At 43.7% G+C, this 72,089-nt stretch overlaps 1 protein-coding gene and 1 long non-coding RNA gene across 2 annotated transcripts; both read left to right on the top strand.

The window, feature by feature from the left end:
* The first annotated feature begins 36,598 nt into the window (after positions 1-36,598).
* Sox14 (SRY-box transcription factor 14) lies at positions 36,599-38,708 on the top strand. Its single transcript, XM_036192458.1, is given in 2 exon segments — positions 36,599-37,180; positions 37,182-38,708. Coding segments are annotated over 2 exon segments (723 nt in total). The 5' UTR covers positions 36,599-37,150; the 3' UTR covers positions 37,875-38,708.
* Positions 38,709-53,162: 14,454 nt separating this feature from the next.
* LOC118586975 lies at positions 53,163-63,496 on the top strand. Its single transcript, XR_004945417.1, has 5 exons — positions 53,163-53,672; positions 57,381-57,536; positions 58,618-60,143; positions 61,429-61,602; positions 62,647-63,496. It is a non-coding gene; the product is annotated as an uncharacterized LOC118586975 (long non-coding RNA).
* Positions 63,497-72,089: the final 8,593 nt, after the last annotated feature.

Raw genomic sequence — 72,089 nt, 5'->3', positions numbered from 1 at the left:
TATTATTGGAGAGGGTAGAGTTGTGAGACTAGAGATGGTACAGCAGATGGAAGTGGGAAATGTGGAATTTTAAAGGGCTTGAGTTTTTATGAAAACCTAGGTGGAACAAAGAGATGATTTATGACTTTGCTCATGATGATAGTTTTGGGTCAGCCACTCCGTTATCCTAGAGCTTAGTTCATGGAGGAAGAACTCCATGGGTAGTTACTGGATGAAGGAATATATTAGGTTGGCTATTCATGTCATTCTCAGGAAGAAAGGAAATTATAAACTGTAGCCATGATCTAGTCAAAGGAGTGTGAACATGGACCACTTTCATTTTTTGCTTGTTTTTGGTTTTGTTTGCCTGCAGTACTGGGATCAAATCTAGGGCCTCATACATTCTGGGAAATCACTTAACTGCTAAGCAATATTCCTATCCCCAATATGGATAACTTTTCATAGCATTTTTTCTTAAAAACTAAGAGTGTATCATAAAATTGAAAATAATAGAAGTTATAGCTTGAATGAAAACCAGAGGTAAACATAATTTGAAGTAGGTAGAAGTGGTGAAATGCTACCTTCCAGACATGGTGAGGCTATTGCTCTCATGAACATACAGCAGCTGTAGTTAATTGCACAAGATCAAGCCAGTCAAAATTCCAGCATGAAGAGGGGAGAGTTTTGCAAGGCCTTGCTCCCAAGTAAGAAGCTTTTGATGGTTGATGGCTTCTGGGGGAGATAGAGACATTTTTTGTTGGGGGTTTGGCCATTGGTAGGTTTTTCCATGTTCCTGTGGATGGTCACATACTCATGTAGTAGTAGGAGTTTGGGAGGGGCAGGTGAAATTACAGAGTGTAGTGTGATCAAAATCCATTGTATACATGTATGAAATTCTCGACGAATAAATAAATTATTATAAAAGCTAATAATTTGGAGAAGATAGGAGAAACATCAAAGAGCAGAAAAATGGCAAAATATGACACAGTAGAGAAAAGCAGGCTGGTGGGAATTCAGAGCCAAGGAGCTTGCAACAGACTAAGGCGTCTTCTGAAAAGAATGAAAGAGCAAAGTCTCCTCAAAGCACATTCCCACAGTCAGGACCGCCTGCTGGGCCCTACTGGGTAATTTCCATGGTCAAAGTCAGCTGGCAATGAGATACATTTTTTCAGTCTCTACTCCTTATTCTTTGAACTATGCCACCTCATCCATTTTATCTCCAAAGTAACCAGGGAGTAAATAACCCTTCTAAAGGAGAATAGGGGAAAGGAGGCACTACAATGTAATTTTGCCAATATAAGTTAGGAAACAACAAAGCCCTGAGACATTTAGTATATGTGAGTTTAGATCTCCAAATCCTGAATTCCAGGCTGACACACAGAATCTCAGGGTCATTTTCAGTACTGGAAACGGGGGCCAGAAATGGCTGTAGTTTATTAAAAGGCTAAATGACTAATAAGCTTGTCACTGTGCCAAACTCTGGGCACACATCTCGAGGTCCTAAGTGCTTGGGTTTTGACTGTGACTCTGCAGTAGCAACACTGTTGCTGGGGGCATCCAGACATGTTTGTAGGACACGCAGACAGACAGAGGAAGCTTCCATCAGGTGCCATGCACAGACAAAGAGTGTGACGAAGAACTGAGCATTAGCAGCCCTTCTGGGTTGGAAGCCAGCGTTTCAGACTACAGGTTTTCCTAATGAGGGGAATCTAAAAGCCCCAACACACCTAATGTGAGCCATTTGAGTAAATAAAGAACTCGAGACAGAACAAGAGAACTTGTGGGGAACAGAACATGTTGCATTATTGTCATTCTAGGAATAAATTAAGATCATGGGACATGCTGAGCTCCACTTCAGTGCTGCCAGTTCACATCTGACAGAGGGGTGCTTGGTACCGCTTCGGATAAAACTATGGCCATGAATTCAACAATCCTGTCAAGTGAACACAAATCATTCATTTTCTACAATAGAAGTCTGGCACTATCAGGCCTGGAAGTCAACCACAAATTGAAAACAAATAGGCTGGAATGAAGCATCATTCCATAAATTCCATAAAAAGTAGAATATATACTTTAACATTTTTATTTGATGCTTGTGCATATGAAGGCACAGTCATTTGGCAATCTTGTCATTGAATCTATGTTTTGTTTGATTTTTGCCCAAAGCACATAGTTAATAAAGTCTTGAATACCCAAGTTTTTTAAAGCAAATAAGAGTATAAACTCTTTCTAGTCTTTCATAAAAAAATAATTTTCACCAGTTTTCTATAGCTGTTTACCAACATCTAAATAAAAGGAATTTTAATTTTAACTGCTCAATCTTTTCCATTTTTAAATGACTTTGCTCAGTTTTTGTAAAAACTTCTTTTAACACAAACATTTCATTTGTCTATGTAATATTTGATAATTTGCCTAATTACAGTAGCAAGTACAACTGGCACAGACTGGTGTGGAGCAAACACTCTTGAGTCCTAGAAAGTATTGGCTCTAACTCTGGAAGGTGCCAGGAGCCCCCAGCATGTCAGGGTAGCTGCCAGCTATAACTGCAAAGTAGGGCTGCTCCCCAGTAGGTTCTGAGATATTGAGGACACCGATTATCAGACAGTTCATTAGAAGCTGGTTACAAGCTGGGGAAATGGCTAAATACATAAAGTGTATGCCATACAAGCATAGGGATCTGAACTCAGGTCCCCAGCACCCACAGTCAAGCTGTAAAAGCACAGAGGTACACAATTATGACTCCAGTGCTGGGGGCTGGAGACAGGAAAATCCTAGGAGCAGGCTGACCACCCAGTCCAGCAAGATTGGTAAGCTCCAGATCATAAAGATGCTGTCTCAAAAACCAGGTAGACAATGACCTGAAGAGGACGGCTGACATTGGCCTCCACATGTATGCATGTACACTCATGCACACATGCACATACATACACATATGTACACAGATGAACTTAAACCTATATAAAATTTTCACTGTGGCAACAAGCTCTGTGAAGCTCAGCTTTCTGTAGGTTTTTGTTTCATTGTTTGTTTTCATATTTAATGTCATGACTATACAGCAATTGTCTTGAAGGCATGATTATAAAAATCCTTCCCATTTGTCCCCTAGGGCAGCTATTCATTTTCCTGAAGCTCATCTTCAAGTTTCTTGGTCATGTCCTCCATTTTGCAAAAATTCATTGTCCACTAAATTATCTAGTGGCTGCCTTGAAATGGTGAACTGAGACATAAATGCAAAATAAATAAATAAATTTGATTTACCCTGTGTGTGTGTGTGTGGGGGGGAGAGAGAGAGAGAGAGAGAGAAATACACATGTATATGTACATGTATGTAGGGTGCACACCCCCATGTTTGTGCCTGTGCAGGTCAGAAGTTGAGGTAGGATTCTTGCTCTATTGCTCTCTAACTTATTTTTTGAGACAGAGTCTCTCAATGAACCTGGAGCTCACCAGACTGACGAAAATTGTGAGCCAGAAAGCCCTGCCTTTACCCCTTCTGCTCTCCCACCCTCTTACCCTCTCCCGCCCTCCCCACTCCTGTACTAGGCTTTCTTTTAGCCACCAACCAGCTTCCAAATTATGGCATGGAGACTTAATATTACTTATGAGTGCTCGGCCTAACTTAGGCCTATTTCTTGCTAGCTCTTAACCTGGTTCTCTTCATCTATGTTTTGCCTTGGGGCCTTTTACCTTTTCTTTCTGTATGTCCTACTTTTCTTGCTTCTTCTGTGTCTGTCTGCCTGGTAGCTATCTAACTGGCTGACCTTAGGTGTCTCCTTCTCTTTCTCCCTAGTTCTCTTCGTTCCTCCTCCTATTCCCCATCTCTCTCAAGCCTAGATTTCTCCTATTTACTCTCTTTGCCTGCAAGCCCCGCCTATCCCTCCCCTGCCTCACTATTGGCTGTTCAGCTTTGTATTAGACCAATCAGCTGCCATAGGCAGGCAAGGTGAAACAGCAACACATCTTTTCATAATTAAACAAATGTAACACACCTTCATCCAGTTAAAATAATTTTCTACAACACTCTCCCACTCTCCCCTCACCCTCACCCCTCCCACTCTCCCATCCCCTCACCCTCCCCCACCCTCACCCCTCCCACTCTCCCATCCCTTCACCCTCCCCCACCCTCTCCCCTCCCACTCTGCCATCCCCTCCCCCTCCCCCACCCTCACCCTCCCACTCTCCCATCCCTTCACCCTCCCCCACCCTCACCCCTCCCACTCTGCCATCCCCTCCCCCTCCCCCACCCTCACCCTCCCACTCTGCCATCCCCTCATCCCTCCCACTCTCCCATCCCCTCACCCTCCCACTGTCCCATCCCCTCACCCTCCCACTCTCCCATCCCCTCCCCCACCCTCACCCCTCCCACTCTCCCATCCCCTCACCTCTCCTACTCTCCCATCTCCTCACCCCTCCTACTCTCCCATCCCCTCACCCCTCCTACTCTCCCATCCCCTCACCCTCCCCCACCTTCACCCCTCCCACTCTCCCATCCCCTCACACACACACACCCACTCTCCCACACACAGAAGGAGCAGCCCAGCCCCAGGGCAGGGAAAGGAAGACAGGAAAGCTTGGAGGAAGAAAAGACAGCTAAGCTAAGAGCAGAAGGAAAAGCAGGTGTCCTCCAGACACCTGGTGTCCTAGCAGAGCCAGAGCATGTGCAGGAACCTGAAGCAGGGACAAGCTGAGCACATCCATAGTACTTGTCTTCTATGATGGTCTCATAGACTTGAATTAAATTTCTGTCCTTCATCTCACTCTTCTCTTATTTTCCACCATGTTTAATCCACAGGTCTGCACTCTTTTATGTCTGATTCCTACAAGGAATAAAGTTTGCCCCTGTCTCTACTGTCCCCAAATTGCTGAAATCTCTCTCTCTCTTTCTCTCTCTCTCTCTCTCTCTCTCTCTCTCTCTCTCTCTCTCTGTCTCTCTCTCTCTCTGTCTCTCTCTCTCTCTGTCTCTGTCTCTCTCTCTCTGTCTCTCTCTCTCTCTGTCTCTCTCTCTCTCTCTCTCATACTCACTCTCTCTCTCCTCTCCTTCTTCCCTCTCCTCTCTCTCACCTCTGCTACCTTCATTTATTTCAACCCATGAGTTCTGAATGTTGACAAAAACTTTGGCTACTTACTTTCTCATGGTTTTCTCAAGTTGACATCAAAGGTCTTTCAAAGTATATAAACACAAATGCTGGTGCAGATGCATAGCCACCCCCCCACACACACACACAGAGGACACTGAGTAGGCACTTATACTAAACATTGATCTTCTATATGTTTCTGATTCCTATTGACAATTATTTGCTGAGTGCCTAGCATGTTTCAAGCACTACTTTAGGACCAAGCATAGTCCCAGACATTGCAAAGCTGACAATGTAGCAAGGGAAGACACAACAAAGAAGGAAACGTATCTGCCAAGAGGTAAAATACACAAACTATACTGTGCTACACTTTCCTATAGATTAAAGGCATTGTTCCTTGTCCATACATATTTGTATCATGATTTCTTTAACCTCTAGGAGACCTTGAGCAACAAACAGCAATATCCTTGTCCTTCCTCTGTCATGTCCCTTTCCAGCAAAAGTCTCAGGGTCTGTCTTTCACACTACACATAATTGCTTGATTCTACTTTTAACCCAGGTTACATCTTGAGCCACTTCTAAAGCACATGTAGTTGCTCTCCTACCCAAGCCATGGTCCTTGGGATGGGAGGTTTCATTTGTAGCAAGCATTGTACTCTCCGTCCTCAATCCCTAACACACATCAATCAGCCACTACCCAAGGGACCATACAATGGCTTAGATTATTTTCTAGACACATCCAAGCAATCCACACCCATGTCTCCAGATCAGATGTTCAGTCTGTGCTCTAGCCATTCTGATTCCCATCATCCCCCACAAAACTTCCTGGGGACAATCCAACTTCACTCTTAAGATAAATTATGCTCCTTGTGGTTTGGAAGTTAAATCTAACACCTACAAATAGGCTTCCTTTGTTCTTCATAAATAATCAACCATTAGAGGTCATAACCCAGGATTCTCCATCCTGAGCTCCAGATGACACAAACTCTATGATGTAAAAATTTACTTCTCAGTGAGACTGAGTCAAGTTTCTATAAGGGGCTCTACAACCTCCAACACAGTAACCCAAGCCAGGCTCCTCTAGGACTACTTTGCCTTGCAGTCCACCATATCAGTTGCCTTTCTGTTTGCTGTGATAAGACAATAGCACCTAAAGCAGCTTACAGAAGAAATTTTACTTCAGTCCAGAGGGAAATTCCATAATGGCAAGGGAGGCATGACAGCAGACAGCTGGAGCAGGGAGCTGAGAGATTACAACTTCATCCACAAGCAGGAAACAGAAAATAATGAACTGTAAATGAGGGGAAGCTATAAATGCTCAAAGTTCACCCCATGCATGTACTTCCTCCAGCAAGGCTACACCCCTTATAAACTCTATAACTCTGCAAACACTGCCAGCATCTGGGGACCTAGAGTTCAAACATGTAAGCCTATGTGAGACCGTTCTCATTTAGATCACCATATCTACTTTCCAGCTACTCCAAACCATGGTTTCCTGATATCTTTATGATTATGATTTGTCACTGAGGTTTTGTGTATTTCTCTCCCACTTTTTTTTGGACAGGCTTTTGTTGTGTAGCCCAATCAGGCTAGAGCTCTCAACAAAGTCCAGACAGACCTGGAACTCATGGTCCTCCATTGCCCACAGTAAAGGATCCCTCTGTCAACCTCTTGTCCCCAACACTAGCTCTAGGCAGTCACTAATCTATCTTCTATCTCTATAGATTTTCCTGTTCTGAACATTTCATATCAATGGAATCAGAGGATATTTGGTCCTTTGTGCCTTTTTTCTTTTATTTAGTATAGTGCCTTCAAGGTTCATCTATATGAAAGAGTTCATCAGAACTCTATTCTGTATTATTGATGAAAAGGGATTGTTTTCAGATTGGGGCTCTAGAAAGTAATGCTACATGCAGATAATAGCTTGAATCATTGTTCCCACCTCTGTTTTCTTATAGTAAAATAGTACTTCTACAGTCTTTGCCTGTAACCTTCTGCTGTGGGCAGACCATACTCCCTGGTTCATCAGAGTTGGGCTCGTCCATGTGTATTGGTTAAGCTAATGGGTAATCAGCAGAAGTGGTAACAGAACATTTTAGAGATGAAGTTTTGAATGGCATGACAGATTTTCCCAAGACCATCAAGTCATCTTTTTTTACTTCATCGATTTTAATTCCTGATGCTTCTTCCAAACTATGTTAAATAGCTTCACTTTTTCACCCATAAATTTCTCTGAGTATGGCTCTACTGTGGTTTTTTTTTTTTTCCTCGTGTTCAAAGTTCTTGAATGTTTTTGAGGTTTTCAGCTTTCATCCATTCTTCTTCTTTTATCTGACATTTCCTTTTCAAAGACTACACCCATAACATTCTGGGGCCCTGTATATAAGTTATTTCAACAACAGAAAAAAACCTCTCCACTCTGTAAAGACTGTCTTTCCACTACTTGTTTGAAACTCCAAAGATTCATAAATCTTAAAGTAAGTTTAGCTTTACAAAGATTGAGTCAGTTGAGAGGGGATTATAAATTCACTTTTCCCTCTTCAGAATAAGGCTCTATTTATGTTAAGATTCAAAGGAGATGGGAAGATAGCAAAATATGATAAGATGTGCTTTTTTGAACTCAGAAGAAAAAAATCACAGTGGCACATGGCTTAATTTTATTTTTAAGGCAATCTTTACTACTCATGTCCACTAATGTGTCTTCAACTTTTGTTCTTCTATCCATTCAAAATGTATTTATTGATATCATATTGTGAGTTAGAAAAGAACCTTGCCCATTAATTGGAATTCAAAAAATATCTGGGGAATTTGTCTGAGTTGCTTAAGGAACAAAGACACAAATACAATGGTTTCCTGAACTTATATTATTAACAAATTGATTAGGTGGTTTATTAATAAGTTAATAAATATATTATTGGTAAATTAGTTAGCTATGTATTGGTGAGTTCATAAATAAGCTTAATATTTATTGAGAATGCATATGCAATTTAATTGTTCTTATTTTAAAGACCGTAAATAGAAAAACAAAGCACTTAGGAATGCACTGGGTGAAACGCCATTTAATCCAGTTAGTAAAGGTTTAACTAAGCAGAAATTTATTTTTCTCATATAAGAAAATATATAGATTTCTAGAAACAAAATAATGGACAATTTTATGTTCTATATTTCTGTGGTCTTTTTTGGTCGTTCTTCCTTGTAGTTTCAATCATAACATACCTGTTTATGATATATTCTGTACACATTCAAGACAAAAAGAAAAAGGAAAGAATCATGTGCTACCCATTTCTGTTCCTTTTACTAGAAAAAAAAATTAGATATCTCATCCCACTCAATGCTTTAGGTTCATTAAATCATTTAGACTCATTGTTTCATTCAATAATCTTCTTTTAAATGCTCTTTTGATGAGAGATTATGGTAGCAAAATTTCAACTTTTAATAGTTATAAACAGTTATATACAGCATGCACAACTGAAGTATAGTGGGCTTGGTATAAAAATAAATTCAACATTATTTTTAATCAAGGTTTTACATATCCATTGTCTTCTTGGAGTCAATGTTGTTAAATATTAATCTGACATCATCAATATATTGCTCTGCTGTAGTTAGTCTGCCTGTTTTAATTGTTATACTTAAATTTCTTGTTTTTCTTCATGGTCTGAGGTATCATTAAAATATGTCTGAGTTTGTATTCACTTTTATTTACCTTGTTCTGAACTTGGCAGATTCTATAAATCTGAAAGCTTCTAATCTTCTTGGGGTTTTAGAAGCTTTTATTTAATTTTTTAAAATATTGTCTCTTCTACATCTTCATTATCTGCTTCTGGAATTCATAAGAATATTAGAAGCTTTGTTTCTAGTTCTCATTACTTTTTTCATTTTTATTAAAACAGAGTTGAAATGTTCTTGGCTAAGAAAAACATACAAATTGTCAGTGAATAAATGTAACATTATGTCTATAAAATAAAAAAAACCTGTTTTTGTAGGAAGCTGAGATTATTTTAAGCTTGATGTTTGGATAAAACTATGTTCTGGAGCAGATTGAAAGAGTAGTCAGGAAGATAGCACAGGTTGCTCATGCCTTTTCCACAAAATCTGGTGGCTTCACTCATGGAATACATGTGGGATACTCATCTGCTCTCAGTGGCTACTGCTGTTCTGTTGATTCTTCACTTTCCACATTACTCCTCTTTGTTAACTTCTTTTCTTTTTTATAATAACCTGAAAGAGTTGCTCAGCTCAACTGCTCAGCTCACTGATTCACTTTCCAACCAGTTCAATGTACTAACCACACCACATATAGAGGGTTCTTTATTTCAATAGCTATGTTCTGATGCAACTGTCAATTGATGTTTGTTGTCAACCAAGAGCTTAACCAGGCTGAGAATCGGGGACTCTTATTCCTTTCCATGTGGTCTGAAGTTATTGGGGTGCTTTGCAATAGGGAGTAGTTTAGTTCCAAAAGCAACTATCCCAAAGATTCATGTGGAAGTTATGCAGCTATTATGACTTAGCCTTGGGAATACCATTGTTGTGGAATATTATTTTAAGATGTGTTACATTCATGTATGCTGTGGAGTATTTGCTTAATGATGTAAAGATGTGTCACATTCTTTTATGTTGCATTTGTTTAAGTCTGTGAGGCTGTGTTACTTTGCCTGCCTAAAACACCTGATTGGTCTAATGAAGAGTTGAACAGCCAATAGCTAGGCAGAAGAGAGAAATAGATGGAGCTGGCAGGCAGAGAGAATAAATGTGAGAGGAAGAGAAGAGCAAGAAAAGGAGAGGGAGAGAAGGACATTGGGGCCAGCCACACAGCCAGCCTTGGAGAAAGAAGGGAAGAAGACATATAGAATTAAGAAAGGTAAAAGCCCAGAGGCAAAAGGTAGATGGGATAATTTAACTTAAGAAAAGCTGGCTAGAAACAAGCCAAGCTAAGACCAGGCATTCATAAGAAAGAATAAATCTCCATGTATTTATTTTGGGTGGTGGGCCCACAAAGAGCAAAGAATAAAAAACAACCAACTACATATGATCATACAACTCCTGCCATCACCCTAAGCCTACACAAACCCAAGGGTGGGACTGTAGATTCAACCTCTTAGTGGAAAAAAATATCTAGATATACCATGCTATAAAGGAGAATGTGAAATAGTGGATGTAACCAAGGCCACTTAATAAAATAGTCTGTCTCATTCTATCCCTCTTTTGATGGTGACACTTCTAAGACTCCTGGCTACTTTAGTGGGCCACCTATACATGCTGTCCCTCCCAATGGGGCAGTCTCATGGTAGAGATTCTCCAAAAGCTCAGAACAGCCCATACAGCAGCATACTGACCTCTGATTACTGCTCTGGCTCCTATTCTGTTTTCCCCCCTTTAGAAGGTTTTCCATTTCCAGCAAACACATAGTCTTCTTTGTTGTTTTACAGCTTGGTCATGTATTTCTTTTTATTATCATTTTGGTGGTTGGCATATGAGTGGAAGTTTTTAGTGTTTCCCCCCAGCCATCATACTGAACATAATTTCCTCAAGCTAGAACTTTACTGTCCACATTTTGCAGTTAAAGAATCCCAGGCTTAGAGAGGTGAGGTTACTTCCTAAAGCTTGAGAAATTAAAACCAGTTGACTCCAAAGTTATAGTGCTCTACTGTTGCTCCTCACAGTTCTTGCCCGTGTCCCAAATATTACCAGAGATAAATGAGACAGATTTCATCAGCCATATATATAAATCACCTGCAGTCCCTTGTAATCGAATCTCACATATGAAGAATTTTAGTATCATCAACAGATATGGCTTATGAAACCTTTGGTATCTTGAATCTAGCAGCTTCTTATCCTATCATTTCAAAAGATATATGTCACCATTTTAGAGGGAGAATTATTTACAAGAAAAAATACCATTTTATAACTTGTAACTGGTACTTAATAGGCAGAAGAAGTATAGAAAACTTTTAAATAATATTGAATTGTAACCTAAAATCATGTGCTTGAAAGAGCAACAGTTAGCTTTGTAAGCTTCTCTTTCAGTAAGTTTTCTGAATAGTTTTCAAAATACATCATTTATGGAAGTCAGTAATCTTCCTTTAAGTTGATGTGCATGAGCAGACCTCAGGGAGTTAGGCAATCACACCTACCCTGAAATAGGAAGCCTAGCTTTATAGTTGTTCTTTATGGATTAGTAACTTGCTTACAGTGTGCGGATTTAATAAAAACTTAGATTTCAAATTTGCATAGAGAATCCTCATTGGCCCTTTCTGCACTCTCACCTCCTCCACAACCTTATTCTCTCCAAATTACAGTATCTTACAACTGAACATGAAATTCTTAATCAAGCTCTCAGTGTGCTCCAAGGCATCATTTCCTATACATGGCACAATATAACTATAAAAAAAAATGTGAAAAAAAATCACATGAAAATAGATTTTTTTTAAAAAAGCACAGCAATCACATGAAAATTTTAACTTGTTTATACTTCCAAGTACATTAAAACATTTTTTTTTTTTGGTTTTTTGAGATAGGGTTTCTCTGTATAATAGTCTTGGCTGTCCTAGAATTCTCTATATAGACCAGGATGGCCTCGAACTCACTGAGATCTGCCTGCCTCTGCCTCTCAAATACTGGGATCAAAGGCATGTGCCACCACCACCTGGTGTACATTAAAACTTTTAAAAATAACTAATATTTCCTGCTTTATCAAGACCAAAGATATGTACATATTTAAAGATTGGGATAAATCTAATGTTATACTTTAATCTGTACTCTTTTTATAGACAAATAAAATCATATGTGTTTATATATGGGAGGGCTTGGAGAGAGAAAAGGGAAGGGTGAAATGATGCAATCATAATCTTAAAAAATAAAGAAAACTATATGTTGAAAAACATGTATACATTGTAGAAGAGAGAACTTAAGTTCATGAACAGAAGCGTCACTTCACAGTTGCTATTTAGGGTTATAAGATGTGTAAAATCAGTAACGACTCTGGCAGTTTTCAAGAACATGTTAGGTTGTTGTTAGAGGACTGCATTTGCAGTCACTTGGCAGAGCACTTATGGGGCATCCTAGGAGGTCTAGGTATGATCCTAGGACCTCACAGTCCACAATTAAAAAGGAAAAGGTTTTCCCCACAATGTCTCAAGTAAGGGTGAAGTAAGGACAGAGTATTAAGAACTGATAAGAGAAAGCTTCAGCCAAGCCTCATGTCACACGCCTTGATGCTCACACTTGGGAAGGCAGATCAGAAGTTCAAGGCTATCCTCAGCTGCATAGTGAGTTTGAGGCCAGCTAGGGCTACGTGAAACCTTGTCTCAAAGAATGTTTTTGCTATTAGGTACATTTATTCACTGTGTTATTCAGTGGATCTGTTGAACTTATTTCCTACCTAACTGAAAATGTGTATCCTTTGACTAACACTGCCCCAACCTCTCCTGCCCCAGAAAGCCCTAGCTATACTCTGTTACTGGGACTTCAAATTTTGTTTTAGATTTAATCATGTTGTGTTTATATTTCTGTACCTAATTATATCTAACATAATATCCCCCACATTCATCCTTGTTGTTGTGAATGATTATGGAATTTCTTCCTTTTTCGCATGTGTATGCATGTACAGATGGGCATGAGGACAAGCTTGGTGTCTCCCTCAACTATCTATCTCCTTTGAGACAGGATCTTTCATTGGCCTAGAGCTCACCAATTAGGCAAGACTGACAGTCACAAAGGTCTTCCAATCTCTATCTCTGCAACACTATGACTGCATTCCCCACACCACAGATTTATTCACTCATTGTTGGTGGATATATAAGTTGATTCTATGTCTTGTCTGTTGTGAACACTGCTACATTACCCACGAAAGTGCTGACAGCTCTAAAAATGTGCTGATTTCATTTCTCTTCATTTATGCTCAGAATGGGAACTACTGGATCCAATGTTAGTTCTATTTTATTAGTTTTTAAATTTACTTATCTTTAAAATGTTGATTGTTGATATTCATTGTACATGAGGACACTTTCATATACATACACACACACACACACACACACACACACACACATATATATATATATATATATATATATATATATATATATAATTTAAATTTTTTGAGAAACCTCCATACTGTTTTCTGCAATTGCTAACTTATAAGCCCATCACTGGTGCACAAGGGATCCATTTTATCTGCATCCTGGCTGATGGTTATCTTTTAATTTTTTTAATAGCCTTTCTAATGGAGATGAGGTGATATCTCACTGTGATTTTAATTTACAGTTCTCTGAATATTTATACTTTAAAATTTAAATATGAAGAATTCACTATATAATCCTTTCTTTTTCACTTCCCCACAGAGGAAAAACTGGCTTGTATTCAGGAACTTCTGCTCTACATAACATGAGTTCTTCCTTGTCTTCCCTTGTTCTAGCCTAAGAGTAGTTTAAGCATCATCTGTCACCAACATGTCATTTTCCTCTAGGTCCACACTCGAGGATTGGCCTCCGGAGAGTGCATTTGCTGAGGCTTCTTTTTTTTTTTTTTTTTTTTTTTTTGAGACAGGGTTTCTTTGTATAGCTTTGAGCTCCTTTCCTTGAGCTCACTTGGTAGGTAGCCCAGGCTGGCCTCGAATTTACAGAGATCCGCCTGGCTCTGCCTCCTGAGTGCTGGGATTAAAGGCATGTGCCACCTCCCCGCCCAGCTGCTGAGGCTTCTTAAGTGACCTATTGCAGAATGGTTTCCTCTCCTTCCCCAGATGTGCTGCTTCCATTCTTATTCTTGTGTCCTTGAATCACATGGAAACTATATGTGTTAGTCCTAAGTGAATGTATAAATTTCCAGCTCCTTAGAAATCAAAATCTAGGCCTGGAAAGATAGCTCAATGGTAAGAAAACCTACTGATCTTCCAAAGGACCTGAGTTCAATTCCCAGCACCCACATCAGATAGCTCAGAATTGCCTGTAATTCCAGCTATGGGTTGGGAAGAGGCATTATACTCCCTCTTATGACATCCCTCATCACCAACACACACATAGGGGATATATACATAAATAAAATATTTTTAATTATTTTTTAAATATATGTGATTTGAAGGGTTTTCTTTGGTTAGATAATTTTATTATTTTGTGGCATTTATTTACTTTATCACACCACAAATCATGGGTTGTGTCATGATCGTAAGTGGCTAAATCTTACATCTCCTTAGAAAAACATAGCACTATTGAGTGACAATGGCATTCTGTGGAGGGCTTTAATCTTTGGTCATGGTGGTGAGAGTTTGCACAGTCATGTGCTATTATGACTTGAATAGTCATGCTATGTAATCAATAATCAATAATCCATTTACCCAAAGGCCTATTGTTAAGGTTTAGAAACAAGTTCACACATGTTTATCTACATAGTTAAAGATTTCAACACTATTCACAAAATATCCAAAGAAAAGAAGGAGGCATTAGGCTTTAAATGTGTTCTAGAGTCACCAATCCTAACCCTTTGGAAGACACAGGTTCCCTCCTAACATCACATAGTTCACAGGACTCTTTTGTTGGGATGTGTATTGCAAAACTGTAACTTGCCATGAACAGAGATCAGGGGTAGACTTGGGCAGGACAGCCTTTGTTTCTGGAAGTGAGAGTGGAGTTGGCATTCCCCAAGCATGTGGCTGCATGGGAAAGTGGTGTGTGCTTGGCAGTAAATATGGGGTTTTGTTACACAGAGAAGAGGAATGCATATTGGATAAGCAAATAATAATTCCCACTACACCTTTTTAAGTAAATTTCTGCTTTTCTAACTGAAGTACTTTGAATGTAATTGACCCCCATAAGCTCATAGGGAGTGTCACTATTAGGAGGTGTAGCTTTGTTGGACTAGGTGTGGCCTTATTGGAGAAGTGTATAACTGTGGGGGTGGGCTGTGAAGTCTCATATATGCTCAATCCATACCATGTCTCAGACAAATTCCTTTTGCCTGGGAGTCAAGGTGTAAGAACTCTCAGCTGCTTCTCCAGCACCACGTCTGCCTGCATGCTGCCTCACTTCCTGCCATGGTGATAATGAACTAACCCTCTAAACTGTAAGTGAACCACCCCACTAAATGTTTTCCTTAATAAGAGTTGCTGTGGTCATAGTGTCTCTTTCCAGCAATAGAAGCCCTAATTAAGACAAATTGATACCAGGGACTTGGGTATTGCTCTAATAGGCCTGACTGTGCTTTTATTCGAAGGAATATGGACCCTGAGACTTTGGATTAGAAAAGAAGTTGAACACTAAGTTCTGCTTAATGGGCCACACTAGTAGGAGCATGGAATACAGTGGTGCTCAGTGTGATTTGATGAACTGTGGGGTCCTGGCTCAAGAGGCTTCAGAGGAATATTATGTGGCCTAGACAGCATTCTTGTGATATTTTAGTAAAGAATGTGGCTGCTTTTTGCCCTTGTCTGAAGAGTCTACCTGAGACTAAAGTGAAGAGTTTTGGATTAAATCCCTTTGCAGAGGAAATCTCAAAACAGCCTCTGTCATGTGGTTACTAATGATCATGCTTATAAAGATTTATAACAAAAAAGAACAAGCTGAAAAAGGAAAAATACAAAATGTACAATTTGAGGAGAAAGGGAGCACCAGGAAGTAGAATGGACCTAAGTGCTGTGTTCAAAGAGATAAACAGAGATTAAGAAAGGGAGTGGTGACCTCAGGTCAAGATCCCACCCAGCTAAGTTTCCAACTTACAAAAAGGAATTAAGGAAAATCTTAGAGGTAAGTGGTGTGGTGCACACCTTTAATTCTAGCACTCCAAATAGAGACTGGTGGATCTCTGAGTTTGATGCCAGCCTGGTCTGCAGAGCAAATTCCAGGACAACCAAGCTTAGGCAGTGAAAGAAATCATGGAAAACAGAACACTAATGAAGATGCAATTGAATGAGGGGGCCATGTTCTAGTCCCAGCAAGCAGCAGATCTTGAATGCTTCGGCCGTGCGGTTCTGGTTTTAAGGATAGAAAAAACAGTTATGGCATCTTCCTCCACAACTAAGGAAAGATGCTGAGGCCAGGTATGTATCATAGGTGTTCTGGAATGGAAGCCTAGAAAGGACATTGTGTGAAGCTGTAAAGTTGAAGCCTGGATTACCTTGGAGAACCCAAGATGTTAGAGATGCCAGAGCTGTGGGATACCTGCTGAGGAAAGCTGCTAACAGGAAGTAACCAACCCAAAAGAAAGAAGTGTGTTGCAGTCAACAAAACTGAAAGGAGCTGGAGATCTGAAGAGTGTTTTGTCATCAGACATGGAGATGCAAAGTTTGGAATTTGCCTAGCTGGTATTTTGGTCTTGCTTTGATCTAATATTTCCTCACTATGCTCCCTTCCCCACATTTTGGAACAGTAATAAATATCCAGTGCCATTATATGTTGGAAGTATGTGAGGTTTGTTTTTTTTTGTTTTGTTTTGTTTTGTTTTTTTTGTTTGGTTTTTTTAATAAGGAATTACCATTAAAAGAATGCATGAATTACATGAAAGGAGACTTTGAACTTTGGATTTAAAACATTGTTGAGACTGTGAAAGACTATGGGACTTTTGAAGTTGGGCCAAATGCATTTTACATTATGATATTGTTATGAGTTTATGGGGGCCAGGGAGTGGAATGTGGTAGTTCGAATGTAATTGGCCCTCATAAGCTCATAGAGAGTGGAATTATTAGGAGGTGTGGCTTTTTTGGAGTAGGTATGGCCTTGTTGGATTAATTGTGTCACTGGAGGTGGGTGGGCTTTGAGGTTTCATATATGCTCAAGCCATGTAGTCTTGTTTAATATTAGCGGGACATTACATCCCAGGGGTTCAGGAGAGAGAACTACTAACAATGAGGACTATTTTCAGGAAATAGAATCTCAGCACACCGAGCTTTATAGTCCACTTGCTTTAATTCCTCTGGCATAACATCCTATATACACAGCTTCAGTTCTGTTCTCATGCCTAGCTCCTTTCTTGCCTGATTTCTCTCTATACTTATCTATTGCTCCCTCTAAGTTCTAACTTAATTCTCTCATCTTAATTCTGCCTCATCTTGGTCCTTTTCAGCTTGTTCTTACCCAGCTAGTACTTCCCCATCAGGCTCTTCCTCATCTTCCATCTCATTCCTCTAGTACTCTCTTCTAGTCCTTCAATCTAGTTCTTTCCCATCTCAGTTTGTTCCTCTCAAGTTCTTACCTATCTAGTTCTTCCATTCTCTTTTCTCTTCTCCATCCCCTCATGCCCTGGGAGTCCTGGTATATATACACTTACAAGCAGGATTCCCTTGGCAGTGCAAAGCCAGGCTTCCAGGGTCAAACGGAGGGGTGATAAGAAACACATAGAGGCACTAATTGTTAATTATCATTTGCAGCCCCAAAGGGAAGTTACCAATGGGGAAATGAATGAACTAAAGGCTAAATTCAGGTAATACCTAAGAAGAGGGCTCCTTTGGGCTCAACTATAATCTTAAACATGATTGGTAGAAAACATTAAGAATCTATAAGTTGCCAGGCCAATGGGAGAAAATAAAACTGCCTTCTTTTTTCCTGTGGCTCATATCTGTCCAAACTATCTGCTGTTTTTCTGCAGGGTGGGGGAAAGTATGCTTGGTCTCTAGGCAACCTGTGTACAGCTAGATGTCTCTGGTGATAGTAAAAGGTAGATCTGGGACTAGAGGTAAGATTTGGGAAAGGAGGAAGTTAAGCTTAATTTAATTGGCACATCCGCCAGGCCATCTCAAACAGGTAGCCTGGATGCTTAAGTCTGTTCTTAGAGAATACAGAGGTGTCTGGTACTTTCCTCCATCTGGGGATAGACCGAGCCAGATGCTGTCAATGATGGTAATTACAGGGAGGCTTGAACTGGGGTTCTGGCTGAGCATAGCCATCAGCACAGAAAGTTATTAAATATTCCTAGAAGTGGTTAGGTAAGGAGTTAAAGGTCTATAAAGTTAGTAAGACTATAAGGAAGGAGGGTCCGAGCTAAATTGTGTAAAGCTATTACTTAACATCCACCTGACCTAGGCGGTGTCTCCTTGTGGAATTTATCTTAAATCAGGAGACTTGCATGTGGACTGTTATTACTGCTAGTCTTGAAAGTGGCTAAGGGAGATATCTGATTCCAAAGAAAGCCTTTCCTGAGGCTGTTCTCCAAATACCTGGAATGTGTATGTGCAGAGAGTGATCAGTCCACACTGTTAGCCCTTCTTAGGGAAAAGTCAATTGGGAAAACTATGAAGGCACACATGATTTTCATAACAGAAGACAACTGATATATAACAAGCCAAGTAACACCAAAAACTCCTTCGAATTTGGCTTCCTCTGGAAGAAATCCTTGATCCCTCCAGGTAGTGACTTTGCCATAACCAGCTGAGTTCTTATGATATATTCCTACAGCCCGAAGCAATGCCCAGTGTCTCAGACCACTTCCTATTGCCTGTGGGTCAAGATGTAAGAACTCTCAGCTCCTTTTCCAGCAACATATCTACCTGTTTGCTGCCTACTTCCCTCCATGATATGAATTGAAAGTGATGCACCCAATGGAATATTTTCCATTGTAAGAGTTGCTGTGGTCATAGTGTCTCTTCACAGTAATAGAAACCCTAAGACACTAACATGATTTGAAAAACCTTGGTGGATATGTGTGATAGCATTTTATAGTCATCTAAAACAAGACAGATTTGTGAATGCTATATTGTCAATGTATGTCCAACTGCAAATTCTATGGTAGCCAGCTAAAACTGGTTTAGACATGTCTGTTTATTTTTCTCACACAACAGGATGCCTGAGGTAGATGATTACAACAAAATTGGCCCAATAGCTTGCTGATGTAAGGACTCTTGTTTGGCTTTCAAATGAGTCTCCTCATTTTCTCTGATAGTCACAAATTGTTCCACATAACTCACCCCCATAGAATAAGAAGAAAAGAGAAAAGGAGGATGAGAGAGGGAAGGAAAGGAAGAATGCCCTCCCCAAAATCTCTAGTCGGGGCTTTTCTTCATGTAGAACCTAAAACAAAACATTCCACAGAGGCAGATTCAGGCAGTTAATTAGGGAATGTGATTTTGTGATACAGAATAAAAGCTTTAGGGCATGAGCATTGTGGATGTGGCCAGCACTGTAGGATACTAGTGCCCCATCTGTTGGGACTTTCTGAGGAGTCTTGTGAAACGCTTGTAATTGTTTACTCATGGATAAAAAGGAATTATGACTCCAAGCCATTCAGCTCTCAAGGTGCTCAGAAGCACTGTTCTACACAGCTCCAGTGTATGCTGCCCTAGTGTCCACAGACTTCTAAGGCTGAACATTCAGAGGAGCCACAGGACAGGAATAAGATGCTCTGGGCTCCAGAGCGAGCTCATCACATGCCCCCTGCACACAGGCACAGGCTTACACAAAGATGGTTCCCTTGAGAGAGAGGCTGAAGAGTTGAAATGATGTATAAGAAACAGCAATAAAATGTCCTCTTTCAAGAAAGAGGAAGGTTATTCCAGAAGCCCTTGATAGGTGTTCTCTTATGTGAAGTCTCATGGCCTCGTCTCCACAACCAGGTGACATGCTCAACCATGAAGGCAAAGGAGCCTGTATTTGCCACTTACAGTGTGTGGAGTAAAATGTGAGTTTTGTTATCAAAGCACAAGAATGAGGTCATATGCATGCTGATCCATGTAAAGAATGTGTTAGTTATTTTTCTATCACTTTCAAAAACTATCTGGTAGCACATTTTAAAAAGAGGGTGGGTTGTCTTAGCAATCACCTGGGTTGTTTGGGGATTCCCAAGGGACCCCTTTTGCCAACAACTCAATTAGATATTACCTGATGCCAGTACCGGAAGCTTCATTTGTTGATAAGAGAGGGCCAGCTGGGACTCCCTCTCCCCCCATTATTTGGCAATTTCATTTAGGTCATTTTCATCTATGTATATATTTTAGGAAGCTTCTACTATATTAGGCTTCCATAGTACCCCTTTAATGGCTGTTAATTTTAGCTGTCTCTTCATATTCCCTCTTTCGTCCTCCTCTCCCCTCCTACACCCCATTTGGTCTTCCCATTTCAACTCCCCCATCCACCCACAACTATCTATTCTATTTCTCTTTCCTAACAAGATCTAACTGGACCATCTAGTCCCTTACTCTGTACCTACCTTCTGTGATTCTGTGGATTGTAGCTTCCTTATCATTGACTTAATAGTTAATATCCACATATAAATGAATACATACCATATTTGTCTTTCTGGACCTGGGTTACCTCACTCAGGATGATTTTTTTCTAGTGCCATCCATTTACCTGAAACAGCTGAGCAATACTCCATTGTGTAAATATACCACATTTTCTTTATTTATTCTTCTATTGAGGGACATCTAGGTTAGGTTGCTCTCCATAAGCTGGCAGCAAGTCCCCATTGCTGATGACAACATCTACACAACTCATTGAACATGGAGAAGTCAAGCTGGTGCCCACTAGAGTCTTCACTCCTACATTCTAGCGTCTTTGGTACAGGTACTGTGTACACTGCCAAAAAAGTACCATAAACACCAAGCCAACCACAAACCCTTTGATCCAATGACGTCCTGCTTGCAAGATATGCTATTGTTATGGTTGCACAAAGCCTGTGAGAATAACCAACTAATATCTTAGTGGTTGGTTATCTTATCTCATCTTATCTGGTCTAGCTTAAGGCCCACTCCATGAGATGAAACCAGTACCTGATACTGCTTTGATGACCACGAACCAGAGGTTAGAGAGCCTAGGGCAAAAACAAATACTACTGTTCTAAAAAAGAAAGAAAGAGAGGAAGGAAGGAAGGAAGGAAGGGAGGAAGGAAGGGAGGGAGGAAGAGAGGGAGAGAGGGAGAGAGAGAGAGAGAGAGAAAGAGAGAAAGAAAGAAGGGGACAAATACAAAGACCCACAGCCAGACACTACATAGAGACTGAGAGACTTTGGAATACTCAGCCCTAAATGGTATTTCCATCAAATTCCTCAGGGCTCAAAGATCCCTGTAGATGAGGAGACAGAAAAAGTGTAAGAGCCAGAGGGGATGGAGGACACCAGGAAAATAAAGCCTTCTAAATCAACATGATCAAAGCTCATATAAACTCGCAGAGACTGAGGCAGCATGCACAAGGCCTTCACCAGTCTACACCAGGTCCTCTGCATTCATATATGGCTTCCACTTTAGTGCTTTTTTGGGATTCCTGAGCAGAGAACTAGTGGGTCTCTGATTCTTGTGCCTTCTCTTTGGTTCTTTTCCTTCTGTTTGTCTTGTCCAAATCCAATGTGATAGTTTTTGTATTAACTTATTATATTTTATCATGTTATATTTTATTATTATCCCTTAGAAACCTACTTTTTTTTTCTAATGAGAGACAGAAAGGGAGGTGGGAATGAACTGGGAGGATAGAGGAAGGGAAAACCATAATCAGAATACATTATATGGGGAAAATCTATTTTTAATAAAAGGAAATATATCTTTTACACATATAGCAAATACATACATACATGTGTATCTTTTAAATGAGAATGGATTTGTTCCAGAAGTGTCAGTCCATCACGGCTATGGGGAGGGGGGGGGCAGGACAGAGCTCAATAGGTCACATTATGGTGTGCCAGAATACAGAGAGCAAAGGAAAGCCAGCACTCAGCTGGCTTTCAACCTCTTTCCCTTTTGTTCATTCTGAGCCCCCAGGCCCGTGGGATAATGTCACACACACTAAGAGCACATCCTTCCTACACATGAACCCTCTCTGGAAACACTCACAGAAATACCCGGAGTTGTATCCAGGTCTTGGGTGTGCTTGTGTACATTGAAATTGTGGGCTCCAGGAAGAAAGTTTCCAAGATGCTTGACCAGAGAGCACTGGATACCCCTTAGCAGTCTATCTTCACCCACAGCTACAAAATACTTGGAGCATCACTTATCTGCTTAAACAAAGACTGAAATTTCCAACCTCCTTTACAGCTTGTGTGGGATGCGACTCAAGTCTGGACAATGGAATGTCCAGATTAAGTGTGTATAGCCTCAGGACAGGTGGCAGAAGTCTATTGGAAGGAAGAGAAACAAGGACAGCAATGCTTTGTCTTGCATTGTTCTCTGTTCTAAGCAAATCTGTTGCTTGGATGCTGTTTTCCTTTTTCTCTTCATATCTACCTCCGGGGAAGGCATCATTTTCTCTGTGTTATGACCAAGGAAACTAATATTGACTCTTCATAGCAAGACTATTCCCCTGAGTGACTGTCCCTGCATCTCAGGATGTTGTCCCCTCCCTGGCCTCTCACAGGTGTCCTTAGGTCCTTTTTCTATTTCCTGTAGCATGAATCCTAACAGGTCTTATTAATAAAAACAAACCCAGAGCCAGTTATTGGGGTGAATGCTGGAAGATCAGAGAAGCAGAACAAGCCACAGCTTCCTCATCTTACTAGTTCCTCAGCTGATCCTGTTTCCTCAGACTGGAAGCCTCTGAGTTCTCATCCAAATGGATCTCAGCTGAACTGCTCCTAGAAGCCTAAAAGCTTAACCAGCCAAATGCTTCTAGTTTCTGGTCCTCATGCCTTATATATCTTTCTGTTTTTCCCATCACTCCCTGGGATTAAAGGCTCACTTCTTGGGATTAAAGGCGAGTGACACCATGGCTGGCTGTTTCCAATGTTGCCTTGAACTCACAGAGATCCAGAGGGATTTCTGCCTCTGGAATGCTAGGATTAAAGGTGTGAGTTCCACCATTTTCTAGCCTCTGTTACTAGTGGCTATTCTGTGCCCTGACCCCAGATAAGTTTATTAGGGTGCACAATATTTTGAGGAACACAATACCACCACAATTCCCTAGTCACTTGGTTGTAATAGTTGTTCACTTTGGGCAAAAAAAAAACCCAAGGGCCTAAAATCAAAAGATTCATGATTAGATGACTTTTTTTTTTGTCCAGAGAGATTTTTCTGTCAAGGGAGGAGGAAATGGAACAAATGAGACACTTGGGAAGGTGGTGAAATTCAGTTACATGCCATGGAAAGTTGTTAAGCAACCAGTCTCCACAACCAGGTACTAGGAGCAAGTTAAATTATGCCAGGTCCCTTTCTGGCCCACCATCTACCCAACTGGCCTACCATCTACCAAAAGAAAGCACAAGCTAACATCCCAATGCCTAGATAAGGACACCCCCATGTGGAACACTATGACAGCCATACTTTCTGTTTTAGATGAGTGAGTTTATTAAGCACATATCAAGCAAAAGTAAAAGAATGAAAAGCAAGCAGCAGGGAAACAGAAGCAGCAGATCAACAGCAAAACATGGTCAAGTCAGGCACTTACAAATCCAGCAAGAACAAATGGGGAAGCCCTGCTGAGAACAGCATGCTGGTTTTCCAGAGTGTGATTCCCAGGCAACATGCCTTCTCCATGGATGAGCTTACAGCTTTTCATTATGATTTTAGGTATTTTACACTACGTGAAACAACAGTAGCCTATGGCTAGCTCAGTCGGTAGAGCATGAGACTCTTAATCTCAGGATTATGGGTTCATGCCCCACATTGGGCGCCAGATATTGGTGAAATTATTAAGGCCACTCCACATAGTTAAAAGGGAGGTTTATTTTGTGGGGTAACTTACAAATGAAGGGGTTGGTTGTAGGGTATGGCAAAGGTATGGCACAGTCTGGCGGTGTTCTCTGGAGAACTCTACTTGGTCTACCTCCTGCATCCAGCGTCCCAGCACCAAGAGAGAGAGCCCTCCTCCCTCGATCCTGGGTCTTCCGCTTCCTCCTCTGCCCTGCCTTGTGGGCGTGACCATTACCGAAGCCTCAATGGGGGTTGGAACTTCCAGGCCAATGCTGGGATGGCTATCCACTACATTTACCTGTTTGTAGTTTTCCTTTCTCACAGTCAGAGTGAGTTGAGGGTTCAGCTTGCCCCTAGACAGGGTCATTTTAAATAAATGCTGGAGTCTGAAACAAAAGAGACCTATTCACTCAGAGTCCACGTTTAACATGCTCAAACAGTATGTTGATAATCATGTATATTACAGGGGTTGAGGGTCAGGTTTATAGAAGTAAAAGTCCCTCTTCTAACCAAAGAGGCACTGGCAAAAACCAGTTGGACATTGCTCTGTGAGCCAAGCAAGCAATGGACACCTTTTCTGCATTTAAAAAAAAAAAAAAATGTGAACGATGGAGCGTTGAGTCTGAATTTTAAATAGACATCTAGCCATTGTACAGAATGGCTAGGGAAAAAAAAACCATATAAATAAACATGTGATAAGAGCCTTAGGTAAGAAATCAGCAAGGAGGATAAGAAAAAATGATTAAATATGGCTTATGGTTGGCAACATATGGGTAAAGGGGAAAAAGTAAGGATGACTGTGTAACTACAGGCTGACATAGAGAAGGAAAAAGCATGGAGATGCAATGTGGAAGCAAAGTAACCTGTGCTTCCAATGAAAGGAAATAAAAGGCAGTGTTCAGTCACCCATATGCAAATACCTACTACACACAGAAGCAAGACTGCAGTTTGAGAAAGAGTTCAGAGCAGAAGATAAGTCTCGGTCAGTCCAGAAGACATCCATTGAGTTATCAGTCTCGAGTCCCTGAGGAGTATCCACTGCAAAGTGTTGCAGATCAGAGAAGAAGTGGAGAATTTGCAATTAGGAAAGCACAATTGCCTTTGCCAGTCCACCGCAGGAGGAGAGAATGGGTGCGGGACAATGGGGATGGAGGTACAGAGAAGGCACACAAAGGCAAAGACTTTCCATTTGAGATAGCTGGAGCTGTACTACTGTCCCAAGATCATTGCAGGAATAAACTCAGCTCCTGAGATGCAAATTCCAAGTAATGTTTGTAAAGAGAAGAGGGACATAATTTGATGCCTTGGGAACCAGCTCAGTCAGCTCTTGCCTCCAGACAGGAGGAGCCAGTATCCATCTGTAGGATGAACTCTCCGGGGACGGGACGATGTGTAGAGATATAGGGAGCCCATGACCTAAGCGAGAAATAAAAGATGAGGGTGGGGGGTATTGAACAAGTGTGCATGTGAAAAGGTGTAAAGAGAGATCTCCCAGTGGGCTGGCTGGATTCTAGGGGATGCTTCTTGCAGTCACACTGAAGGGTGTGCAACCACAGTGAGGGGGAAAACTGCAAAGCAGCCCTAGGGAGCCCCGCGGGACTGCCAACAGCAATGGGATTTTAAGTCTCGATCCTGGAGCCCAGGAGAGGAGTGGGAGGTACAGCCCCAGCCCCCACTGGAGGAAACGTGTTTCCCTGGCAGCTGCAGAGGTAGAGCAGTACTGCTGTCCCAACGTCATTATGGGAAGGAACTAAACATAGGCCACTTCTGTTCCTTCTCGTTTGCGGCCATACAGCAAGCAGGTGCCAACCCAAATAAACTGCTTAGCAAAAATAATCGCAATTTTACCATGTTCAAGTATGTGAAAATGCAGTGTAGCTGAGCAGAAAATCCATAAAAAGAAGACCCAGATGTGCATACCAAAAGGGCTTTCACTTTCACATGTGCAAGCGAAGCTGCGTTATACAAACTCAGCTACATCCAACACCAGGCCAAAAAACAAACAAAAAAACAAAACAAAACAAAACAAAAAAAAAAACCTTAGGCAGTGGAGATGGAAAGTTTGCTTCATTATTACAGGATTTAGCTACACCAAAAGAAAACCATGCAGAAAGTTCTTAAGTGATGTGGGAAACGCATTCTCTCGCAAAAAGGGAATTTCAAAGTTTGGTTCCATAACTGGTTAATTCTGTGAGCCTACAAAGCTGTCAAGAAACTAGATTCTTCCCCTTTGGCCATTCCCCACTGTGGCGGTTTGAAAGAAAATGGCCCCAAAGGGAGTGGCACTACTAGGAGGTGTGGCCTTGTTGGAGTAGGTGTGGTCTTGTTGGAGGAAGTGTGTCACGGTGGGGGCGGGCTTTGAGGTCTCTTTTCTCAAGCTTCACTCAGCATGACAGGGAGTCTACTTCCTGTTGCCTGAAAGATGTAGCACTCTCAGCTCCAGCACCACATCTGCCTGCTCGCTGCCATGCTCCCCTTCATGATCATAATGGACTGAACCTCTGAAACTGTAAGCGAGCCACCCTCAATGAAATGTTTTCTTTACAAAAGTTGCATGGTCATGGTATCTCTTCACAGTACTAGTAAACCCTAACTAGACACCTACCCTCACCTCATTGACATGATCTCTGTCCTCACAGGGTCACCTTGCTGCAGTGGTAGAGCGGTGGTGACATGCTGACAAGGACACCCCCAAACAGAACAATTTGATGTGATCCTCTTGTGCATCAAGAAAACCCTTCCCCGACCCCAGCCCTGAGTAGAGTTCTCATTGGCCAGATTGGATCCCCTGCCTTGCTTTCAAAGTAATAACTGGCATTAGTTTCATCAAGCACCTTCAGGAACTGAGAAAAAATTTTGGTACCAAAGAACAAGGAAGTATATGGGAAATGAATTAATTAGACAGCCAGCGCTTTGAGTCTTGGGCTTCATTATAGTAAATTAGAGAATCGTAAATGAGGGATGAATTCTGTGCCATACATTGGAACCACAAAAGAATTGCTAGGGATTTGACCTGCTCACTCAACTCAAAACCATCTTTCCATATAGAGTAAGGCTGACCTCCTTTTAGACGCCTTTAGACGAGCATTTCAGTCTTACAATGTGGTAGAACAGGCTTAAGTGCACAGGCTTACATTGCAATCCTGGCCCAGAGGCATGTACATGCATACGAGACCAAGCCATTCCAGGGTGACTTCTTTCTAACAGTATCTTGTGTCTGCTATAAGAATTCATTTTAAAAGGAAAAAGAAAAAACTTCCCAGGGTAAGTACGATGAAGTATAAGGGTTGAGATTACCTCCTACATTATAATCCATGAAATAGGAATGGACTGCCCTGATTTGTAGTCCAGGCTAATCATTACTAAATTTATCCTACAGATTTCAATTTTGAACACAGGCAAATGTAAGAAGCAATCCATTCTAGTATCCTAAGCACAAAGCTAAAAATAGTTGTAGCCAAAAATTGCTGAAAGATATATCTGGTTAAAACTATAACAGCTGCCAAAATAAGTCCTCCTCAGCAGACCAGACTCCTCTTTCTGGAGGAAGAAAGTTAAGAATTTGGGAGGCTTTATTAAAGTGAATGTTGTACCAATAGTAATTCATACTCAAAACAAGTAAGGACAGTTAAAATGTACCAATTCATTCCATTTTCTTCTCATCTCCACCTAGTTATATAGTCTCTATGGATGTCATTTATCCCATTTGAACTTTTACTCCTCATTTTCAAATACACTATTTTGGTTGCATTTCTGGCATATTATCCTTCATTCTGGCATCCAGAATCATTGGGGTCTGGTTTATCTCACCATTTACCTTCTCTCAATTTCTGTGTCTTTTCCCCATCTTTACAGTTCCCAACGCATGCACTGTACCATTTGAAATGCATCCTCCCCTCCTTCAGCCCAGATGATCTTTCTCTGTTTTCATGATGAAAGAGGGTCTAGGCCCCTGCTCAAAGCAGTCATCTATGAGAGTCTCTCTTCTGCTCCCTGTGCAGCTTAGGTACACTGGGTTATACACGGCGCTGTCAGGACAGCAAGAGTGGAACAACACCTGAGTGAATCCTTCCCTACTGCTCTCTGGATCTGTGACTTTTAGGCATGTCCTGTCTCCCCCATTTTCCTTATCTTCAGACAGAGAAAAATGGAAGCTCTTCCTTCCTATGCTTGTTACAGATTAAAGTAATCCGTAAACAGTGTCTACACATGCCACTGGAACACAGAGAGCAGTGAGTTAGACCTGTAACTGGTACCTACTATGGTGTCTGCTTTCTATTTTCTGTTGCACATTGTTCTCAAGTTTCAGCCTTGCCTCACTAATCCAATTTAAATCCCTGTGGACAAGACCAATAAAGTCAGATCCCTCTCTTTCCATTCCAACTCCTCCATCAATTCCTTCTGGTAGGCCTTTGCCAGGTAGGCAGACAAACTTGTCTGGTTTGGATCATAAATAAACTTGTGCCCAAGTGCAATCTCTCCAATAGTCACAACAGACACCAGACTTTCCACAGTCATCAGCAGGGCTACTTTTGACACAGCTGTTCTTTGTGATTTGGGAAGAATGAGAATAAAGAAACATGTACTGGGCTGGGGAGAGGCAGTTAAAGCGCTTGCCATGCTAGCTGACCACTTGAATTCAGATTGCTAGAATCCATGTAAAAGTCAGTCCCCAGTAGCACAAGCCTCGACAACGGTAGACCTCTGAGAGGTAGGTTCCTTAAAGAGGGATTGGCCAGGACAGCAAAGTCCTCATGGATTGATGTTGTTGTTGAGAGTGGATTCATTACACAGCAGTACCCCTTTATCCATAGTCCCATTTCCATGGTTTCAGTCACCTGCAGTCATGTATGCTTCAAAGACATTGCATGGAAACTTCTAGAACTATAAATTCCCAGTTTTGAGGAATTCATGTTCTTCACTGTGAATATTATAATGAAATCTCAATCCACCCAACTCCATGATTGGTTCCTTTGTCCAGAGTACCCCCTCTGTATGTGCTACTCACTCTTCAGCCTCTTAGGAATCTTGTTTCTTCTTCTTCTTCTTCTTCTTCTTCTTCTTCTTCTTCTTCTTCTTCTTCTTCTTCTTCTTCTCCTCCTCCTCCTCCTCCTCCTCCTCCTCCTCCTCCTCCTCCTCCTTCTGTTTCAGGACAGGCTTTCTCTGTGTACTCCTAGCTGTCCTGGAACTTAGAGATCCATGTGTACTCCTAGCTGTCCTGGAACTTAAAGATCCATCTGCCTCTGCCTCCCAAGTGCATGGGATTAAAATATTTTGTCACCATGCCCTTGGGAATCTTCTTAGTTAATAGATTTGCTTAATGTCTATTAATAGATTTTCTATTTCAGTATTGTTTATCATTGTTAACTTACTGCAACTAATTTTCAAATTAAGCTCTATTATAGGTGTGTGTCTATAAGAACCATAAATATATACAGAATTTAGTATCCACTGGGGCATCCTGGAACATATTCCTCTTGAGAAAAAGGAAAGACTACTAAAACCCTAAGTTTGACTGTCTGTCTGTCTGTCTATCTTCTTTCATCTATCTCTATCTCTTTTTCTCTCTCCACCCCTTTATTTCCCTCCTGATATCTCTTTATGATGCCAATGCTGTGTTATAATTTCACTAGAAGACCCTCTGCAGATGCCAGCATCTTGATATTAGACTTCCCAGCCTCCAGAACTGTGAGAAGTAGTGTGGTTAATTGTAAGTTTCCCAGCCACTAGCATTTTGTTACAACAGTGTCTGACAGGCTAAGACACTGACCTTACAGGAAACTACCATAAGAATCAGCAGCAGCAAATCAAGTGGAGAAGCAGCCAGGGATAAAAAGCAGAAAAAGAAAAAATAGTCAGAAAGCAATACAATGCTCAACTGTGAATATGTGCAAAGGTGCAGTAACATAAGCATTAATTCAGCAACGAGAACTACATGAGAACTACTTAAGAAGGGTGGGAGAGAACAAGAAGACAAAGTGGAAGGAGTCAGCACTAAGTGGTGTTTTCTGCATAGTTTTTCTAAGAGCTGCCTCTGATGACGTCAGCAAGAGGCAAAACCAGCAAGCATGACTGGGAGCTGGAGAGCTGATGCCTACAAAGCTCCTCCCAGGTGAGGTGTGTGGTAGGCAGCACCGGGGAGGCCCACAGTGGCCCCTCCTTGTGATCCTAACACTTGAGTTGTCCTTTTCCACATGGTCCCAGGATCTTGTGATGTTAGCACCCTGGAACTGTCCTCTCCCACAGTGTAGGAGGCTCCTGTCCTAGTTCCTCAGAGTCACCATGTGATGAGCCATCTTTAAGGACAGGCCCAAACGGAGGAAAAGCCTCTTGCCAACAGCTAGTCACATGAAAAAGTTTAGCAGTCCACAGCCCAGCTACTCAAGCAGTCCACAGATGACTATAATTGGATGACACTGGTCCTTCCCTCATAAGAGACCAAGTCACAATCCCCCAGTTAAGTGGCTCCTGAATTCCTCACCCTCATACACCATATGAAGTAACAAATTTCTGTTGCTTGAAAATCATTAAAATTTGGAGTGAACACCATATAGCAATACATAGTGAATTTAGGGACTGGAAGGTAACCAGTGTGGTATCTTCCTTTACCCCCATTTTGTAGATTTGAAAGGTAAGGCCAAAGAGCTTAGCAATTTGCCAAGAGTCTCACAGCAACCTTGGCACCCTTAGGACTTAAATTCCATTTTTTTTTTTTTTTACAGTCTTTCTGTTTAGCCATCAGTTCACTCAGCAAATATTTTAATGACGTTTTTGGTAAGTAAATTATTGAATTTAGCATTGAAGCATTGTTCTTCAGAACAACTGGAGGTGAAATTAATTTAAAAAAAAACCAGAAACATGAAATAAATGTGTTGAACACAGTACCTCTTAGAACTGCTAACTGCCCTACTATTCCCAGCTGTTCAGACTGGACGCAGAGGCAGGTACCACAAAGAGGAGAGCTGTTCTGACTCCTGACTGGGGCTTGTTGCCAGAGTTTGTTCTTATCCTCTGCAGTGAATAATTTCTGATAAAACTGGCAAGAGAATGTATGCTCCAATGACTTGGCCAATTTCATCAGACAAGCAGAGCCTTGAAGAACATTGTCTATGATAAAAGCTGATCAAGGGCTCCATCATAAGAAAGATGGGGTGGGGAGCTTAGCCCCAGAGACTCCTGAGTATAGTAACACCCAAAGCAGGGGCGTCCTATGTAGATGTTCTTTGGTGTTTTGTCCTTAGAAACAAGAAATGTGATCTGGAGAGATACATGTGGGCAGAGGGCTTGCTGCATGTAAGCAGGTTGGGTGATTCTAGCTAAGTTTTTCTAGAAAGGATCAACTTCTAGGTCCCAGGCTCTCCTCGGGGACGTAGAACTCTACACACTGGGAAGTCAGAAAAGTCTGCTGATGCACGCTGGCATCACGTGAATGTGTGGTTTTGGTTCTTGTGGACAGCTTTAGGATCCCTTATTTTGGTCCTAGGTTTTGAGAGAGGGGAAATAAGAGGAATATAGAATGCCCTTCCCTTCAAGGCATGAGTAAACGGCTGGTCTGAAGGCTAAAATGGTGGTCCACGTATAAAGCTTCTGGCCCATATTGGTAGTGAGATTGTGTTGTAAGTAAAATTGCCTATACTTCATGGGTGATTGTCGGGGGCTATTGTTAAGTATTTGTGGTGTGCCTTATTCTAATGACTTCCTAGGATACTCACAGTAAAACCCAAGTTCTGTATCAGAACTACAAGTCCCAAAAGATAGGTACTGCCAGCTGCACCCAGATTCATTATGCTTCTCCCAAGGTCAGTGCCTAACTTCAGCCTCACTGGTTCCTTAAAAACCTGTGTGCCCTCAGCTGCCATTCTCCAAGCAGTGCCATTTCCAACCTCTCTTGTCTGGCATGATCCCTAGCCTGTGCCCTCTTTCTTCACAATGTAAGCTTCTTCCTTGTTTTCAGGACCCTGACAACTCAGTGTGAACTTCCCCCATCCTCCTCCTAAACTCCTTCTCATCGTCTATTAATTTCTTAGCACTTAGCACTGTTAAGTTAGACATTAAGTCCAACTACATGAGTGTAGCTCATTGGTAAAGTGTCTGCCTTGTAGCAAAGGACCTGGGTTCTACCCCAGGACTGAAAAAAAAAGTTAACCCCTCATGTGAATGACATTTTTATTGAGCAGCTTCTACAAGCCCAGCATTGTTCAAAGGGCTTCTCAGATAGAAAGCCATTTAGCTCTGATAATAACCCAGGGCATCTGCATTGAAAAGCCAAGAAGCCACATGGACAGGTTACAGGTGAAATGATGCACTACTTGGCTATGGAGCCAGGAATCACCTTCAGGGACCAGGCCCTGGCTTGCTGACTGCTCTCTGTCAGGCTGCAGTGATCTCCATGGGAAAAAGGACCTTTGTAGGTCTTATTCACTGCTGAAGCCTAGAATAATGCCTGGCATATAGTGGTGCTCAAATAAATGCTCCTTGAATGAAAAATAAATACGAGTTAATACCTCTTACCCTGCTCTTACCCTTCTGTCTTCTGAGAGATGTGTCTAGGTGCTGCACAAGCATCATTAAAGTTTCACCCAGTCGGTGAGTCATATAATCTCTGCCTATACATGGACTCAAGTTGAACTACTCAGACATTAGGAAGCATCAAAAAGTCCCCTTACTGGGTATGGTGGTTTAAATAAGAAATGTCCATATGTCCCCATAAGCTCTGGTGTTGGAGCACTTGTTTCCCAGTGGTGGAACTGTTGTAGAACCTTTAGAAGCTACATGCTTGCCTGGATGAAGCACTCACTGGGGAGGGGGTGCTTTGAGAGTTTATGATTTTGCCCCATTTCCTCTCTCTCTCTCTTTTCTTCTTCTTCTTCTTCTTCTTCTTCTTCTTCTTCTTCTTCTTCTTCTTCTTCTTCTTCTCCTCCTCCTCCTCCTCCTCCTCCTCCTCCTCCTCCTCCACCTCTTCCTCCTCCTCCACCTCTTCCTCCTCCTCCTCCTCCACCTCCTCCTCCTCCTCCTCCTCCTCCTCCTCCTCCTCCTCCTCCTCCACCACCTCTTCCTCCTCCTCCTCCTCCTCCTCCTCCTCCTCCTCCTCCTCCTCCTCCTCCTCCTCCTCCTCCTCCTCCTTCTTCTTCCCTCCCTCCTAGCTTTGGGTATCTTACCCTGCAACAGAAAAGTGTTTTGGGACACTGGGCATGCCCTGGTGTTGAGAAAACCCTTAAGCTCAGCCCAGCTACTCAACTGGGATGGCAAATAGATTGAGTTGCAGGCACTCCTGGGTGTCTGTCTTGGGACAAGCTTGTGTTCCCAGTCTGTTTGTTTCTAAACTATGTCCCCAGTGTCATCTTGGTGCTGGAATTTTATAAAACTTCAAGATATTAAATGGACTGGACTGAGTTCTGATGAGAGGACCCTAGTTGTGGGAAATGCCTTAGTTAATAAAACTAGAGCCCTGGGTCCTTCTAAGGACTCTGAATTTTAAAATAGAGAAAGTGGGGCAGGAAGGAAAGGGCACCAAATATTTTGTTTTGATAAGAGAAATGAAAACTTATGATTTGGCCAAAGTTTATCATTTCCAGTGATCAATGTAACATCTCCAACGTTTTTGTCACTAAATACCTGTTTGCCTCTACATTTATGAAAGCTCACACATTTTGACCCTTGACCTTAAAGGGCAGAGAAGCAGCAGAGATTGCTGGTTTCTTCTAACACCATCCGGCGATGAGTTTCAATCCAGCTCTGCTCTTCTCCACCATGACATTTCCCAAGAAGTGGTTTGCCTCCTTGCTCTTTTCCCTCAGCGATTGGTTCTCAGTTCCATAACTCTCTGAGCCCTTGACAGGAGAGGAGCCCGCTGAGGCAGGTGAGCAAAGCAGAGAGCTGAGGACATGCTGGTGGGCACAGGTCACTGGTGGGCACAGGTCACTGGAGGGCACAGCCCAGGAAGCAAGAGGCCTTACCAGGATGGTTACCACATTTTGTGTCCACCACTGCAAGGTGGAAAAATGTCCCATTAGAAAAGTTTCCCTCAGCCCTGGACAGAAGGAAACTTTCTCGAACCTCTGAACTCTGAGTTCCTGGTGCATTGAGAACCTGATAAGTATACAACCACCACCCTACAAAGGACCTGGCATCACAAGGATCCACAAGAGCCTAGGAAAGAATGCTTGGCAGGGAAGTCTGAGTGTGACAGAACACAGGAATCCTAGTATCCACTGGGCCCTGAATCTCAGGCTCAGGGTTTTCAGTCAGGCTAAGGCTGGTGTGCCAAGTCCTTGAGGAATGGAGTGGAATAAGGAGGCCCATACTGAGAGTGAGCGTGAATTTTCTAGGCAAACGTGCAAGGCCACACACCTGGGAGGGGGGCACCTCTAGCCTTGGAGACTAAGTGACAACTTGAGGCTGGAATTTCAGACGAGGAAAGCAGACGTTTAGGTTATCTCTTGCCTAATTCCTGTCTAGCTGTGACCGGAACTGCTGGTTCTGCCCTCCCCCCCACCCCCGCAGGGTGGGGGGCGGGCGACACGACGGTTCTGAGATGAGCCCTTGAATGAGGTCTAGGCTTTCTGGGGAGGGGCACAGTTTGGAGGGACAGCGCAGGGCAGCGCATCAGTGTGTGTGTGTGTGTGTGTGCGCGCGCGCGCGTGCGTGTGTATGTGTGGTGTGAGTGTGTGTGCGTGTGTGTATGTGCGTGTGCGAGAGCGCGTGCGCGTGTGTGTTTATGTATGTGAGTGTGTGTGAGTGAGTGTGAGTGTGTGTGTGTGTGTGTGTGTGTGTGTGTGTGTGTGTGTGTGTGTGTTGGGGGTGAGTCTGAAGATCACCAGAACTGCCCTTCCAGGTAAGGGGCCTTGAGTAAACCTAGTCCTCCTCCAGCTAGCACGGGTGTTAAGTTCTCTTCTGGTGCTGGATAGCTCTTGAATTGTGGATAGCTCTTGGGTTCCAATTTAGGGCTGGACTTGAGAGGGCTGGAGAAGAGAACCATCAACATACAAGAGGAGGAAGAAGAATTGAGAAGAATCGAAAGAGGGCACTCTCCAGTCTCAAAGCGCTCCAGGGCAAGGAGCTAGATTGGCTCAGTAGGCAGCTGAGAACAGAAGAAGAGCCTGAAAAGCTGGGTCAGATCCCTCGTTGAGCAGTTTCTAAGACACTGTATTGCAGTAACCTAAACCTCTGGGTGCGGCTGGAGAAGCCCCACTCTGCAAACTTGCTTAGTTTTCTCACTTCTTCGCAGAGCAGCGGAATTAGAGTCGGTGGATCTCGGCCCCCTGGCGAGTCCTGAGAGTAGCGGGACAGAACTAAACAGGAGTTGACTTCAACACTTTGAAATCCTCTTCGAAGTGAGCCAAAAAAGTACTTCTGCTTCCAGACATTCTGGGGAGGTTGTGTGTGTGCGGAGAAGGCCGGGGAGGAACAGGAAAGAAGAGGAAAGGCAGAGTGAAGAGAAGCTGGAGGTGAAAGGGTAGAGACTCCGGAGGTGGGGCCACAGCTGCGAAGGAATGCAAAGGCTGTGCATCTTCTTTACAATTGAAAGATGGCCTCCGTGGCTGAAGGTGGGAGTTCACTCCAGGAAGCAGGGGCTCCAGCTGAGTCTAAGGGGCTCCAGACCAAGGTCAGTTTTCCTGTGTGTTTATCCCTAATCTGTAAAATGGGAATACCGCCCAGCTGTTATTCCCTGTGAAGGAAGAGCATTAAAGCTGACAAGTCCTCCTCGCCTTTGCAATCATAGGAAGCGGAAGTAGCTTCTCCCCTTCAAACACAACACACTACAATCATTAAAAGAAAAAAGAAAAAAAAAAGCCCTCCCTTTCTTCCTCCTCCCCCCACTCGCAGCTTCTGATAGCCGACTGCGTTGTGCGCGTTTCTGGCCTGTCCTCCTCCCGGGAGAGGCCGGTGCAAAAGCCAATAAGCCTGGAACACACTCAGGTCCTTCAGGACCAGGGACAATAGTTTCCATTTAATAAATATTTTCCCCAAGGGCATTTCACATCGGCCAGGCAATTATTCAAAGGAAACAGGCTCGCAGGTTGGCTCGGCGGGTTATTTCGTCCTCTTTACCCGAAGAATGCTCATCAGACTCAAGAAACGAGCCCCCATCCTCGCTGGGTGGGAAAAGGCACCCTGGGAAAAATCAACCCTAGTTGAAAGGATACGGCCTGAGGCTCCAGGCTGCAGGCGCCAAAGGGGCACCAGGAACGTCCCATGGCCCGTCTGCCCGCTGCCTTTCCAGTTTGGATGGTTGAGGAAAGCTGGGAGTTTTAAATCACCAAACAACGACAAAAATAAATAAGAATCAGAATGGATCCTGCCTACCACACTTAGCCCCTAAAGTGAAGAGTCCTCGTGTTAAGGGCCCCCAACTTGAAGAGTCATGGTGTTAGAGGTTCGCCAACTCAGGACTGCAACTCCAGCACGAAGCATCCAGATTACGACTCAGAGAGCTTTGCTCTGACCCCCAGAGGCCCAGAACTGCTCCGTGGGAGCATCCTGGGGCACCTGTGGGGGAGCCCCCGAAAGCCGACCGGGAAGAACGATTCTAAAGCACCGCAGAGGGTCTGGCGCGAAAAGTTTATTTTGCTTTTTGCCTTGAGTTTGATATATTCTTTTCCTCTTCCAACGGTCTTTGACAAGTGTGTGTTGCGGGCGGGGCGGGGAGTGGCGTACTGTCTTCTCATTTGGTGGCGAGGCTGTCCTATTTATCTACGTGAGCTCTGGGCTTGCTGCCTTTGCTGACAGGCCCCTGGATCTTTGTATTAGAAGCACCAGTTCTCTTCTGAACAACTGGGGATGAAAACAGGGGGCAGGGAGAGTTTTAATTTTTGCCAGGGACAATGTAAAGCCCCAGTCCCCAGTCCTGAGCTAGCCTCTGTTCGGCGGCGGTCTCTCTGTCCCTCATACCTCTCCCCGCCCCCATCAGGGATGCTCTGGTCTCCACTACTTGCGAGTTGGCAGGTGCGCCCCCCCTCGCCTTCCCTGCTGCTGATTGGCGCCCAGGTTGGGGAGTCGCCGCCCCGCGCTTATGTCAGAGTGCGTGCGGTCCCGGCCCACCTCGCCTTTGAACTTCGCCGCTTTTGGCTGCAGTTCACCAGCCTCCCCGCATTCTCAGCCAGGTGCAGTGCTAGGCAAAGCAGCGCCCGGAAAGCCACGGGAGGGGGGTAGCCACGGCCAGAGAAGCCAGGGGAAAGACGGGAAGGAGAGAAGGCGAAGGTGAAGAGGGAGAGAAGGAGGAGCCACCTGCCCTCGCCAGAAAATTACCTAGCCACTTAATCCCAAGACTCCGGTACTTGGGCCCCAATCTCTGGTGCCTACAGACTCCAGGCCGAACACCCTCTCATCCCCGCTGCCCTTCCTACCCTTCGGCCCCTTGGGGGCTGCCTGGGTGCTGGGACTGGCATGATCAGTTGAAAACTTTGCAGGGTCAGCTCTTCTCCCTGACTCCCCTTCTGCGGCTCCGAGAAGAGGGGAGTTCAGAGTCCCGAGCTCGGGACGGACAGAAAGACAGACGGCCAACCGCGCCCAAGCTCGCCTGCAGAGCCCCTGCATTCCCCGCCCCCGCCCGCCTTGCCGGGACCATGTCCAAACCTTCAGATCACATCAAGCGGGCCCATGAATGCCTTCATGGTTTGGTCCCGGGGCCAGCGGCGCAAGATGGCCCAGGAAAACCCCAAGATGCACAACTCGGAGATCAGCAAACGCCTAGGCGCCGAATGGAAGCTCCTGTCCGAGGCAGAGAAGCGGCCTTACATCGACGAAGCCAAACGGCTGCGCGCCCAGCACATGAAGGAGCATCCCGACTACAAGTACCGGCCACGGCGCAAGCCCAAGAACCTACTCAAGAAAGACAGGTATGTCTTCCCCTTGCCCTACCTGGGCGACACGGACCCGCTCAAGGCAGCCGGCCTGCCCGTGGGGGCTTCCGACGGCCTTCTGAGCGCGCCCGAGAAAGCCCGGGCCTTCTTGCCGCCGGCCTCGGCGCCTTACTCCCTGCTGGACCCTGCGCAATTTAGCTCCAGTGCCATCCAGAAGATGGGTGAAGTGCCCCACACGTTGGCCACCAGCGCGCTGCCCTACGCGTCCACCCTGGGCTATCAGAACGGCGCCTTCGGCAGTCTCAGCTGCCCCAGCCAGCACACGCACACGCACCCGTCCCCCACCAACCCGGGCTACGTGGTGCCCTGTAACTGTACTGCCTGGTCTGCCTCCACCCTGCAGCCCCCTGTCGCCTACATCCTCTTCCCAGGCATGACCAAGACTGGCATAGACCCTTATTCGTCAGCCCACGCTACGGCCATGTAACCCCCAGCTTGGCCCGGACCTGAAGGGTGGCGTGGAAGCAGAGATCTGCATCCTTTCGCTTGCACCTAGTCTGGCCTACAGATGTCTCTGGGTCAGGCCTGCCGCTGCCCCTTGCCCACCCTAGACTCTGCCTCTCTCTTCCGGGGGGAAGGGAGGGGCCGTGCTCCTGGACCCAAGGCACAGACTCGTGCCCGAAATTTCCAAACATTAAGACAGCTACACATCTGCCCCTCTCCCGACTCTCCCAAAGCAAGTCTCCGACTGTAACCCCTTTGGACAAAAAGAAGTAGGCAGTTTTGCTTTATTTACGTCCCCCCTCATTCTCCTCGGATAGGCTTTGGACTCGGAACTCCCAGATCCTGGTATTATATCTAGAATATGCGTATATATATTTTTCCTTTCCCACTGAAGAAAAGAGCTGAGTCTCCGGTGCTGTGCCATCAGACACAGCTAGGCACCATTTGCTCTTCCTGTGTTGCTGGGGAGAAAGGCTTAAAAGTTTAAAACTCCAGGAAGGGAAACCTTTCTGTTTTAAATCATACTATGGTCGTGTTTGCTTCGATAAAAAGAAAACAAAAAGAACCCACATGGCTTTTCACTTTGTGTAACGCAGTACTCCTAGACACCTAAGTTTACTTTTAGACAGAATGTCAGGTTATGAAGTCAGGAAGTAGAAAGTGAACGAAAACTTAAAATAATAAAAACATCCTACATGGTCATAAATGTTTTGACAATGTCTTGGAAATGTACCTAGAAGGATTTTACCTCGTTTCTCTGTTCATTTGTTGAACAAAGACGTTTTGAATAAAGACAATCTGTCATTGCAAAAAGTCACCTTGGATGTGCATAAAATCAAGTTAGGAGGCTTAGGTTCAAGGAGTCTTTCCTCCCAGCTCAGAGTCCTAAAGGGGCTGAATGAAGCAGGGAAGGCTGGGGTGGTCCTGCCCTGGCAGAACCTGATGACCTATGACCTGTAGAGGGGCCTTGAGTCTGGGATCTATCTCGATTGCTCCCTGATAATCTGAGTTTCGCCTTTAGAGTCTTGACAAAGCTGTCAATCCCAGGATGCCGTGTCTTTCCCTCAATCTTCATAAAGCGGGTCAAACCACTTCCAGCAGGGAATGAGCTCAAGCAAAGATGGGACCTCTTGAGTTTTGGGTGGGTTTGCTTTTTAAAAAACTACGCTGTAAAGATTGTAAGTAGCAGTCTTGGAGGGAACAAGTTGCACTATTGGAGCAGACTGCAAGGCTGTGGGTGCTTAAGTTCAGGGCATGGTATGAGAACATGAAGACTTTGTTTGTTTAATGTTTGCTGTCAGGTCTCCTGAGAATCTGGGACTCCAGATTAAGTTCCTAAATTGTGTTTTTTTGTTTTTGTTTTTATAAACTGATAGTTAACAACTTTTTTTTGTCCCATTGGGGGAAACAGCATGGGGAGGGGAAGAAAGAAGGAAATAGGAAATGTTGTCATGCCTCAGGCAGAGTTCTTAAAACACAAATTTAAAAAAGCAACTGGGGCCCTTTCCCCTCCATGAGCGTTTGCTCGAGGGTGTCTAGGCTTTGCTGATGCTATCTAGTCAGCACAACAGCAGAGTTTGTTAGCTAATTCGGAATGTGCTTCTCACCTCCGGGTACCGCCCCCCCCTCCCAGTTTCACTCCCCCAAATCCGTTCCCCCTCGTTTTTCCCACAGGCAGTGTGCGTCCCTTCAGCCTTGGCTTTGCTTTGGTGCCTGGAAGGGACTGGGCTCAAGGCCGTTCGACTGCTGTAGAGGGATTTGTGAGCGCCCCCCCCCCCCCCAATTCTCCAAAGGACTCTGTAGCCAGAGGTGGGAGAGAAACGTTGTCAACAGTCACCAAAGCCAAAACCCTCGGATTAGCATATTGTCCGCAAAACAATTAGAAGTGTTTGAGGTGCTATTTGGAGGCTATTCATCCGAGCCCCTTTGTCAAGGGGGGATTTTCATTATTAAAAAAAATAAGTTAGCAGTTGTCCATCTGGCTGAGCTGAATAGCAAAGTGATTCGTGTTGTATATGCTTTTCTCATTAGGAGCTCTTTTGAGACCAATGTTAGAATTAAATGGTATTACACAATTAACATACAAGGCCGCTGAATAGGACGGGACGCCTATAAATAATAGATAGATAAATAAATGAACGTTCAGGGTAAGGTAAACAAAGACGGCTGGGGGAGGTGGGGAAGAGGCCAGGCTAGCTGAGCCACGCTTACTTAGCATCACAAAACCCTCTTACAAATCGAGACAATTAGGAAGTGACGAGCCTCTGGTGGCCGTCGGGTCTGGGGACTCTGGGTGCGTCGGGAAGGCCCCTCCTCCCGCCCCCTAGGAAGCTCGGGAGGCCTAGGACGCTGGCCTTGCTTCTGTTGTTTGATCTAACCCCAACTGACAGTCCTGTCAGCTTCTCTGCTCTCCTTCATAGCTCAGTGTCCCTTAACATCTCCCAAGATGAAGCTTACAGGGGTCCGGTGTCTCCTGGCAGAGCCCAGCGCTGGAGCGCCTAGGGAGGAACCCAGGCGCGTGGCCCCACTAAGGTGTCCAGCTGATTGTGAAGTGAGGTTAGATTTCAAAGGGGCACCAGGCGGCGAAGGCCTCGGGACACAGAAGCTAAAACAAATAAACAGTCCCAAAATTAGAAAGCAAGGGCCCATCCAGACAGCACCCGGCCCTGGAACTCCAGGGGCTCTCCCGGAAACTAAGGTGCACTGGCACCGAGAGGAGCCTGGGGCCCACCACAGGGCCACCCAAACCTCTTTCCAGCGCACACAGCGGGAACCAGAGTCCTAGGGCAGCAGCAGACCAGGCTCCAGACGTTTCTTCCCTGGGCACTTTGCTTTCTTAGTAGACTGCCTGCCTTCCTCCCACCCGGACCCAGCCTCGCCTCCAGGGCCTGCGGCAGTTTCTTCGCCCTGGCCAAGGGCCGCCGAGCAGCGTTTGCAGAGGTGCGCGGCCACAACTCGTCCCAACAGCCTAAATCCTGCTTGTCACGCCGCTGACGGGGGTCCGATTACAGACTTTAAAGTCTGCCGCAGACAAAAAGGAATCCCCTGGGGAGGGTTGTGGTGTGTGTGTGTGTGTGTGTGTGTGTGTGTGTGTGTGTGTGTGTGTGTGTTTGTAAGCCTGTTTGCTCACAACTGTCTCTTTCTTTCAAGGAAAGCATTAAAGCAAACCTGTAGGGAGAGGAGCGCCCCGCCCGCCCAGAGTGCAGGACAGTCGCTTCTCCCCGCGCCTCGCGCAGCAAAGAGCAGCCTGGAGTTCCCCGCCACGCACTTTGCGGGGTCCGCAGAGCCCGAACTCACGCTGCGCGCGGCCGTCCCGCACCCTGCGGGAGGAGGGTCTGCCACCTCCTCTGCGCTAGGGACGAGTCCTTTTGCTCCTTCCCTAGCGCAGTCGGATCCTCCTTCCTGCAGAGGTGACCAGGGGAGAGTTCCTGGCCTCCCTGCAGGTGCCACTGCTCGGAACCCTTTCCCCCAAACTGACCCTATCTGTGTCGCGCGCCGTGCGTGCACCCACCGCTCTCCGGCTACTGTTTTCTAGGACCTGAGAGGGCTGAACCGTCTGCCCTCCGGATGGCAGCGGGCGGGGCTGGCTAGTTCGGGTTTTAGCTAGGTTTTCATTCTTCAATTTTGGCGGCGGTCCGTCTCAGGGGTTCACTGGTCCGATTTTTGAGAGCTTTGGCACGTTGTCTGACTTTAGCTTCCTTCAAAAAAAAAACAAAAACAAAAATCAAAAAAGCAAAAAAACTTCGGGGTTTTGTTTGTTTCTCGTTACCCCTGTATTTGGATCTTACTCCCCAAACTTTTATTCCTTTCCAGTTTCCCAGCCTTCCTTTTTAAGGGTCCGTTTTCTTACCGCGTCTGACTTTACAGATGGAGAAGGCCCAGCTATTTCGAGTAAGTCACACTCAGTTGTGAGTGACTGACATTTGAGACTCCTTCAGCTTTGCCTTTTAAACCACCTAACCTCCAGGAATCCTCACCGATGCAAAGAAGGAGGATAATTCAGTCTAGGGAGAGCCTAGGTTCTTTCTCTGCTACGCGCCACCTGAGGAAGCTCTTCCTGGCCTGGCAGGTTCTCCGGAGAGATAGCGAGGCTGCCAGAGCCGTGAAAATTTGGCAAGCGGTGGAGCCAGCTCTGCCTTGGCGGATTACCGCTCATTCCCTTCTGCCTCTTTTCGGTTCAAGCCTTGTCACCATTGTCCAAGTGGACAATGAATTTCAAGACATTTATATTCGCATATTAAGTAATCCACGAGATTTGTGTTAAGAATTCTCAACTCCATTTGCCAGTTGGGTCCTGCGTAGGAGAAAAGCGAGGCCGGGAGTGGGGGTGGGTGATGAATGGGGGTGGTGTTTATATTTGGGTATTTTAGGTGTGGTGTGGGATCTTTCCACTCCGCCTCCAGGCTTGCTTGCTTGTCCTTGCCCGAGTCTCGGGTGCGCTCTGGCCGGGCAGTGAGAGCGCTGTTTGGGCCAATTTCTTCCCTGGTGGTTCCTTGATGGTGCGTCTTGAGCCAGAACCCGATGCCTTGACGTTGAGCCGTAGCCTAGAAATTAAGAAAATAATGAAGTTGAGACAGACAAGGGGGCGCTAGAAATCCAGTAGAGTGGACAAGGAACTGAGAGTGTCAGTCGCCCCCCGGTGGACCCCCGCTGTGAGTCTGCGGGACTCCGAACTCTGCTGTGAACCCTCCTGGAAGCTACCCGGCTGGGGTGTTAAAACGCGACTGTAGCTGCTTTTGCCCAGAGGCCTGAAGGCAAGCAAGAAGTAGGGTTGCTGCTAGGCTGGACCAGCCCCAGGCCCTTGGTGTAGCGAGAGGTCTTCCATACTCAAAAGCTCCAGCCGGCTTCCGACGCCTAGGGAGCGAGTTGTGCCCCCCGAAAGCCGAAGGGGCCGCAAGCCCAGGCTATCCCTGGGCCGCCTTCCCAGTGTCCACCCCCTTCTCTCAGATCGTCCCCCCGACCCGACATCCCCCCCACAAAGGCCCCAAACTCCCCAGACAGGTTAGGGGAAGGCGCTAAAAGTCAGGCGGGACAAGGTAACAGGAGTGCCCAACTTTTCCCTTTACTTCGAAGTGAGGGTCTTGTGCTTCCACGGTAGCCAGTCGCGTTTTCCAAGTTTTTGAGACCCGGTCTGGAAAAGAAGTGATACCAGATCCCCAGCCCAATCCTGGCAAGGACGCAAGGGCACTTCAGCAAAACTGGGCCAGGCTGCAAGTGGCTAGAGAGGCCACACTGGACCACAGTCCTAGGGTGACAAGGAATCCTCAATTCTTGCGCCTCGCAGGCCGCTGCGCCGCCTGCTGCCCCCGGTGGAGAGCTCACGCTTTGGGGGGCCGCACCTCGGAACCCCGGGACTCTTGGCTCTAGTGCTGCGGTGGAAACTGAGGGAGGTGGGTGGGAGAGACGCTAGGGCGGGTGCGCCTCTGCCTAAACAACGCACCGAACCGGGTGCAGCTCCAGACTTCCTACAGCATAGCCCGGCCCGGAACTTGGAGGAAGAGGGAAGGGAGGGAGCGGGCAGCCTAGGCGCTCGCCGCGGGTCCCCCTTCCGCTGGCACCCCCCGTGGCGCGGCGAGTCAATGGGATTTGCACACTCGAGGTGTAACAGCATTACGGCGTTAATTAGCATTTCCATTTCACGTCCAGATTGTTTACTTATCTGCGGGAAACATATGTCGGGAGAAGTTCACATTCCGGATTCTGCTCCGCTGCCCAAGGTGCAATTCCGGGGAGGCAGCGAGGGGGAGGGGAGGGCTTCAGATTTTTTATTACACCCTCTAGCCTTATCTGCCGCTGTAAATTGAGGATCCTCCATTGAGCGGCATATGGAGATTATATACTTTTTTGAATATCGTTTCCCAAAGCCTGCAGATTTTCACTTTGAAATGAAACAATCCTCCACCGCTTCCCCAGGGGCCAGGCGCATCCTGTGCTGTCCAGAGTGGCAGTGGGGACCCTTTTGAGAGATCCTCGAGCACCCATCTGCCCAAGGCCATGGCCAGCGCTCCGCTGAGGCCCCGTTCTCCAGACCTAAAATAATCTCCGGGAAAACCCATCCATACACCGTTTGACCCCCAAGACAGCGTCCCCGTTGTTTTCCCGAGCTTCGCCCCATGACTTGTGCACGCTTTGCTGCTTGTGCGTTTCGGGTACCCGCATAGACGCGAGCTCACTTCTGCCCTCTTCCTACGCTCTAAACCCGCAGCGGGTGGGGACCGAGATGCCCACGTCTGTGCACCGCAGTTGCCCGCTGCATCTCTGGGCTCTCAGGAGCCTGGGTCTTGAGACAGCCCAGGCGGCTTCCGATTCTTTGTTTGGAGGGCCTTGGAAGTGGTGGGCCCTGTGCGCCGCTCGGAACCACTTATTGTGAATCTTGAAAGGAAATTCTGCACCGAAAGCACGGGTCTCCCCACTCCGCATAAGCCGGGCGGACCCTAGGAGCGAGAGCCGAATCCCATTTCTTATCTCTTAACTCCTTTCAGTCTGAGATCAGACAGGCGGGGAGTGAGGGGAGGGGGGAGAATCATTGCTCGGTTTTTTTTTGTTTTGTTTTTTTAATTTAATATACCAAGCCACCCGTTAAGGTCATTTATATGCTTAATTTAGTGATAAAAGTCGATAAGCAGAATCACAGGGCTCGCCCCTCTTTTGACCACATTTTTCTACAGTAATTGGAAAAATTAGTCAAATGTATGTTTGCTTTTTCCTCGAATTCTCTGCTTTGTCTGGAACGCTGTTCTAATCGCCCTACTTTTGTTGCGTAGTTTGTTTGCTCTTTAAGAGATCATGAGGAAGAATGTGTGTCCCGCGCGATTCCATTCATCTCGTCAGTTTGCAGAATCACAGTCATCACACGCCCTAGGTAGATACCCACTTTCAAAAGCCAGAAGTCCGAAATTTCCTTCATATACCCGTTTTTTGTTTTTTGTTTCTGATCCCAAATGTCCCGTGGGAAACAAATTGCAATATTCTATCAGAACAAAGAAATGGACCAGAGCAATACAATTAAGGCAGAAAAGCAGGAAAATGGGGACATAAACAGACTCTTTCCCATCAAGTGTTGTTTTGGAATTTCTATTTTTTTTTTTTCAAGACCTCTAAGAAAATTGTAAGGTGTCACCTCTATCTTCCAGGTCTATCTGTAATTGAATCTAGGTCACCATTCTAAAGCAAGGAAAGCCTGCTTCCCACTTTCCTACATGAGGCTGAAATTTGGGGGAGAGACAAGAGTCTTGCAGTTTCATTTAAAATGTAATGGTGGATGAGCTGATAAGCAAATGGGGGAAAGGAGTCTGCTAAAAGAAAAAAAAGGCATGGTTTTAATATGCTCCAGATGGGGGCAAAATGATTTACATGAGAGTTTATTTCCTCTTTGCTGATATGAAAGAATTACAGATACAAAACCCACTGATCTATAGAATAAAAAAAGAAAAGAAATGTTATTTTTCTGTAAAGGTGTCAGTTCATTTATATTCATTTAACCATCCATCCATCAATTCACTTTCTCACTCCTTGCACATTCTCTCTGGCTCTGTTAAACCTTCCCCTACCAATACACTTTGCTAGAATATACAATGAAGTTTTCTTTCTTTAAAATAATATTAGAATGCGATGAAGTAGGTAAACACAGGGAAGGAGAGAAAGTGTTGCTGCTGTTGAATATTCCTGGTAATTTAACATTATGTTTCTATGACAAAAATGTTAACCATGGTCACATGTCATTATTATGGCAGTTTGAGTACAAGCAGCTTGCCTGTGGTTGTGCAGAATATATGTAATTATTTTCCACAAAATATACATGCAATAGAAATATATTTATCATGTGAAAAATCTTCCCATAATATAGAAAAATTAGCAAAACCTCAATCCTTCTGTACAAACACACAGTGGGTCAGTAACACACTGCATAATTAAGACAACTGTCTATATTAGTATGAACAAGTTTACAGTTCCTGAGGGGTTTGTTTGGATAAAAAGTATAAGCAGCATCAATTTGTATGTGTGTTCAAGTTGTCATGACCACCTAAGTGCATACTAAAATCTGTGTTTATTTAAAAAGAAATTAGAGTTGTCATCTGGGATCACCCAAGGGATGGAGATTAGATAAGATAGGTTTTCCTCTTTGAAATAAAAATAAAAGTCACACCCAGCATGAATTTCCCTATGATCTCCCCCAAACAATGGAGTCATGTATTACTCCCTGCTTTGGTGGTATCCAAATAAAAGACTGGATGCCTCTAGATCCTGAGCAAGGACAAGATAATGAATGCCAGCACCTAGTAATGGTTTTCACTAGTAAATTGCTTGACAATTCTCATGGGGACATTTTTTCCCCAAACTGGAGACTAACCCTTTCATCCCCCACCTTCCTTTCTTATTTCTCCCTCCTCTGCCCTTGCTTATTTTTCCTTCATAAACTCTGAACACTGCTGGCCGACCAGATCATTCCCATGTAGACCTTCATAAAGCCCCAGCATCTCTTTGCTGTGTTTGTTTCTTTCTGGTTCTGCTCTCTTTGGCTGGGGTAATGTGTTTTCTCACCAACTTAATTTTCAATAAAGCAAACGGAGCAACGGTTATCACCAAAGTCGGAGGAGGGCTTTGTGCTTAGTGTTGCCTCAAACCCTACAGTCTTGTTTGGAATAACTGCTTTTAATCGAATTCAGCTGGATGAGCAGACGCCTTGAAGACACTGTAGAATTGCTACTTACTATTGATTTTACTTCTTGGGCTTTTAAATATTTGAGAAAATTATGCCTAATAAGAAGTAAGCACATGCCCTGAAATATCTTTGAGCACTAAATTAACAAGCATTGAGCTGAATACCGGAAGTTGTGACAACTCCTGAAGGAGTGGGCTGAACTTCTCTCTCCTTGAATACAGTTTTGGTGTATAGAAAGTTCCATGTTTGTGTAAGTACATCATGCTGGGAACTAATATGACTAGAAACTTGCTGTAACTACAGATGACACCTTTCTACTGATGAGAAGAGTCAGGTGACACCCAGGGTTCAGTTCATCTTGTCACCACAGGCTTGGTGAAATGCAGAGTTGAACAGTGTCCATGGCCAACCTGCTCAATATGGAGGATTTGATGGAGGTCGAGGTCGATCTGCACCAAAATGAAACACCTTAGCTTCTTACAGATGGTCAGAGATGCCTAGACATCCTCAAAAACACTTGTTTTACAATAAACAGATAAAATGAATGATATGGAGGTGAGTTTGGATATTTCATTTCATGAAGAGAAGTTTTAGTGGCAAAATAGAACCCAAGCCTTGTGCCTAGGTCCCTTTGCAATGGTACCATCCTTCTAACAGGTAGCCCCTTCTAGGGTACTTGGCTAGCCAAGAACCTCCACATTCAGAGGACATTCTTTTGCCCTTCCATGTCAACTTCTATAGAACATTCTACAGACATTTTCTTCTTGTTTTCTAAGTGTGTGTGTGTGTGTGTGTGTGTGTGTGTGTGTGTGTAACCAGAAGTTAGATTATCTCCACTATTCTCCAGTGTACAATATGATGGACATCTGAAGTCTCATACCCATTGAAAGAAGGCATCCTCACCTTATACTGAGACAACTTGAATGAAAACAGGTAAATTTCATTTGTAATAAGCTATTGTTGCAATGAAAATTCCTATTATGGTTTCAGTCTTTTGAAAGGGCTCAAAAGTAAGATAAACTCAGAAAGAAAAAGAAGTTCTTAAAATGAAGACCACAAGGGATATATATCAATTTCTGTCTTCTGGCAACCCTGGAGTTTCAAGCAGATGTGAAAATAGATTCATGTAGTTACTTGGGGGTGGGGACAGGTGGAGGAGCAATTGAAAAGACCTTCATTCTGAAAGCATTTGCACACACCTGTTAGTCTGAATTCCTAACCTTCCTGAATGACTGATAATCACCTATACACAAAATTCAGATTAACAGTCTACATTACTGTTAATAGAATAAGGTGGGAAAGGGATGACAAAAGACATGGCATGTCACTGCCAATTAAACATACAAAAACATCCTAATAATTAATGACCATTAGTCCCCTACTAATGGCATCCAGGTCACTTACTCTTTCCCCTGAGAAGAGAGATCAGTAGTAAAATCCCTGAGGGCAACCCAGAAACTTAAAAACAGTGACCCAGGACATATTTTTAGAATGGCCCAGAAGACTCCAGAAGCCCAAGAAAGGTGTCACCTACCATAGAAGCTGGAGGCTAAGTACCAAATCTCAGACCATCTGTTTACAGAAATTCCTGGCTTAGATGGAGGGGAAAAGGCAAGAAAGCTCTGTTACCTCAGGAATGTTGACTCTGCCTGGATAAGTAGGCAAAATAGTCCATTGGCTGCAAAAAGGTAATAATTTGATCTTTTTGGAATCAGTAATGGGGGAAAAGCTAGCACCATTGAGTTTTATCACAGCTAGTTAACTATTTGAGTTTACTTTTTCTTTCATTAAAATGTGTTTTAGGAATATGTTTTAATTGGATGTGTTGCTTTCCAGAACTCTGAAGATTTATCTCCTTCCCTGGGGAGATGGAATCTGTTTGTAGGAAGAGAGACCTACATGGTTGGTTAGATGGATATTTACTAAGCATTCTAGGAGAAGCAGTTTGCCGAGTGCTGTGAATGCTCCATTTTGTTGAAATCTTCCCTGAAGCACCTTGAGGTAGGTACTGATGCTGTCTGTATTTTACAGAGAAGGAGCCTGAAGCTGACAGGCACTAAAGGACTCTCCTCAGAGCTCATGTCCCTCAAAGTGGAAGTTGTCTGTCCCCAGCTCGCTGACCATTCCCTACTATCTATCAACCCAAGGCTTGGCTGGATGTAGACAAAGGAGAAAGCAGAGAATGCAGGGAACTCACAAATGAGGAAGGGGTGAGGAAAGGGGAGACAATGTAGGGTCCCGGGATATGGCAGAGGACCAGAAACACCTGCCCTCTCACAAGCTGCTGAGCAGAAAATGTGAAATCTTAACCATTCAGCATCCTCCATCACTGAGCCCTCTTACTGGTTGGGTCCACATTGCCTCAGGTTTATAGCCGCAGATACCATAGGCAGCTTCTGAGTCCTGAAGACACAGTGAGAGGACAGGATATCCAGATGTGACAGTGTACAGCCTCAGATTTCTACTGAGCCAGCCAGAGACTCTAACCTCTCCCAGGTCCAGTTGATGATGCTCACTTCAGAGGGAATGCCTTTGTCAGGCAGCTTAGCAAATAAAGGTGTAATGTTAGGAAGGCGAGAAGGAACACTCCCAGGTGTCCTGTTTGTCATTTTCCTGCCTATAATCAGATTTAGTAAATCTGTTAACCTAACCATCCCCTTGAATTCTCGGGCAGACTCTTTAACCTGCCCAGGCACTGCATGTTCGAGTTCGGACGAGAATAGCATTCTTGCTCACTTGCTTTTTCTGCCCTGAGCTCTTCCTTATCAACCATAGAGAACCCACAGAGCCCACACTTCCTTGCCTGTGACAATTTACATGTGTTCCCCCTTTCTGAAAGGATCAAAGCTAACCGTCAATAAAAGGTAGCTGAGGACACACACTATTTCTGTTTAAGGTAATATCAGGACACCCAGGAGCCTCTCAGTTGCTGTCGGGCACAACTTTTGCAGAATCTGTTGGAAACATTTTGCCTACTTCTTCTAGTCTCAGACTCACACCTTGCTTGGAATACAGATGATTCCTAACATGGAAAATGCATGTCTGAAGTCGGGATGGGAGGGGGTGGGAGTTGGGGTGGGGGAGTGGGTTTGTGTCCACGGAGAACTGGGGTTCCAAGACCTGTGAGCAAGGTTTGATAATTTTGTAACAATTTTAAAGGGGATTTGATACATTCTTGGCTGCACTAACATTTGTATTTGTGAACTACAATTGATAAACACGACCTCTCGTGCCAGCTGCTGGGTTCTGCCTAAGGACTGCAGAGAAGTAGCCGGCTATGTTGGGCAGGTTTCCCACTGCCATTGGCAGGAATCCCTGGTGGAGGTTGGGAATGCAGAGCAAAGGATACACGGTACAGCCATGGAAGAGAGGGTGGAGCCCTGGTCCTGGCCATGAGGACTGGCCAAGTTTCCTGCTGTGGTATTATTTATGTGGGCCTTCCTTTATGTTGACTAGTTTTCTTTTTTACTTTGGCCTCCTCCTAAGCTTGGTGTGATAGGTTTCTTAAATAATACTAAATAATCTTAAATAATCAAAAATTAAAACGCTCTGTGTAACAGCCATGAGTATCAACTATCTCAAATGATAGAGGCAATCACTAATCCAAATCCTCACTTTACCACTTAGAAAAATAAGGGGAGATCAGAGCAGTCAGTAAAACGTCACACAGCTTGACAATAAGCAAAGCTAGGCTAGCACCTATGTCTTCTAAGTGTTGGGTGTCACCCTTCCCGTCTGTCATTTTACACTGTGCAAGCTTTAACGTATTTCCAAAGGAACAGGTGCAGGGAAGAGTATACGGAGGAAACAGGCTGAGAGTCAGGAGCTACCCACCATGTGAAAAAGGTAAGATGGAGAGATGCCATCAGGAAGGAGGAAAAGGCCACTGTCCACAAGCAGTTCTGTTGTGGGCTGGTCTCCAGTCCCCAGGAATGCCATCTTCCCCATCAGATGCCTCCAAGCACTGCACACAGCCTCAGCTGCTGGCTAACTGTGGATACTTGTTTTAATTTGAGAGGTGCTGTGGCTCTCAGGAGCTGAAATTTTCTAGCCACAGCCTTTTAAGGTCGGGGGTTGTTTCTGAATCACATCCCCTGGCGAGTGTGTCTCCGAGAGCACACATTTCAGACAGCCTGTGGTGGAAGAAGGGACAAGGGCCACTGGAATAAGTGGAAAAGACAAAGAACATGCTACAAATCAGGTCATTGGTTTCAGTCTGGTGCTGGCTTCAGCTGTTTAGAGACCTAGCTGATTCTCGAAACTCACATGCTGTGTTTTTTACTTCAGCCAAATTTCTCACCCAGAACTACTTTGTAGCTCTAAGCTTCTGAATGGGGGTCCACAGTGGGTGTGAACGTGACACTCTCAGGACTAACCTGTGACACTCTCAGGGCTAACCTGTGACACCCTCAGGGTTAGCCTGCTCTCCTGTTAACCCCACCTCCTCACAACACAGCTGCCTCATCTCCAGATGTGCTAAGCAGTTTTATGTCAAACTGATACAAGCTAGGATCCTCTGGGAAGAGGGAACCTCAGTTGAGAACATTCTCCATCATATTGGCATATAGGCAAATCTGTGGGGGCATTTTCCTGATTAATGATTGATTTTGGAGGGCTCCGTCCACTGTGGTTGGTGATACTCCTGGAGAGGTGGTCCTGAGTTGTATCAGAAAGTAGACTGAACAAGCCATGAGGAGCAAGGCAGTAAGCAGCACTCTTCCATGGCCTCTGCATCAGCTCCTGCCTCCAGGTTCCTGCACTAACTTCCCTTCATGATGGACTGTAACCTGTAAGATGAAACAAATCCCTTCTTCCCTGGGTTGCTTTTGGCCATGGTGTTTATCACAGCCATAGAAAGCAAATGAAAACAGTGGACGTTGGTTTTTCAGGAGACCCTGAACTCTGAGATGTCAAATGGCTTGTCTACAGACACAAAGCCAATTCAAAGAGAGTAGAAACCCAGGTCTTTCCCATTTTAGGTTGGGATTTTGCTACCACGTCACCCCTATAAATCAGAATCTGTTGCCTTTCTTTCTTTATGTCACACATAGCTTCTCCAGACCCCAGAGTCCTTTCTTCAGCCTTACCTTTACAGCAGTAACTAACTCCCTGGCACCCTACCACTTTGCATTGCTTTCAGATTTCTAAGTCTTTTGAAAGAGCAGATCGAATTTTGACTAATTTTGGACGTTTACAGTCAGACCCTCTACAACTGGGTCCTAGAGCTGTGCAAGCTCCAACTCATTGTTTAACTTCTCTGTGCATTACTTTTCTCATCTGCACTGTGGAAATAGAAGAGCCCACCTTGATTCACTGCAGCCCTGGGGACCTCACAGTGTTGTTTTGAGGTTTAAAAGATGTGATCACTAGAAAATGCAGTACCACACAAGTAGTGTTAGCTATAGTCTTGAGTGTATTACCTATTTTCTGTCACCCTTTGTTTTTGGTTGTTGTTGCTTTGTTTTGTTGTTTTGTAACAGCCCTGGCTGTCCTGGAACTCACTATGTAGACTAGGTTGGTCTCAAACCCACAGAGGTCTGCCTGCCTCTGCCCCCAGGGCCAGGGCCATTGAAAAATCCCAGCCTCTATAGTTTGTTCCTCTACAATCTGGCCAAGCCATCCTTCATTCACCCATTCCTTTTCAGGTGTATTCTCCCTACATTTCCCCTAATTCTGAGATTCCTCATTTCTTTTCATCCATCTTTTTATTCATGCAACTCACAGGGAGTGAGGGTCACACTTGTACTCAGAGGCACCAATGTTCAGGAAGGATGAGGTCAGCAATTCAAAACAATGACCTTCCCTTTAGTAGCGGGAATCTCTGTCATTCCTACTCAGAAATTATTTGTGCTTAACTTAGCTATATCCAGATTTCTGCCACTTACTGCTGGTGTGACTATGGGCTACTGACTACCCTTTTCTCAGGGTCAGTTTACCAGTCAGTTAAAAGGGGGATTAAAATGACAATCCCAACACTTGGCCACAGATGTACTGTAAGGATTAAGTGTGATAACATGAAAGTATTCATCCTGGTGCCTGGCACATGTAAGAAGCCTGTGATGTAACTATCACCACATATTCTTGCAAAAGTGCACTAGAGTGAACCACTTGACACATGCAGATCCCCCCATTTCCTTTCTTATGATATTTAATCAGGAAGAGTTAGTGTGTTTTTAAATTCAGTTGCCTGTGCATTGTTTATACTATTTTGATTCATTTTATGAGCCCTCCTCATTTCTGTCTAGCTCCATCTACAAGTCAGAATAATGAACCAAAGATGAGGGGTTGGTCTCCACCATCAGGGTTGGCAAGCCCAGTTTTGATCTAATAAGCTAAGGAAAGAGCTTGTAAGAACTTACTGTAAAGACCACTTAAAATTGTGGTCTGGGTTTCAGTCATTGAGAGCTTAAAGAAACCATTGAGAGCTGTGAGGTCAGCCTCACATTTTCAGATTAAAAGAAAATGAAGGGGGGGTTGGGGATTTAGCTCAGTGGTAGAGCGCTTGCCTGACAAGCGCAAGGCCCGGGTTCGATCCTCAGCTAAAAAAAAAAAAAAAAAAGAAAGAAAGAAAGAAAGAAAGAAAGAAAGAAAGAAAGAAAGAAAGAAAAAGAAAATGAAGGACTAGGGAAGCATATGGCCACTGCCACGGTCACACAGGTAACTGTGGTAGAGTATGGTCTTGGTACTTGTTCCCATGGGAGCTGCCTTCAGCTGACTGCCAGAACACTGGGTAAAAACATGGAGTTTTTAGCTTATCACTTTGGATATTTTTCTGATAGTGAGTGGTTTTGCTTTTTTACATGAACACATTGGAGGCCCATCAGCACTCAGAATAACGAGTGTCTGTCTTCCGATTTCCTGTTCCGGGGCTTCACAGTCATTCATTTTCTCTACTCCAGCTCCTTGGGGGTAGATGCTAGTCTACCCTGAGAAAGTTGAGGACCCAGGAGGCTAACGAAAGACCCTGCCATCATCCCAACAGGCCCTGGTTGATACTGAGATCTTGGCATCTTCAGACAGCTTAGCTGCACCCTGAGGCAGGATGCTTAGTTCATGCAAAGAACTGACTTCCTGAAGAAGTTCTGAGTGTGGAAATGGAAGGACCAGAGGGAGATGATGGTGAGTTTTGGAGGCAACATACAAAGTCTTCCTGGAGTGAGTAAGTATGTGAAGAATGGGGAGGGTGGGCAAGGCAGCGCGGAGCATGAAAATAGAAACAAAGATTAAATTAACAGATGAATCTTTTTACTGTTCCACTTTGAGCTTTCTTTTTACTCTAAAGTTTTTGTTGTTTTTCTTTAAACTTATTTGATGACATCATAGGTGAGTGCACTGTGTTTACACCATTTCCACACCCTCCTCTCACCCTTACAACTTCTCCAGGGTCCTCATCACCATTCCCTCTTGCATTTAAGACTCCTTCTTCTATAATTATTTTTGATGTGTAGACAACCTACTAGGTCCAACTGCTGTTGTCCTTGTTTACATGTGTTTAGGGGCTTACCACCTGAGCTCTCATCCCCGACCAAACAAAACAAACAAACAAGCAAACAAACAGACTGGTTCTCCCTCACTCACAGCCTTTGATTGTCTGTAGCTCTTCATCCGAGATGAGCACTTGTGAATTTTTCCTCCATCCCTGTTGCACATTGACTGTTGTGATCAATGTGGTTCTTGTGCCTTGTGCAGCTAACTGTATTACTGAGCATTCATAGGTGCCACACAAAACAAGGCAAAACCACTTTATCACTGCATATGATTTCTTTCATTATACAACATTCTCAAGATGAAGGTATAACTAGAGAGAGCAGGTCACTCGTGCTGGGAGCTGAGGCTGGGGGGAAGTGTGGTTGATAAGAAGAGGAGCATCTGGAAATTACTGATACAATAGAACATTTCCACATCCTAGCTGGAGGAGCAGTTGTGTAACTCTACATCCTAAAACCCATAGCAGTGTACACACACACACACACACACACACACACACACACACACACACAGAGAGAGAGAGAGGGGGGGGGTATTGCATTCTCATTTTAAAAGAAGACAAATACTGTAAAATAAAGCATAGAAACGCATTTGTGAAGACTTGGGCTATGCCGTTAAACAATCTCACTCTTCCTGCCATCTGCTGCATATCTGGTACAGAGCTGATGTCCAGCTAACATTTGATCTTTCAGTAATACTGATGGAGAGGCAGGGTCTTGTTCTGTATTTGTCCAGGATCCAACTCTTCTTTGGGCCCCTTTATTACTTCTGAGTTGTTAGAAATGGGAGGAGGAGTTGACCAGAAGGAACTCAACTTTGGGATGGAAACATTATGCCTAACTCAAATCTATGCTTTATAAGAGCATTCTACCACCACAGAGTGCTGACAACATTTTCTCTGAGCCTATTGGCTTATGAAATTAAATTCATGTTAAAAAAAAAAAGCCACTAAATCAGAAGTTAAACCTCTTGCACCTCCAATAGCAACTGCTTACTGAGCACCTTCCAAAGGGACCACGAATTCCGCGCATGCGCATGCCTTGTCTCTACTCTCCTTCCCATCCTGTCACCGAGGAAGATGCTGTTTCCCTATTGCTCATTTGAGGAATACAGTATGAGGTCCTAGAACACAGTCACAGGGCAGAACCGAGATTTGAATCTAGATCTGGGCTTCTGAGAGCTAATGTCCCCTCTGTCACTTCTACTGACTACATTAGCTCCGGCCATCCAGACCTCCTGAGGAGGTTCCCCTGATGCAACCCCCCACCCTACCACCTCCCCCACCCTCCCACTCCCCACACTCACCCCTCACTTCCTCATACTTTCATCTCCAACTCCACCCCCCAATCCCTGCCTCAGGCACTCACCACCAGTAGCAACTAGATTGTCTTCTCTGACTATTTTGTCCCCATCCCAAATCTAACCTTAGACTCTGCCCCTATTCTCTCAGTCCCATTAGGGGTTGGCTCCTGCTTTGAATTTATCTATTTCTAGCCTCCCATGTAAACCCCATAGGCTCTTGGGACTGTAGCCTGTAACCAGGAAACAGAGCAGGTGAGTTGCTGGTGTTCTGCATGGGCAGCCACACTTGTCTGCCCAGACCTTGTCCTAAACAGTGTCAGGATGGTTTGGCTTACAGTCAGAGACTGTCATTCTCTCACTTTTACCCATATATAGGAATGCTGGAGGAAACTTAGAGCCCTTATCTTGTCGAGATCCGGGGACAGTGGATGATTATGGTAGATCTGGGAATCTAGTCATCATATGTGAGCCCTGGGCCTTAGACTGTGTGTGTACATGAACAGAACTATGAACATGTTAGGAATACAAATTTCAGGCCACTGCCTGCCTGGACAAAATCAACCAGAAACCCTGAGGGCAGGGCCCAGCAATGAGCTTCTAGGTGATTCTGAAACAGCAAAATTTGAAATCTACTGATCTAGCCCAGAGCTTCTCCAGCCTCAGTAGACACAACATCATCAGAAGACAAGGTTGCCAGATTTACAAATAAAATATGGGTGAATTCATGGGACTGCCTAAATGAACATATGCCTTCTCTGGACTTCAAATTTAACTGGCTATCCCTAGTTTATGTATAAACTATATAAAAGGAAGCTTTTGATTCAATAGGTATGGAGTGAGGTAACATTCTGAAGTTTGAACAAAGGTCTCAGGTGATGGGTTAACAAAGCCAAATTGTACTGGTAAGTCAAAACAGAGCTACACCTCCTCCTCCTCTTCCTATTCTTCCTCTTTCTCCTCTTCTTCCTCCTCCTCTGGTCTTTTGGGACTTGAACCTAGGACTGCATGCACACTAGGCAAGCTTCCTTCTACTAAGCTACATCTGTATCCTCAAAAATATTTCTTAAATAAAGATTCCCAGATCTTCCCTCAGCCTATGAATCAGCTCTTCCAAAGGAGACACCAATTTAGAATATGACAACTAGGTGTGTTCTGAGTCACGGATGTCTCTTGGGAGGCACTCTGTCAGTCTGAGGCTTATGTATCTAGGTGACGCTGCACACACAGTGGTAGCAGAGATGAGAGGAGAGTGTTTGTTAAGAGCGCAGAAGAGAGGAGGCTCCGTGGGGTAAACGGCCACCTCACTGTAGGCACGAAGACTCAGGAAACAGAAAGTGGGGAGCATCTGTAAGAAGAAACTTGGGGCTCCTCCTCAAGCAACAGCATCTGAGGACAATCAGCACCCCCATGTGCAAAACACCCTCACAGATGCGTTTATTGAACCCTGTTGTATTGAGACATCTAGGGAATATGTCATTTCATTTACTCCTAAACAAAACAAAACAAAAACAAAAACATTTTAAGGTTGAAGTCATTCTTTCCCTGGAAGGAACAGATTAAAAAACAAAACAAAACAAAACAACCAAACAAAGATACCAAAGCTCAAATGATGAGTAACTTGTGTGTGTGGTAACGTCAAGACCTAACATCAGGATTTGAACTCAGGTCTGCTCCTCAAACCTTTCTCATACAATTCTGTCTCTTTATTGATGCTCCTTCTTAATGGAGATGCCAAGGCCCAGTGGAGGCCTGAGGAAGCATGGCCACTGTCTTCTACAGCTGTAACAGCATACACCACTTTCCCTCCTGGGCCCTCTCCATCCCCCCAGATGAAGCCCCAGAACACACCCCTCACTGGCAACTTCCTGCAGCCTAGCTGTGGATTATTTGTCTTCAAAATTGAGTGCCTGGTGGTGGGCACTTCCAGAGAAGACTTTTGCCTTCCACTTCATTAGCTCCATTAGCTCTCTTTTCTGTCTGCAGCCAGATTAGTCATGTACTTACTCCTGACGCACATTTCCCGCTTTGATCTTCCAGAACAGCCGCTTCAATTCAGGTTTCTACCAGGACATGATGAAATTCCAAGCATGTTCTCACCTCAGTCCCTGGTTTCAAGGTGTATTAGTTTGAAGAATTCTCACTGTCTGAGGAAATGATATTGCCAGAGAGGTAGAGGCCCCTGACTCACTGTAGGTAAGACGTTAGAATTTCAAACTCTTAATCCTATTGATTCTCAGTTCTTTTGATCCTTTTAGTACCTGTCAGGAGGTTCAAGTTGGAGTAATTTGCTGCATAAGGAGTGCTGATTGGCTTGGTTTTATTATGACCTGTTTATGTCGTTTAATTGCCAAGAAAGACTGGGCCTGGCTGCTGAGCATCCTGAAGACATTCTCACTGTGCTGCTTTCCCCAAAGCTGCAGCTATGATTTGGGTTTGAGAAGAGTGAGTGAACCAGATCCTTAGCCTGGGAGATAGTTTGTTTTGCCTTTAGGCAAGCCCTGCCTGTCCTTTGTAGAGTCCACAAGTGAATAGAATAACTGAGAAACACATGGCTTTTTTCAAGGCCAGGGAAGGGGGAGAAAAGTCATATTTCCTGAGTGTTTAGGTAGTCCTGGGCATTTGATTCTCTTAATCCTCTCAATAGCTTTAGGTCGTAGATCTTATTATCCCCATTTTACAGATTAGAGAGTCTACCCTCAGAGGTTAAGAAACATGTCCCAAGTTCAAACAGCTAGAAAATGACAAGCCTGGGTTAAGAACCCAAGTCTGATTTCAAAGCCATTGTGTTTTCATGCTATGTAGGTTGAAGAATTTCTTAACTCATCCCAGGAGAGTAAGAAAACATGTTTGTTTTCATGTTCTTGTTCCTGGAGTTTTCAATGATTAGAAAATGTGAGTCTTTAAAAGCACTGCTAAATAAGGAGGAAATATAGTTAGATTAGTGAACTAGTCCCAGGAGCTGAGAAACAGACCAGTGAATGTCATTGGGACAGAGAGAGGCTTTTTAATAAGTGGGCCAGGGAAACTGGTTTTCCATAGCAAATGGATGAAAAACTAAATTCCTACCTGACCTCATACAGAGAAAGACACACACCAGATGGCATAAGGGTCTTAAGCTTAAAAGAAAACAAGAATATTTTTAATATACCTAAAACTTTTTTTAAAAGTGGATATTCATTATCTTAGAGCAGAGAAGACAAAAATATAAACATAATTAAGGAAAGATGAATAAACTCAGATGCCATTAGGTTTAATTTTTTTTTTTTTAATGCAGAACAGAAACCTGAACTTTCCAAGTTAAAGTCCAACCCATTGTCCAGACGAGACACTGGAGAGATACACAGTACATGTGATTGGGATCGAAACCGTCCTTAAGAAACAAGTCAGCAAGACTTCCACAAATCAATGCCCAGAGACAGAAAGCTCACTAGACAAAACAGGGGAGAGAATCCCACACCCTCAGAATAAACAAAATGAAAAGCTGTTCGGGTCCCACAGGGAAGTAACAACCCAAACAGCATGACTGGCGAAAGTTGAATTAAATACCATTGCCTACTGGGAGCAAGAGTGTGTGACTAAGGAGACATTGGCATACTGGTGTGAGTGTGGACTTGTTCGGCCATTATGGGACCATGTTGGTAACAGCATGTGCATACCCACTCAGAATCTGACCACCTCTGCACAGATATCCAAGAAACTCCCGTGTGGTGCCTGGTCAGCCCCGTGAGCATCTGCCCTATCGAGGAGCTGTGCCCTCAGAAGGGCTCTGTGCTTGACTAAACATTATCCTCCTTTCTCTGCCTTGAAGTTCACAATAATTGTATTTTTTAACTAGACAGGGCTGTAGAGCACATTTGAGAGGTCCACCACAGATTGCTGTCCAGGACGCATTCAGCATGCAGGACACTCTGTGAGAATTCCCATGGAAATACAAGAAAAGTTCAATCTTCCAATGAGCAGCTGGGTAGTCGGCCCCACTGAGAAGCCACAATTTCCATTTGAAATAGAACATGAGTCAAGTACAGATGAGAGAGAGAGGGAAAGAGAGAGAGAGAGAGAGAGAGAGAGAGAGAACCCCTGGACAACTCAGAAGTTGTGTTGTGGCCTTTCTGCTTCTGCTGCATGCCTGCACTCATCAGCAAGGAAGCTGAAGAGGATGGCTGAGAAGGTAAAGGACACACAGACAAGCCTGACTCATTGCGTTTTCAGTTTTTGCTCTCCTTGGTGAGCAAGGTGGAGACACACTGGCCATGAAGAGGTTTCCACTTCCCCACTGTGTGGCGGGCATTCACGGAAGCTATGAGGGGCAGGGCAGTCTCAGGGATTCTGTGCAGCAGTTAAATCCGCGTCTGTCTGTATTTAAAATAGATACTGCACAGGGTCAAGGCGAAAGTCCCAACAATTTCATCTTTAACTTTTCTTAGAGCAGTATTAGGAAACATAAAACACTATGGCCAGTCAAGAGAGGGACACCTTAAAGTCCAGTCCCTTCCATGGCGCCTTTCTTCTGGTGGCATCGAGGTGATACTCCCCAAGCTTCACGTCCTACCGGGCCTGCAAAGCCCATCGTCAGCCCTGTGTGGCTCAAGGAAACATGGACAAGATTGCTTGTGTGAGCACAACTGTAAAAAGTGAAATAATCGGATATCCAGGGATGGGGGAACAGATGGACTGTGACGCAGCTCATGAAGGCTGTGGTTGCACATCAGTATCAAACAGGAGAAAAAGATGAATAACGTCTGTGAGCAGAGATCAAAAAGGACATTGAGAAGTAATTCAAGCAAGAGAACTTTCTATGAGGTATCAGAGCACCTACCTAATTCCATAACCCCCCCAAATATATAATACACACACACACACACACACACACACACACACACAGAGAGAGAGAGAGAGACAGACAGACAGACAGACAGACAGAGACAGAGAGAGAGATGCATTGACCAGCACACATCAAACTCATGCCTTGATTTTACTCAAGAGGGAGAAAGAGAATGACACCAGAAAGAGGGAAGTTGTGGATTTTAAATTAATTTAAATTTTTTATGTCTTAAAAATTTGACAATATGGGCCAGCAAAATGGCTCAGTAGGTAAAGGCACTTACTTGCCATTGAGCCTGAGGACCTGAGTTCGATCCCTGGAACCAACATCGTAGAAGGAAACAACTCCTCCAAGTTGTTTTCTGATTTCCATATGTGCACTGTGGCACTTGAGCCCCCATACAATAAATGAATGAATGAATGAATGAATGAATGAATGTAAATTTTAATTGACAAAAATGTTAACTTGCATAAAATCTCTAGTGATGAATATTTGTGTTTGTCTGCTGTTTTTAGTGTTCTCCATAATTTGTAATATAAAAAATCCTCCTAATTTAGATAATGTAGACCATCCATCCACCTATTCTAGATGTAATTTCTGAAACACAATTAATTTGATAGGAATGCATCATGGAGCCCTTTCTCTCGTGTGTTTCTCTGAGCTAGGTACTGAAACATGGTTCTGTCTATTTGTCAATGGGAGGAGATGGCAGAGGGTCCTGGAGTCAGTCTCTGCAGTGTTCATGAATGGAGGTCATGCACAAACCATTTATTTGCTAATTATCTGGTTGGCACAAAGACACATTCTGCATTGAATTTTCCTGAGTAGTGTTTTGTGTGTGGGGGGGGGGGGGGGGGTTTACTCCTTTGAGTTAACTTTCCTTTTCCTTCTTTCTATTTTTTTAAATGCTCATGACTTTTATGTTCTGAGTTTGATAATAAGAAATCAGCCTTTTGGAATCTTCCAGGACCTTCTAGAGGATGATTACATTCTTGACTTTGGAATGCTCTCAACACAGTGGTGGATTGCTGGTCCACATAGTCCCTCAGTCCAGGCTCTCCAATAGGTGTCTTAGCACTTTAAACTCAGAAGGCTTGGGTTCCAATTCATTGACCCTGAGCACAATCTAAGATGGAAATTACTTTGGCTGCCAGGGCAGGATGTAGCCCATTCATGTATAGAACCATTGCAAAAATGAAAGGAAGTTAATCTTGGAAAGCAATGCCTGTGTTTGGTTTTGTTTTTAATTCTCCTCGTTTCTAGATGCTGGTTCCAACCCTGGGAGTTGGCTGCTACTTGAGACCTGACTCTCTTGGGGATGACACGTTGTAGTAGTCCTGGAAGGTGACCTTTTCATGATCCACCTAATACTCACCTGTCTGCTGCCTCCATTTCTAGCCTCCTTCCTGCCCTCTCCTGTGAGCAAAGCATACACAGGTAAATGACAGGGACCTTGATGGCTTTTAATTGAAATAACTCTGCATTCACAGCCTGTGCTCCATCACTTTTCTACTCAACCTCGGAGCTGGCAAATATTAAACATGATTAGCATCAAAAGCACAATTCAGGATGCAGGTCTCTCTTACGTTAAAGGGAAGGAGAGGGCTCTGGATAGAAGCTAGGTGGCATTTAGAATTATTCTAAGAACTCGCCAGTATTCTCCTTTTTATCCAAGTCAGTTACAAACATAGAATTAATCTTCTCGAGGTAATGTATGATATTTAGTCCAACTGGTAGAGGAATCAGTTCACAAGAAAAGCTTCTTTGGGTGGTGTTGGTTGGCAACCACAATTGGCTAGAATCTTTCTTCGCTCCGAGGAAGTAGTAGTGGGGACGCCAGTTCTACTAGTAAATCAAGCTGGGTCTCAAGGTGAAAACCGGACACCCAGGGAGCTTGCTGAGTCAGGACCACTTCTCTCACCTTCCCACACTCTCATTTGACTCTGGTGACGATGTCTGGGTAAGAATCGGGAACTTTATCGGCTTACATTAAACTGTATCTGCGCAGAAATCAATATGCAATTAACTATCAGCTAGGTAGGTTTCCAGCTAGAAGACCTGACCTCCCCACAACCCAACCTACTCCCTGCCCCACTACCCCCTCCCAAAAAAAAACTCCAGAGAAATATAAACTCTCTTCATAAACCATTAATATTCATCATTGGAATATACAATATGGTTTATATTTCAATCAATTTGTCTCATTAATTGTGTACGATTTGCACTGATAGAAAAACCAACTGCTGTCTATATAGACGGCAAAGGGAAGAGATGAGGAGATGGTTGGTGGCACAGAGGGGAAGGGCCAGTCATGGGGAAGTCAGAGTTCATCCTTCTGATCCATGCAGTTGAATCTGGAAAGGGAAGAGTTGATATTCATTTTATCACAGACAGCCTCTTTCAGTCCACTAATTTACATGAGTACCAGGCAAGGGGAGACGGCCAGAGGGTGCAGCCTGGCTCTTTGTTCCCATCTTTCAGATTGCACTCAAGGACATGGAGACTTGACAGACTATGTGGTCTACCATCCGGAAGTCATACACACAGTTACAGAGATCCAACATGGGGAATCAATTCTACAGGGATGCAAAAGCACACTGCCTGGGCAGACAAGATGCTGGACACCGGACTCTCCTCAAAGACAACTGTACCAAATTTGCTGATACCACTGGTCACACTGGGCACTCACCCCAGCTTGAGAGAAGCCCTGTAGCTAAGATTGGAGTAGCTCTGGCCCAGCAGCACAGGGACTGCCCCCGTCACACACACAGAGACCACTGTTTTCACCAAGCCACATAGTGAGAGTTACTCAATGCTGTTTACGCTTCATGCTGTTTGATGTTTCACCTAGCAGCTAGATATACTTTTATTTAATAATGACTAAAATATTTGGCTTCTTTTCCATCTCTTCAGAGTTATAGGTAACACTCAAACACTATTGCACATGGCTCTCTTTCATAGAGAGGGGTACCTGATGTATTCCTTTATTTGAAGGACTGGTCCAAGTGAGAGGACTCTGGTGGATGTTTGTGCATGGCCCTTCCTTGCTCAACTGTTCTCCACATCAGTTCTCACTAATATTCTCAACAATGCAAAGCCTGGGCGGGTTTTAGAGTCCTTCACATTTTGTTTTCAACGTTTTTTTAAAGGGAGTATCCCGATTGATATTCCAATAAATGCTGTTATCTTTAATTTGTTTAGTCTAATGTTACGTAATTTTAAGAACTTTGTTGGTGTTTTCCTTCGACTTTCCGATTCTAGGCCTGGGCTTAAGCATCACCTGAGCCAAGCAGCCCTGTCAAAGTGTGATGTGATGTTTCTGGTTTTCCCTGGTAATACATCTGTCTTAATCAAGGAGACTATGACCCTAAGAAAACCAGGGCTCCTGTTGTGGGAAATACAACCAATATGGTCTGATTTGGGACTGCAGAAACCTATCTGAAGGTACCAGGTGTAGGGACACTAGAGGACTAGGAGGATCCAAAAAGACCAAGAACTATCTTCAAGTTTGAAAACAAAGAACACACACACACACAAACACACACACACACACACACACACACACACACACACACACACACACACACACACACACACACACACACACACACACACACACCTCCCAAGTACTGAAAAACTACATCCAGATCATAGAGACTAAGGATATTGAGATGGCATTAAAGAGCTGTGTCTGTAATTCAGTGGCTGAGTGCTAGCCCAGCATATGTAATGCCCAGGATTCAATTACACACACACACACACACACACACACACACACACACACACACACACACACACCAGAAAAGAAATGGCTGTCTCCAGTGGTACTGTAAGTGATGCTAACATCTAATAGCATACCAAAGCATATTAAAACATAAAGAAAGAAAGAGATATGTTCAGATAAGTGTGTGTGTGTGTGTGTGTGTGTGTGTGTGTTAATTTAGTCTTTTTAAAAAAATTATCTTCTAATCATCAAGTCTTTTGACTCAGAAAGTACTCCCTGGGTATACATGGGTTCATCTGGAAGCTTTCTTCTTAAAAGAAATCCTTGATCTCAGCTCTATTTCTTAGTAAATGATAAGAAGACAAGCCATAAAAAAACTTAATTAAAAATGAAAAGGGCCCCCCTTCTTCAGACCTGACCAGCCCCTGAATACATACAGTTTTAGTGTCTCTGCAAACCTGGCTCTTGAAATCAGATGCAGATTTTTGCTTCCCAACATTTCTGAATTTCGTTCACAGCCCTCCTCACTCCAGGGCTTCTTGTCTTTTTGACTGTTAATCAGTATTTAAAATGCTTCCTTCACTCTGCCCCAAGCTGCCCAGGAAAGAGCAGGGCGCCATTAGCATCCCGGGGAAACGCTGCCACCTAGTGGTCATATTGAATGCTGAATTCATCGCCAAGTGGAGTTGCGGTTTTCTTAACTCCAAGCACAAAGGAGGTTTTGTTTCTTCTGTTCTTTGGATTCTAGGTGGATAGGATGCCCAGGTATTTGAAGATGTCAAGAATGCCTGAAGTAAACAATTTATAGTGCCTACTTACACATCTCTGAGCTCTTAAATAAACCAAGACTTACATGAGAGTTGGAAAATTAAATTAATAAGATTAATACAATGGACTAAATAGAAGGATGTTGCCAGGAGAACAGAAATGTTGTGACCTTGTATGGTGTGAGAATTGGTGAGCTCTGAGACTTGAGTCACCCTGATAAAAATGGTTCAATGGAAAAGTGAGCACCAGATATAACATTATGGCTCTGTGGTCTGCCTTTTAAAATAATGGTATCAGTTTCTACTGTGAGAACTAACATCCTTTTTGACTGTTGTAGAAAAAGATGTCTCCCATTGAAAGCTGGATTTAGAGTTGGTGATAGAGGATGCAGGATTGAGAATGTAAGAAAATCCAAAAGTACATAGGGGGAAATGCTTGAATTGACACACAATATCTGGAGGTAGTAAAATTGCTTTTCTTAGGATAAAACTATCTTTTACAAACAACTTGCAAATTTTCTCTTTAATAACCCTTCTTGTAAGGACTAAAAGCCTGTCCCTATCCCCTGAGAGAAAGAAATGTGGGCCAGGCGGTGGTGGCACACACCTTTAATCCCAGCTCTTGGGAGGCAGAGGCAGGTGGATCTCTGTGAGTTTTTGAGGCCAGCCTGGTCTACAGAGTGAGTTCCAGGACAGTCAAGGCTACACAGAGAAACTCCAAAAACCAAAAAGAAGAAGAAGAAAGAGGAGGAGGAGGAGGAACCACGTAGGTGTCTACACAGAAGCCTCTGCTCACTTTCTGGAGCTGTGATAAAGATCAGGGCAGATGGGTGTGTCAGACTTCAACTGAACCGGAGTTTACTGCCTAGCTCTCCACCAATGTCCACAAAGGTCAATCCTGCATTTGAAACAGCATGGGGCAGATCTAGATTGCTCTATATTTCATCTCATATGTTCAGGAAAGTGTCCTCAGCCTCTTATTTCTGATGTCTTTCATTCTCATCCCCTCCCTTACTGTTCCCTTTCCATCTCTTTTCTCCTCTACCTGAAATAAGCCACTCCAACACTTGACAGCTTAAAATTTCAACTCCAGTTTTAAGTTTCATTTTGTTTTGTTTTGTTTTGTTTTTTGAGACAGTGTTTCTCTGTGTAGTTTTGGTGCCTGTCCTGGATCTCACTCTGTAGACCAGACTGGCTTCAAACTCACAGATATCAGCCTAGCTCTGCCTCCTGAGTGCTGGGATTCAAGGCATGTGCCACCACCGCCCAGCTTTAAGATGTTTTTATTTGCATCAAATAATGATTGATGGGTAGGGCATGGTGGTTAGCGGTGGGCAGAGGGAGCTGAGGAAGACAGGCTGACAGCCAGCTGGAGACAAAGGACTTGCTTTGCTGGTAAGTATCAACCATGTGGTGTTGAGAGCAGTTAGCAGGGTGATGACCGTGCCCAGCACATAGTAACTGCTCAATAAATGCTGCCACTAAATAGAATTCCTGGGAGGAAACTTTGGTCTCTCCTGTTTCCATCAAAAGGCAGTCAATTTAGAGGTGAGAGATTGCTTTGCATTGCCCTTCAAGGTCTCTGAGGCAGGGTTGGCCACAGTCCTGTAATTCTCGAAGCACCATGGGCTAAAACCTGTATGAAATTAAAGCATCTAGAAGATTTATTTGTAAAGTCCTGCTTGAGTCTAAAAGAGAAATAAATTAGAACAAATTGTGACTGATACTGAGCAGCCAGGGATTAATAAAATACAGCCTCTGATGGCTTGGTGTGTCTGTTTCTTTGGATCTTGCTCCTATTGAATTTTAAATTAAATATTAGTGACAAAAAAACCCATGTGTTTCTGTTCCAATAACATAAAATTAAGGAATGTTTTGAAATCAATAAATAGTCTACACTTCTTGTCAGTGTAGTTTACCTTTGGGAAGTTAAATGACAAATTAAGAAAGTATTTTCCTTTTGAAGTTTTGAGTAGGTTACTGGGTTAGTGATGTGCCTATCATTCAAACCATATAAAAGACAAGGCTACTGCCTTGTGGCACCAATGCTTGTCCAGGCAACAGAATTGCTCCAAAGCCTTGGAGTAACTGCAGAGGAGGCAGGAAGGACTGATGCAAGCCTGGATCTTAGCTGACTCTCCCTGGTCCCCGCTACTTGGACATCCCAGCTGTTTACTGAGCATCTGCTGCATGCCAGTCAGTGGAGAATGCCCGGTTAAGCAGGACCCGTATTCCTGAATTCACATTTACTTAACAGTTTATTATTCAGAACATCATGCAAGGATTTTTAAATTAAACTCTGCAAAGAAGTGCCTGGAACTTTGCGAGTCAATGAATGCATGAAAAATAACTCTCCACTGTGCAGACACAAGTCTGGGAACTCACAGAAATCCTCTTGCCTCTGCCTCCCAAGTGCTAGGGCTAAGGGCATGCACCACCACAGACCCCACTCTTTATGCCCTCTGATAGCAGATGTGATAGCTTTTTCAAAGTCACAGAAACCAGTTCTCCAATTCTGGGAGAGAAACAGATCAGTTCCAGGAAATGGATAGGAAGAAGATAGGAGAAAGGGGTTCTGGAAAGGATGATGTGGTTTGAAAAGAGGCTAGAGGTGACCAGAAAGGTGGCCTCCAGTGGCTTTGGATAAGAGCAAACAGAACACATTGGAAGATTTTAAGTCAGGGGCAACACAGAATATGACTAGATTTGTGCCTCAGCAAGTTTACTATCAATTGGCGTGAGGGGGAAGGGAGGTCACTACCATCAGCACCTTTTAGGGACCAGGTAGGAAGTTTTATTCTAGAAGTGATGGTAGAAATGGAGCAAATTGGAAGGGTGGAAATTACATAAATACAGTGCATACAAATGAAATTCTCAGTTCTCTTGGGACAATGTATCTCTATACATATATACATATACATGTAATAACAATTAATTTAAAAAGAGTCCATTTTTTAAAGAGAACAAGGAGAGATATGTGAGAGGGTTTGAAGGGAGAGGAGAAATGTAATTATATTATAACATCAAAATTAAAGAAAAGTTTAAAAATGCAAAAACCTGGGTTGGGTTATAAAAAATCAGACTATGGCTTTGTTTAAAAGATGAACTCTGCTTATGTTTGTTTATAAGCAAGTTAAGTTAAGCAGTAATACAAAGTTGGAAATGAAAAGAATGAACACAAATAAATAAAATGCAAATAAATATTATCATGATATACTCAATGACACTCCATTAGATAAAACTGATTTTCCCTATGAAGTTGAGCGAGAAGGACCTGGCAGGAGTTGGGGGAAGCAGAAAAGCATGATAAAAAATATGTGTATGAAAAATTTAAATAAAAAGAAAAAATAAAGAAATGAAGCGAATAGGTTTAAAGCTGAGAGATGTTTAGGAGATAATGGGGCAGCATTTGGTGATGGAGGATGAGGACAGAGGAATTAGACTTCTCTCCTTGGTCCTTACTGGGAAGTGAGATAGATGATGATGATGATACTTACTATGAGGAAGCACTGAAGGATGAAGAGAGTTGGGCTCAAGGAGGTAAAAAAAAAAAGAAAACCCAGGTTCTATTTCTATATGCGGTGATCAAAGCCCATTTAAACACCCCAAAACACATCTAGAAAAGAGTCTGGAACACATAAGACTCTCAGAAATATCTACTGACATAAGGAATGGAAACGAAGACCAATGAGCACACACACACACACACACACACACACACACACACACACACACACACCTAGAGCTACAAGCCTGTGAGTCACTGGCCTCTAGGTAGTTAGAAGAAAACAGAGATGCTAAAGAAATTGTCTTGGAAAGGAAAATAAGGAAGAGATTTCAGCAGATTTCCTCCTGCCCTCAGAGGCTGTCCTCCCCCTGTCCCTTCCAGGCATGAATCATAAGATGTTCTGGGACAAGGAGGCCACTGTGGAACCAGATAGACCATAATAGCAAATCATTGCTCTTAGATTAAGAATGTACTTGTTTGGGGGTAAAATAGAGAGAGAGACACCTAGCTGGGGAACCAATTCACTTTTCAGAGCTCAGATAAAAAACCCTCTAGGCAGATTTTTCACACTCACGCCTTAGGTTGGTTTTGATAGACCCTCTTTTTGTTAGGAGCCATAGATTGATAGGACTTATGCCTCATGCTTTGGTGGGACCGCATCAGTGAAAACCCCCCAGAAGGTGGGCAGCATCCCTGTTGCGTTTCAACCATATTGTCCTCTGCTTTCTGCTCTGATACAGACTAGGGAGAAAATGTCGAACTGGGCTTCTCTAGGAGTGTGGGTATACTACTGGAGCTAATTTGTATCAGCCTGCACTCATCAATGACATCCTTGGTGACACCTTGGAATTATCCACACTAGGACATTTTACACCAAGGAAATCAAATGTACAAACCATCTCCTCCTTTGCCACCTTCTTGTGACTTGTTAAATATTTGCCAACAACCCACTGAGCAAATTCAGTGGATAGAGAAGGAGATAATGATACTTTGAGGGGCAATTACTAAAATCTTAAATCATAAAATTCAATTGGGCTGATAAATTCCCACAATGTGGGAAGTAATGGATTGAATGATTCAATAAGGTTAAAACCAGTATCATGAGGGCAGAGAAAAAGCCACATGCTGCTTACGATCAAAACAGAAGTAGAAATCATCATGTGGCTTGAAAATTCAGATCTATCAAGGATAATTATATTTTTTAAAGAGTGTGTGCCTAATTTGATTTTTTTTTAAAAAAAGGTTTTCAGTAAGAAAATTAAGCAAAAGATGGTAGTAATGTATGAGGCAAATTTGTCCCATCTCTGGCCTGACCGTCAGACTTTAGAAGGTTCCTAAGAGGTCAACACTGACGGCTTTCAGTGTTGGGCCAGACTTCACAGCCTGAGGGGAGAGGATGCTAGACTGTATAAGATGGCTTGCTTTTAAATAGAGGAAGGATGTTTGAGGACCGCACTGGATGTCAGGAGCTGTTTCTGCTAGTTCCAATCTCATGTTTGTAAGAAGCTACGGCTCTAATTCTATATCTCTCTAATTCTAGTAATAATAGTAATAATAATAATAATAATAATAATAATAATAATAATAGCTAGTCCTCTTCTGAATATATAAGATGTGCATGTTTAATTGTCCTTGGGAGGTCTAAAATTTCAGCCTCTCGCATAAGGCATCCCTTTATTATTCCTGGTTTCCCTTCCCCTTTGGCACACATGTCAGGAGCATAAATCAAGAAAGAATAGTGTTGCAAGCATTATCTGACTTAAAAAGTAAGAACATTTCTTGGGAAGAGAGTCTACGGATTAGGGAGTGAGGTTGGGGAACAGTTAAAGAAGAGTTGACCAACACCTGCTCTAGAAAGGGCTTCTACTGAAGACACCTGGAATTGTCTTGATAGGGAAAACAAAGTTCCAGTTTCAAACCAGTGACTTGCACAGTGACTGTCTGAAACAACCAGTATCTGAATGTGGAGCTGCCTACATAAGAGTCACATGACACTGTCCTGTTTTGGAGATGGAACTTTCAGATATCACAAGAGACCAATCCACCTTCCTTTCCCTGGAGAAGAAGCCACAGAAATGGAAACTTCATCATGGATCAATTAAACCTAATGCTCCTGTAGTTTCCCAGGCCTTTCCTGGAAGTTCCTCTTCCTATACATGTAGTCCATGATGATTTTGACCATGAGGAATGTAAGAAGAGGATAGCAAGGTGAAGACCAAGTCTGGAGGGGTTCAGTTGGTTGCTGGAGGCTGTCTGATAAGTAAGGTAACTTTGTGGCTGTTGACTCTGTCCAAATTGGAAAGAAAAAGGTAAATGGAAAGAGCATCAGTCCTCATTGGCTGCGTCACCAGCAGCATTCTGACTATGGGCAGTTCATTCTCAGTCTCTTTATCTTTCAAGAGAGACAGATTCAATTATGTCTAAGATCGCTCCCTGTTCGATCTAAAATGCCAGGGTGTGAGCGCCCTGACAGATGCAAGCAAATCAGGAAGACCTTTGCACAAGATGAACCTCAATATCTTAAGTCATAGACTCTGGGCTCAGTGGTAATACGCAAGTTCCATACCAGTATGTGGAAGAGAGCTTCATTATTTCCCTTCTTAGGAGTATTTAATTAACTGTTGTAGGAAAAGAAATCAAGACAGCTGACACCTATCACATATGACATTAAGTCACACGTAAAACAGAGCCACTGTTTGCACAGTAAGTCTAAAAACCACCCAACTTACCCAGTGTCATTTACTTACATCTGCATAGAATAGAAGAGAATATACCAACAGCAATTTGGTTTTTATAAGATAAGAGAACAGTGTTATTGAGAGAAGTATCAGGAAAAAAGCTGAATCCTAAGATTAAGAATTTGTAATGAGGAATGAAGTATGTAGATTTAATCATAATTTTAAGTAACCCTCTTGTCTGTTAATATCATAGTCATGTTTCTTAAACAAAAATCTTGTAGTATTAGAAAAAAGTTTAGATCTGTCTTAAAGCAATCCAGAAAGGCAAAAGACTGATAAACATGAAATTTAGGTGTAGTTACTTCTAGAGATCTGTGAAGGGAGATACGGGGCTCCTAAGAAACTGATAGTGGTATTTCTTAGCTATGGTGGGCATGTGGGTGTTTATTTTATTATAATCTTTTAAATAGCAGCTGTGCTTTAATCTCCCGTGTGCCTCAGTTTGATAGTCCAAAGGTTGGCTTTCATTGACTCTAAGCTGACATATTGACTCCAGTGCTTTTTGAGGATGCATGCCAAGAAATGTCTAAGAGTTTTGACTTTAGAGTCAGAATCAAGGCCCAAACCCGGGTCTTCCAATATTAGTCACATGATATTGGATAAGACAAACTAGCTGTGGTTTCACTAATGTTTACTGAGCACTTGCTGTATTACACACACCAGCCTACATGCTAGGAATACAACGATGTTAGGAGACAAGCAGGCCATGATCACAGGTTTGTTTTGCTGTTGCCATGGAGCTTTGGCTTCTATGAACCTCAGTTTTACTAAGAACATGACATTTGTGAAGATTAAATGAGTTAATTATGTAGCAATTAGCACAGGGTATGGTGCTTGGTAAATGCTCTGTCAGTGGCAGCTACTTTATAATTAACACATATGAGAAGTAGGATGATTCTTCGTTATGTGGCAAACCTGGGAAATGAGATGTTTCATGTAATTAAATTTTTTTTTAGAAACAAATTACTTATTGTCTAGGGTTTTTAGAAACTGTGATTTAATGTATAGGTAGTTATTAAGTACATAAGCCTTGAATAAGCAGGTTAATATTTATGTAACCATGTACTTGTGTCTCCACCACCCAAATCAAGACATAGGCCATTTTAGAACCCTACAGAAATGTCTAGGACATTTTGACTTTTTTATTGCCAGATTTCTGGGAAATTTGGCATGCTGTCTTATCTTAA

The sequence above is a fragment of the Onychomys torridus genome, chromosome 7 (assembly GCF_903995425.1).
Source record: "Onychomys torridus chromosome 7, mOncTor1.1, whole genome shotgun sequence".
Taxonomy (NCBI): Eukaryota; Metazoa; Chordata; class Mammalia; order Rodentia; family Cricetidae; genus Onychomys; species Onychomys torridus.
This window is presented reverse-complemented; position numbering and strand designations above follow the sequence as displayed.